This window comes from Colias eurytheme, chromosome 4, assembly GCF_061535395.1.
Source record: "Colias eurytheme isolate Ceu_HAF_F1 chromosome 4, ilColEury1 Martin Lab GWU primary, whole genome shotgun sequence".
Classification (NCBI taxonomy): Eukaryota; Metazoa; Arthropoda; class Insecta; order Lepidoptera; family Pieridae; genus Colias; species Colias eurytheme.
The window spans coordinates 541,658-602,605 of NC_142983.1; the positions used below are offsets into that span (position 1 = coordinate 541,658).

Genomic DNA, 60,948 nt, shown 5'->3' on the forward strand with positions numbered 1-60,948 from the left:
TAATTAACAAAATGTTTTAATATTATTTAACCCTATTCATTTATCTATTTTTATATCATACATCCCGTTAATGGATTATTCCATCATTGGTAACGCAAATACATTATATCAATATAATAATGTAACATGGAACACATCACGTACTATTAACCGCGGGTTGACCTATTTAAATAATTACATTTGACTCATTATACGCAGGTTTTTAACTACAACGTGAGACCTTGTAGAGGTATAAATTACTGTTGGTAATCAAATACTTAAACTCTACTAAATGTAACATAAATCAGGCATTAAATTATAATATCAATATAGTGTAAACTGTCTTTAAAAGACAATAAAATGCCGCGACCTTGTAATTTTATTTTCAACGCGCCTATAGAAAAATTTTAAACCATATATCATAAAGAAGAGTGCATACGTTTATTGCATTAATTAAAGGCCTAATACATAAATTCAATGTTAGTTGTTGATGTGATCCTGTCTGTCCCCTGCAGATTATACCAGGCACTGCCCTGCAACTTGTCGCCTATAAAACCTTCAACAAGGCTTAACTGCTTTCCTTTCAGAGTACGGTGCTGTTTAACAAATCCGACGGATCAATCGGGTTCGGTTTTTGCATCGTGATCCTAGTGTTATTGGGGTTTGGGATTGTATGTAAATAAACGTCAATTGTCTGCCCGTTTCTGGGAAGGGTAATGATTTTTTTAAAGGAAAATGTTTCTTCAGATCGCAGAAATTAGATATAACAACTCATAGATCTATGAGTTGTTATATCAATAACAAGTGGTATTATATTTGTATAGTCTAAAACTCTATGATGCTGTTTTTGAAAAAAACTTATGTGCTAGTGAAGTTTTGTTATACTTAGGATTCCTCCATTTGGGCTGAATCGTGTTTAAAAAATGACATAGGTATTAAAATATTCAACTGAGTTTGATCTTGAATTTCCCCGATCTAGTTCACCGTATAATAAAAATGAGATATCAACTCCTTTGAAGTTATAGCATTCCCGTGAAAAGTCAATACATCACTAAACTCTACGCTTATATCACTTAACTAAGCTCCAAGTTTCAGTGAATTACGGAACTTTCGAGATCACTTTAATAAAGTAGAAAATATGACGTCACCGATCTGACAGCGCTGCAATTCAGTATTCATTAGTTAGTAGAGATATAAAAATGGCTGGACCATCAATCATGAACTTTGATGAATGAGGGCAGCTCTCAAAGTTTCTTTCGATCCACGCTTAAGGGTACGGCGGACAGCGATCTTGAGTTTATTTTTTGAAATATATTTATAAAAAAAAACTGTTTTTAGCTTAATTATAAAAAATATTGTTTTGTTAGTGACGACCTAATTTAACTACTAGATTTATAGATCCGTTAGAGATCGTTATCTTTACCATATCGCTTAGCTGCATTTTCATCCTAGAAGGCTATATAATATGTATCATCACGCTAAGACCAACACGAGGAGCAATGCTGGTAAAACCGCGAGGCAAAGCTAGTAATTAATAAAGGTAATACAAATGACATACATGTACCTGTAGATAATAATGTGTAAAGTTACACAAATTATAATTAAATGAAAAGTAGCTGTATGCTTGCAATGTGTTTGCAGCTTGTAATAACAAAACCATACCAAGAAGCCATACCAATCGAAGTTTCAAAGTACTTGAAATTCACAGCGAAGGAATAATTAATACATATGTTATTGCTTGCTTAATAGCTAGGATATAGGTCACTAGCGTTGCCCCCGGCTTTGCATACATTGACTGAAGATGTGAATATGTTATTAGCTTACGAATTAAAATGGTCTTGTTTTTGGGTAGTGTGTTTAACGGTAAATCATTGTATAGATACAATTTATCATTGAACAACATATTTTGAAAAAAAAAAAAATCCCGACTGCCTATTTATATAGCCTATGAGATTATAACTAATTAACAAATTAATTAACTAACTAACACTATTCAGACGATTACAACGACATTAATCAAAATCCGTCCAGCGGTTTGAGCTGTATGGCGTGCTCGAAAAACATTACCCTACTTCTTTCTCAGTAGGTTAAAACCATGATGATATTTTGTTTGCTTTAGCACCTAATTGGTTACTGATATTATTCAGAACTTGTATTTCTTTTTAGGGACTTTTAATTTTTCTTGTGCGATAGTGTATTTTGAATATCTTTAAGTTTATTGTCTGTTTGCGGGAAAGGAGACCTCACAGTTTTTAAAAGATTTTCATAGTCTCTTACAAAGTAATATCTATTCATGAAATCCATGTTGTATAGTAATTATTATAATACAAAGAGGGATATATGTTATATACCACATTTTACATAATTTTACATTCAGCTTTGGCCATTCCTAAACAGAATTTAATTCAAACAGTTTACAAAACCGGACAGTAAAATACGGTTGTGTCGAAATGAGTCATTTACGTGGCTCCAGTAGTTGAATTAATGGCAAGGGATGACGTCACACTTGTTATGCCTCGTTAATTTGTGACAATTGAGTTTCAACTTATTGTTATTATCTTGAACATTGTTCGGTGTAATGGGCGCCCGTTGTGTGGACTGTTTACTGGTTAGAAATAGGATATGATATTCTATTTTATTATTACGCTAGAGGGTGTTTTCAGTGTTGGGAAAATATTGTATATTCATTGTTTTCTTAATGTATTTATGTATTGTGTACCTATGTGTTTTTTGCTTAGTTTACGACAGAATGATTATGCAATAAATTCCGACACACATTCAGTCTTTACGCAAATATTCACTTATAATACCACAAGAGCTTCAAATAGGTTCGTTGCAAACAAATGAAGGAGTCAACTTGACGACTTTATTTGTTTGCAGGGAACCTTGAGGGAAATGCCAGATAATTATGAAGCTCGTGTGGTATTCGGGGGATTATTTTTCCGTCCCAAATGTCGGCCAATAATTTCACAATTGAATTCAACCTGTCAGTTTGACGTGTCAGAAAATTTTCAAAAAATTATCAGTATAATACCACGTGACGTCGAATGGTGCAATTCTATTGGTCGATATTTGGGTCGGAAAAATAATCAAATACAATTATAAATATTCGTCAAGTTTCCAATTTTTTCGAATATATTTTTCCAGATACTAATATAAACGAAATAAACATTAGCTATTTCAATATAGTCATTCACACGTGACGCTACACCCAAGGGAAATACACAAAAACTCTATATTTAGACAACAATTCACAATGCAACCAAATGGATCCATCACTAAACACCACTTAAGGTGAAGTGATTGATTTTCAATACGTCTGTGGGTTCTCAAATTGATAATACAAAATGTAATACCATTACGCCAGGGGACTGATCCGGAGTTTCGAGATCATTCGTCTTGGCTAATTGTCTCCAACCCTATTCCCTTTCCGTTTCCTGCAAATTGTAAATAAAGAGGTGAAATACGAATTTATGAATTGGTTTAAAGTGTATAAAGATAAGTGTACAATTGATTAAGTTGATTCATTTATTCTAATTTATCTAAGGTACTCTTAATTGCCTTATTTATGTTAGGGTTGCGTGGTATAAATCGCTAGGTATAACGATTATAAATAAAGAATTTTCATTCAGTAATACTCTAAAAAGGGAAGGAAAATTGTTAATAAATAATATAATAATTTACTATCTATACTATGATATTATTAAGCGTTTGTTTGTTTGTTTGAACGCGCTAATCTCAAGAACGACCGGTCCGATTTGAAAAATTCTTCCGTTGTTGGATAGCCAATTTATTGAGTAAGGCTATCATCACGCTAAGACCAATAGAAGCGGAGCCACGCGGGTGAAACCGCGCGGAACAGCTAGTAAAGAATATAATGGAAGTACATTTATAAGTACTATGTTTACTTCTTTCGTTAGTCATGTACTTACTACAAAAATACAGCATTGTAACACTATACAATAGAGATCTTACTAATACTAAAAATAATGTTGAAGCAAACAAAAGGATTTAGAGATCGCTGTCCCTTACGAGTCTAGCCATACAGATAGTATAGTATAGTGAAAATTATTTAAGTTTATGTTAGTAAATAATGTGTATTTAATCGAAATAATAATTATAGGTAGGTAAGTCTAATCTGTAATTTGACAAAATTACTTCTTTGATTCTGTATCTATTTAAAAATTCAATTTCAGCAGCTTAGCAGTGAAAACACAGATTAACAAAAACACGGACCGATTTACTTTCATTAAGTACTTTAATACAAAATACGTTCACGGTATTACTATCTAAATATATAGAACTCAAAGGTGACTGACTGACTGACATAGTGATCTATGAACGTACAGCCCAATTCACTGGACGGATCGGGCTGAAATTTGGCATGCAGGTAGATTTTAGGACGTAGGCAACCGCTAAGAAAGGATTTTGATCAATTCTACCCCCAGGGATAAAATAGGGGATGAAAATTTGTACGATGAAGTATGAACATCTTTTCCACGCAGGCGAAGCTGCGGGCAACAGCTAGTACTTTAAAAACGTAACTTATATTAATAACCAAAACACATATAAGTTTCATTCACTAATATAGACAAAGCCACGGTCACTTGCCAGCTGTAAACAAAACATTTTATTCCAAGTGTCGATGAAACCTTATCGAAAGTTCTAGACGCTTCGAACAATGGATCGGGTTCGTTATTCTGTAACAAAGGCTTTATGTTATATTGAAGGGTACTTGGTCAGGATATCAAATGCATTGTAGTAACATTATCTCAATGGATATAATAATTATCTGAAATTGTGTAAGAATTAAAAGTTAGAATAGAAATCCATACTAATATTATAAATGCGAAAGTAACTCTGTCTGTCTGTCTGTTACTCAATCACGCCTTAACTACTGAACCAATTTGCATGAAATTTGATATAGAGATATTTTGATACCCGAGAAAGGACATAGGATAGGTTTTATCCCGGAAATCCTACGGGAACGGGTTTTTCTTTGAAAACGCGGGCGAAGCCGCGGGCGGAAAGCTAGTAGAATATAACTTAATTGTACAATGCACACAAAAACAATATTTACGTAAACGATATGTAACTTAAAATAAAGTACAATTTGGCGGCCTTATCGCTTAAAAGCGATTTCTTCCAGGCTACCTTGTCAAAGCTTTATACTTAGAGATGAATAGGAACTGAATATCTTCCAAATATTGATAATATACAAACAAAGTTTTACATTCACAATATTTAATTAGCGTTATATTATGTCAATTGTTTTGCAACACCATTTCTTAAGCGGAAATCGAACCCAGAACTCAATAAAATATAGAAGAACAGACCAAGACAGAACAGAAAGACAGACGAATAAACCAACAAATCATCAGGACATTTATGAACCCAATTACAAAACACTTGTAAATCAGTCATCGCGAACTAAACTCAGTTCTTCAAAACAAACAAATTGCTTAAAACTTTTAATATTCGTTATAAATTCAGAACTCGGTGCAGAGTTTTCAACATGGCATTGTTAGTACAATCAAATAATACATTCTAAATGTATAATTTTCGTAATTTCTGTCCTAGAGCTATTCTGGTACACACGAGCGTTTATCGACTTTTAGTTTGATGTAAAAACATCCTTATTTTATACATTTTATAATGTCAAAAAGTTAATTTGATTTTATATTGCTATACTACTATTATATTATGTAGGTAGTATACGTTTGTAATTTTAATCCACACATATCTCCAAATTTAAGCTTTTTGTACTACGAGTGATGCCGCGGTCTTAAACTATAGTCAATAACATCATAACATTTAAATTGTTACAAAAAATTCAAAACATAATAAACGTAATGTAACACGCTTTATTGTTGTAAAAATAAACACTAAACACATATTTTAAGTTAAATATAAGTTAGGTCTAGTATAGATTGCTGAGTTGACACTAAGTAACCCCACTAATGAGCTAGCACTCGCACTCAAGTAGGGGTGGGACGAAGTCGATAGAAAATACGATAAAACAATTTTAGTGCAATTTTATATTGTAAATAGAATTTATGTTTTATATTTTTACGATGCTTATGAACATATTTTTATTGTAGTTTTCGTCGGCTTTATTTTGTACATATAATTTTGTAGTCTTTATTGTGTTCTGTGCATATAAATAACCTAACTTACATCTTGAATTATTGTTGTACCTTGATAATATTTACAATTTATATATTAATTTAATTAATAGATTGCCGTAACGATTACTCATTATATTAACGTTTATTTTACTTATTATTGACGTCTAGTAAATCAATATATTATTCAATTTGTAAATACTCATTGGTTTCTAAATTTTACAGAAATAGCTGATAACTATTAAATAATTGACTATGTATTGTGCGTTTCATATTATAAACATATTCTATAATTTGTTATCGTATTTGCTTGGTAGGATTTTAAGACATGACGCCAAAGTGCATAATTAAGTAATTCCAGGTAGAAAAGTGTATAAATTGATATATTATATTGATATTAACTACCTACACATCACTAGTTTGTTTATCCAGTGAACGGGCGACGAAACAGTTTACGATAATTTAGCGAAAATGTCATTAGTACGTATTGCCATCTGGGGCTGCCACGTTGTAACGCATGAATAAATTAAATCACAAATCAAATTGCCCGATAAGCATGAATTAATAATGTTAACACGACGAGCGGATATTTTTGGATATTATTCTTCTACAAATATTGTTCTTAATGTTATAATTGTACTGTTTGCTGTGTTTAGCCATAAACTGCATAAGTCCTTATATTGTTTTTAAAGTAATATTTAACTCTTCTTATGTCTTATGTCTTCTTATTTCTTCTTAGGGCTGCATTTGTACAGTTTTTAGACAGAGCGCAACTGTAGTTTTCGACGTATGTAAACAGATGTATAACTTATAAGAATAATAAAAATCAAATAAAGGTTATTTACAATGTATTAGACTAGTGATCTCCATGCACAACATTTATTCTTTGGCTCAGTAATAATACCTAATTGAAAAATAGCTGTAACAATAATTTCTGTTCTCAATTCAGAATAATGATCCGACTGACGAGAGCTTAAACATTAAATTAATTATTGCGAATTTTCTGAGCTAAGAATAAACCATTATTAGTATTAAAGTATAGTACAGTATTAAAGGTAGTTGAGTTTCAAACAATTTATTAACGTAGTTGTAATTTTAATATTAATCTTCTTATATATAAAATTCTCGTGTCACAATGTTAGTCTGCATACTCCTCCGAAACGGGTGGACCGATTCTCATGAAATTTTCTGTGCATATCGGGTAAGTCTGAGAATCGGCCAACATCTATTTTTCATATGCACCACGGGCGAAGCCGGGGCGGGCCGCTAGTAGTTATCTAATAGTCAAATATTCGAAATTAAATTTCTGGATACGATATTCAGGTTAGAGATATATACTTTATTTAGATAACAATACATGATTCTAGTGACCTTTCCTTCATTATTATTATTACACTAGCTTTCCGCCCGCGGCTTCGCCCGCATTTTCAAAGATAAACCCGCGTGGTTCCCGTTCCCGTGGGATTTCCGGGATAAAACCTATCCTATGTGTTAATCCAAGTTACCCTCTATATGTGTGCTAAAATTCATTGTAATCGGTTCAGTAGTTTTTGCGTGAAAGAGTAACAAACATCCATACAAACTTTCACATTTATAATATTAATAGGATGTATTCTTCATTACATTATCAGTGACATAAAATCTAGCAAATAGTTTATCATTGAAGCAGCTAGAAATCAAACGGCAAAGTCAAAGCAAGGTTCTTAAAGTTAACCTTTAGGAATACTCATTCCTTTGGTTTTTTAACCCATTAAAAACATAATTTTCTTTACATTTAAGATTTGTCTCATATTTTAGGTGCACATTATTATCAAATACATCGTATAAGTGCTCTTAAAAGTAAGAAGAAACTACAAAATATGTAATTCTGGTCAGGCGAAGAGCGAAGGAACTTAATTATCAAACTTTTATAATTCAGAACTTGAAGCCGAGTTTTGGTAATAATGGAAAGTCTCTTTATGATAAATTTTGTACCTCAGCTCCATCTTGGACTTGAGAAATTGAACACTTTTTAACTCTTAAAGTACACAGAATTTAATGAGAACCTTTCCTTATAATGGAGTCAATATTATTACACGGCATCGGATTAAAATTAGCTGGTTTGGTGTAAAATTTTGAAATTATTCACAATAATGGAAAATAACATGTTTATTAATTTATAAACGATAGTAGAAGTCGTAAGCAGCATAGAAATAGTATATGCGTCATACTATTCCTATACTGCTTTTAATCCATTATTCCGCAACTAGACTAGAGTAGATAATTTTTGAAACAAAAAAAAATCGCAGTCGGATGAAACCCATTAGAAAAGGAGGGGAATATGATGAAAATTAAAGGAAAAATAAATTACGGTCAATCCGAGTTCGGGAAGAGGGAGGGGGGAGCTTTTAAGAGAAAAAAATGGTTTCTCTCGATTTCCGACAAAACTACAAGTCCTACGGAAAAAAGTTCAATGGCAAAGTTGTAGGTAATAAAAGGATCTACAACTTTTGTATTCACAATTTTTTCACATAACCTCAAAATTTAGGTGAAAAATTCAAGAAACCAAGTTTTTGGTTTTTTATTTTTATCTACTTCAAAATTTATTGTTTTTCTACGAAATTTGGTGAAAACTTACTTTATTATGTCCCAAATACACTGTAATTTATTTGATTGAAAATATTTACTTTTTCGCCTTATTTTGAATTAATACCAAAAAAACAACCTAATTTTCAATCGAAAAGTCACCCGTCAAAATATCAGCTTTTTTCAAAAACTTGGGGTGCCTTTTATTCATTGAAATCTCTACTTTCATATGGTGTAAAAAAATAAACACCACCATAGTAAATGTTCTCAGGAAATGCATACAAACAGTGTGAAAATTAGCTTTTACTAAATCAGGCACACTTCTCGAACTACCTGAAATGTTTATATCGACATCATTTTGCTTTTGAATATGCTGTAAAATATTAAACTTAGAACAGATAATTATTTTTCTTTTGAAATATTACCGAAAAGCCGATACAAGAGAAGATATAGAGTTCGAGAAGTGTGCCTGATTTAGTAAAAGCTAATTTTCACACTGTTTGTATGCATTTCCTGAGAACATTTACTATGGTGGTGTTTATTTTTTTTACACCATATGAAAGTAGAGATTTCAATGAATAAAAGGCACCCCAAGTTTTTGAAAAAAGCTGATATTTTGACGGGTGACTTTTCGATTGAAAATTAGGTTGTTTTTTTGGTATTAATTCAAAATAAGGCGAAAAAGTAAATATTTTCAATCAAATAAATTACAGTGTATTTGGGACATAATAAAGTAAGTTTTCACCAAATTTCGTAGAAAAACAATAAATTTTGAAGTAGATAAAAATAAAAAACCAAAAACTTGGTTTCTTGAATTTTTCACCTAAATTTTGAGGTTATGTGAAAAAATTGTGAATACAAAAGTTGTAGATCCTTTTATTACCTACAACTTTGCCATTGAACTTTTTTCCGTAGGACTTGTAGTTTTGTCGGAAATCGAGAGAAACCATTTTTTTCTCTTAAAAGCTCCCCCCTCCCTCTTCCCGAACTCGGATTGACCGTAATTTATTTTTCCTTTAATTTTCATCATATTCCCCTCCTTTTCTAATGGGTTTCATCCGACTGCGATTTTTTTTATCTTTTCATTATTTTTAAAGGCTTCTACCCCAGTCTAAACGCCGTAGAAAAATCATGGAGACAAGGGGAAAAAATCTCTACCTGTACTTTCGAATTCTCATCTGCACTCAGGTGTCCACCTGCTTACAAGTGACGGCATAGTGCTGAATCTTATTATTTTATGCTCTTATATCGTTCTAGATAGGTCACCTGGTGGTTCAAATGACCCATAAATTTATCAACATGGGCCTGTAGTCTATTTGTCTTCAATACATTATAGAAATAAACCAAATAGTCCCTTTACAATTCAGCGCCTTTTCCGCCAATTTACGCATTTACAGGAGACAGCACAATCGTAACAAGAAGTGAATATGTTCCAAACAATATAATAGACTACAAGCCCGCATAGGACAAAAATATGGGTCAAATGAACCACCAGGGGACATATCTAGAACGATAGCAGAGCAAAAAATAATAAGATTCATCACTATGCCGTCACTTGTAAGCTGTCCAACTGAGTGCAGATGAGAATTGAAAAGTACAGGTAGACTCGGTAAATTTTGGTCATATATTTTTGTACGGCATTCTTAACCATCGATAGATCCATTAAAAATAATAAGAAACCGCTCAGTGCCGTACAAAAATGGTGGTCCACCAAGTCGGAATTTTTATTTAATTTCCGAGAGTTACCGGGGGTAAATTTGGTCATTTGACCATGTACGGCATCTGTGTCATACTATTGCTATACTGCTTTTAATCCATTATTCCGCAACGCCGTACAAAAATCATGGGGACAAGGGGAAAAAATCGAGAGTTGTAATCCCCTCTCTTTCCCCACTCCAGGGGGTCATTTGACACAACACGAAATAAATTTATTTTTAAAGTATTTTATGCATAGATAATATTTTTTCATGTGCCGTACATTTTCGTTGGTTCAAAGGGGAAAAATCTGAAAAAGAAAAAAATCCATATAACGAAATGTTTGCTTTATATTTTTATAATAAAATATAAATATACATTAATATTAAGAAGCTCGAGGTGGTTAATTATCACCTTGGAAAGTCGGAGTCAGGTGGAATGGACTCCGTTAAATTGATGAACTAATAAAAAAGCTATGAACGAAAAGATGTGAATTATATGCAATCAGTCCATGAATACAGGTAAAGTCACAAGCAAATGCTAGTAATATATACATATTCAAAATGTACAAGTAAAGCGCTTTCAAATGATACCAAACACTGCGTATTTATCTTAACTTTATTTTTTTACTCTGTATGTTTTGCCCGCTACTGGCGCCACATTAGATTTTGTGAAACCCCATATAGCCTTTAGCTAGCTGGTCGCTGGTTATCCAGTGAACAATTCAGACGCTTCTAATGATATGTCATTTGTCGAATTCTGATAAGTAGTTTAGAAGTTACGAGGGAATAGATGAACATACATACATGACCTGTAAACAACCATAACCCTCCTTTTGCTTTGCCGTAGTTGGGTAAAAATATGTTAATGCCGTACTGTATCAAATGGCCATAAAGCACCCTTAAAATTGTAGCTTTCGTCGCTTTCATCAGCCTTAAAGATGTGGTCTGCACAAAAATGTACGGCATCGTTTTTTCCTAATTTATCTATGTTAATACTATTTAAAACAACGGATAAAGTGTAGAAAACTATTATATTTCATTTATCTACGATGTTTAAACTTTAACAAAATTTCTGGTTTTGCATTTCTCTATAACTTTTTTTAGAACGGTTTCTTTTGAACGGCAATACTATACAACAATTGAATTTTACAATATCATGTTAAAAAAAAAGTTCCCGTACAGGGTCAAATGACCTTACAGCTCTTTATATCAAGAATTCGATGAAATTAAGATGATTATTGGTATACATTTAAAAGAACAATTATTTTTTGACGGCATTGCTTTTAATAGTACTTTTGAGTGCTAGATAATGTTTTGGAACCGAAGCCGTACTTAGTCAAATGACCCCCTGGAGTGGGGAAAGAGAGGGGATTGCAACTCTCGATTTTTTCCCCTTGTCCCCATGATTTTTGTACGGCGTTGCGGAATAATGGATTAAAAGCAGTATAGCAATAGTATGACACAGATGCCGTACATGGTCAAATGACCAAATTTACCCCCGGTAACTCTCGGAAATTAAATAAAAATTCCGACTTGGTGGACCACCATTTTTGTACGGCACTGAGTGGTTTCTTATTATTTTTAATGGATCTATCGATGGTTAAGAATGCCGTACAAAAATATATGACCAAAATTTACCGAGTCTACCTGTACTTTTCAATTCTCATCTGCACTCAGTTGGACAGCTTACAAGTGACGGCATAGTGATGAATCTTATTATTTTTTGCTCTGCTATCGTTCTAGATATGTCCCCTGGTGGTTCATTTGACCCATATTTTTGTCCTATGCGGGCTTGTAGTCTATAAAGCATTTTCCAGCAATTTTGAAAATAAACAAAGTCATTAACCATCATGTTTATCTTCACAGAACAATCACAGCAGAAATTATTGTTGTCAATTTGTTCGCTTCAATGTTTTGAGTTCACTGAGAAATATTAACATTGCTCGAATGAATGATGACTGACTCGTTTCCGTTTAATTAAAAACAAGTCAAGGTTTTCTTTTGTTCATTAAGAGCACTTATTTGTTTTAAGTTCAATTCAATATTGAATCAACGGTCTTCTGGATCATGTATTTTTTTTTAAAGTAAAGATGGACAGTTGGATTTCGTGTAAGATTCTAAATAATAGGAGGAAATTATTTTTTATTGAATATTCAAGAGGTTTTTAAGGTGGCAATGATAGTGATTAGACATTTTATTATAGTCAATAATAATTATTTAGATTTGAAACAGTAATCCTAGGTAATAATGTTTTTTTTTTGTTTCTTGTAGGTACTAAGTAGGTTATTCATATTCGTCGTCATAAAGAATTTGCGTATAACACAAAAGTTAAAACCCGATAAAAATTAAACTTTTGTCAATATAGAGCTCTCTTTCTCTTCCTAACAAAATGATATCTTTCTTCTCTCTCTTGCGATACAATTTACTTTGACGTAATGTGTACTCTTCATCAATTTGTCAAACGCCAACGCTCCCTTAAAGAAAAGGGCCTAATCTGCATATTGTATATTTCCAGAAATAGAATATCTATTAAATACATTATTATCATAATATTCCATTGAAGTATAATTTCACAAGGAAATCACAGTATTATTTTAGATATGTACTCAAATAAATAAAACAATGGAGTCCTAGGAAAAGGAACATTTTATAGTAGTATCAATGATCGACTTTATTTAGGTCAGTACTTCTATATTCAGCCAGGTCGCCATTTTTATCACTTAGTATTCACCAAGAAATAATAATCTATCAGTGCAGCATGAATTTCCTATAAAAATAAATGAATATTAAATAATCAAGTACATCTATACCAATATTATAAAGCTGAAGCGTTTGTTTGTTTGAGCGCGCTAATCTCAGGAACTACTGGTCCGATTTGAAAAATTATTTTGGTGTTAGATAGCCCATGTATCATAGGCTATATATCATCACGCTAAGACCAACAGGAGTGGAGCAATGCGGGTGAAACGGCGGAGCACAGCTAGTTACATATAAAATCGCTTCCTAATATATAACGTACAATAAAATATATAAATTAAAAATTCTTTAATTAAGTATATTATAACAAAAAATCGCTTCCCAATATAGTACATAATATATTTAGATCATCAGCCCCTAAGCTACTCCCACATTGATTAATTATAGTCAATCTAAAGGAATCCGTATAAAATCTCGAATTGGGTTCCGTAGGGTTGCATGAGAGAAGTCATTACGGGCACCCGAAATTCCGCAAATACTTCTTATGGCGATAGATTAAATGCCTTTTTCGCTAACAACGTTATGTGATCTAAGTATTTTGTGCGAATAAATTATGTTATTTGTTACGTTAAAATACTTACTTGCAATTTCGTTGGAACTCCTAGTTTTATTTGTATGTATCGGTCAAGATTCGTAATTGTAATTGTTATTGTTCTTTCTCCTAATCAACAATGGTCCAGATGAATTAAACTATGTGAAAGTCCATACTAGATTATAATAGTTAACACTAGTATAATTTTACGGCGCTCATTTGGAGGAATAGCGGATGTGGTATAATTTCAGAAATTTGTCAATACCACTTCAGAGGATCGCTTTATTGTAAGTATGTAGTATTGTATGAAAATATACAGATTTGATAATAAAAACATTCATTTTTAATCAATCATTAGTTACCTGCTAATTTCTCCGTATATGATTTACAGTAATTACCCCGATGCACCTTGATTTTCATCTATTGTAGTCTCAAGCTCATCTCAAATGCTCATTTGTGCACTTTAAACAGGCTTTTTTAGTCGTCTGAATTTAAAGGCACAAGTTGTCGAGTCAGCGTGACGGGAGCGCGTCACTCGAACATGCCGCTAGGAACAAAGGCACTCGGGCTCAGGGCTGCTGCGGTAGGGCTGCCACAAAGGAGTTTGAAATATTTTAAATTTTATTTTTTGGAGCAGTTTTGTAGCATATTGGGTTGGATGGAACATGCCACTAGGAACCAAGGCACTCGGCCGCTGTAATAGGGCTACCACATCAGAGTTTTAATTATTTTAAAATTATTATTTTTTTTTAATTTTTTTTTGATATAAAATCTTTACCTACAAATAAATAGTACTTACCTAGTTATCATTTAATATCTACTCATAGGTATCCAAATAGCTAAGGAAATTGAAGGCGATTTAACGAAGAAATTAAACACAAGACAGACAGAAATATTATATAGTTCAAAATATAAAAGTAAAATTAATTATGAGTATACTTTCAAAGGTTAAGATTAGACAGAAATATAAAACTAGAAATGAATGCATCTAAATAACAAAAATAACAATTAATAATAGTAAATTTGTGTTTTTATTTATTGTATATCCACCCAAAATGTGTTTTCTATCTTTCTAGATCATATTTACTTGTATCCAAGTGTCTTTATTACATCTCAGATTTATGAGAGACTTAGTAATAGAGAACTTAATAAAAGTTTTAATGTCCCTCACAAGTAACATGCTGGGCGAAGTTTCTGAACTTATGAAGATCTCAGATCTCATGGACTATGTGTTTTAGAAATACGCTTTATTTTAATTTACGGCTGTAGAACTTTTTTTCTAGCCATATTTTTTTTAATTTAATGAAATTTTAAAAGACAAGTTGTCTATAATCTGTTGCAGCTATGGATGTTTCTTCATTATAATATCGTTGATTTGAATTCGAGTATTAGAAAATAATCTTTGATTTAAAAGTACCTAAGTACCTCACCAAACCACGAGCAAAAACTTTCATCTATTATTTCAACTATTTACTCGTTGATATTTTTAATAAAAGTTATATGCATATGTTTGTCCCTTAAACCTACAACTATTTTCGTTCAAATATTACATTCATAATAGTATTAGCATGTAGTGTAAAATTGTAACGTTTCGCATGCTAGTGCTTCCTAACATATTTGTAGAACCCATAACATTCATTTTTAGATTCATTTTTATATAAGACTAGCGGTCCGCCCCGGCTTCGCCCGTGGTACATCGTTACATTTTCTCTACATAAGAACCATCCTCGTACTTCAAGGAATGTAATAAAAAAAGAATTATCGAAATCGGTTCAGCCGTTCTCGAGTTATGCGCTTACAAACACATTTTGCGATTCATTTTTATATATAAGATTTAAGCTATTTCTCTGCAATTTCGCAACGATTCCGTTTCAGTAGATTTTACGCAAATCAAACGGTTGTTGTATATTCAGAACTTGGTCAGATTAGTGGAATATGTATCGTATGTAAATCTGATTTATGCAGTCGCTACTGACCCGTATATCAATCTTCGGACGATACTATTTACTATGAACAAACATGATTCACATTGATTTAATTTACTTGTGTATTTTCATTGTTAATAATGTTAAAAAATGCATCTGCTTCTATATAGGAATTTTGGATTACTTTTTTGGACTTAATTTTTATACTTTAAAAAAAATGTAGTCAGCTAGATTAAAGTAAACAAAAGACTTAACATGTCTATATAATTTGGTTTCATATATTTGATAGTTATATACCTAGTAACATTTTAGACACAGTTCGTAGAAATTTATAAATATTTATAAATTTCTACGAACTGTGTGAATTGAACCAAGCCGTAGCGAGAAATAAGTATATACTTATTTCTCGCTACGGCTTGGCCCACATAGTGAAAGAATATGAACGTTTCACCAAGGTAAAAAGTATCAATCTCTAGTCTCAATCTTCAAGCAAAAATCGTATCAGAGAATTGCTCTATTACAAAGTTAATAAAAGAGACATAGACAAACACTATCGCATTTAGCAAGAAAGAAAGAAAGAAAGAAAACATTTATTCCAACACACACAACACACATATAAAATAGCATTGTAAATTTTAAATAATATGTAATAGAAGACATAGATATATGTGTGGTTGCATGCGCTAAAAAAGGAAGCCACTCAGGATACCTGAGGCATAATACCTCAGCACTGATTTTCAGTGACCCCTTATGACATCCAGAATGTCAGCATTATATTAATCATCATTTATAATATAAGTAAGGATAAAACGTTACATTTAGCACTCCCCCTATCTATAAAAGATATCAAACATGACATTAACACTTCACCGTTTATTGTTGTTTAGAAAATAACACTATAAAATGACAAAGCTGCTTAGTATAATCTGTTGGCAGCCCTGGCCTTGTGCCCCGGGATTATCTACGTACGTTGTTCCCATTTCGTGTTGATGATCCGTGTAGTGCTTTGGTTTTTAGTTTAACCGATTAAAAAGACGTTTTATTTTGAGGAAATAGTTCTTAGAATAAATAAAAGTAAGTGTTCATTTTATGTATGGGTCCCAGACATAAAACAAAGCAACAAATACTTTTATGTTTGTAAGGGCTCATCTCTGAAACACATTGATTTTTTATAGCATATTTTCTAACCAAGTTACATAGGCTAGTTGCATCCTATCAACATATTTTATTTATCTATACTAATATTATAAAGATTATTTAACCCATTGAGCCCCGAACGGCCCGATTCGTCCACGACATAATAGATTTTCTATTGTGTCTGTGATTCCGGGGCCTGAGTTATTAATAATTTAATATATAAAAATTATTTCTTTCTTTCTGTCTTTCTAAAGCTGAAGAGTTTGTTTGTTTGAACGCGCTTATCTCAGGAACTACTGGTCCGATATGAAAAATTATTTCGGTGTTAGATAGCCCATTTATCGAGGCTATTATATTATATCATCACACTAAGACCAACAGGAGCGGATAACAGTGTAAAACCGTAGGGCATAGCTAGTTAATAAATAAAAGAACACATCTCAATTACGATAAATCGCTCAGTAAAAATAAATTACATTGTAATCAAGAGTCGGGCACTCCGCAATCCCTTGCTGTAAATGGTATGGACTATTAAGATTAGATCGAGCTTTAATACGCCCATTCACCCACCTACGGACATGAATCGTACGTAATTAAGAAGGGTTCCTTGGTCGTGAATGGTATTCATTTAATTTTCATACTCGTTTGAAACGAGAATGGATGTAATTGATATTTCTTTGTTTAAAAAGTGTGTTAAAATATGTTTGATAACCCTTTTATTTTAATTTGATAACAATATTGGTCAAATAGTACCTATAGACCTGTGATTGATTTTTTTTTATATGAAATCTGTACATATTGCAGTATTGAAAGGTAAAGCAAATAGTAGCAGTAGTAGAGTCTACAGTTTTTTATAAAATTAAATTGAATTGCCTGGCAATTAGTTTAATAAAATAAATGTAGATACTTTTGTGTACGTATAATAGTGTCTTACAACAAACCACTATTTGAAATCCGAAGCTAATCAAGAATATCTTCTTCTTATATATATAAAAATGAATCCCAAAATGTGTTGGTAAGCGCATAACTTGAGAACGGATGAACCGATTTCGTTAATTCTTTTTTTATTATATTCCTTGAAGTACGAGGATGGTTCTTATGTAGAGAAAACGTAAATATGTACCACGGGCGAAGCCGGGGCGGACTGCTAGTCTTATATATAAAAATGAATCGCAAAATGTGTTGGTAAGCGCATAACTCGAGAACGGCTGAACCGATTTCGATAATTCTTTTTTTATTATATTCCTTGAAGTACGAGGATGGTTTTTATATAGAGAAAACGTAAATATGTACCACGGGCGAAGCCGGGGCGGACCGCTAGTTACGTAATAAAATAATAAGATATTTATGAAGTAGTTTTTATTAGCTTTTGGTACGGCACATTTTTTATTTTCTACTTCATATAAATTAAATCGAGTTATACTGTTAAATATAACTTCGTCTCTAGGATAAAAGGTCAAAAACACGTTTCTTTCCTAAATTTATCTGTCAGTGAATAATATTAGTAAGTTATTACAAAACTTTAGGAAGAATAAATTTAGACCTTCATATATCTTTATTGGAAATATTACAACTAGGAGGATATAAGAAAGTTGTAATAGTTTAGGAGATAATTATTTTCAAATTACTTCGATATTAAATTTAATGTTACAAAAGTACTTACTTTATTATTGCTCTAGCTTATTGACAGACCTATAATGTGATTTAAATATTATTTATCAGCTACATCATTATGGCTTTAACACGAATTATTATTAAATATATAAGTATATTTTTTAGTTCAATAATATGACTTCAGATAAAATTTCCCTGTGACCTACTCAGATATTCTAAATGATTTATTAATTAATCGATATCCGTTTTCAATTCCAGTATCTAGTGTTAAAATCAAACGGTTTATTAGAGAACACAAATTTAAAATAGTTATTATTTTCAAAAACCTTGTCACAAATTCTCTCTGTAATATAAAAAGCACAGACTAATATTAATATACTACGTATACAATAAAAAGGCTACGTGTAAAACTGTAAAATGTAAAATTGCAATTTAAACTGCACGGTATGAGATACAATAATTATTATCATCATGGAGCTAAAATTTGCACTGAAAGTTAATCCTCAGATCCGCGTCAAATTTAACACGTTCGCGGACAGTACTGGTTTACAGGTTGCAGCTACTGAGACACTACTTTTTTTCATACATTGCCCAGGGGCGTAGTGTTACAACACATGGTTAAAAAACCATATGATATGACAGAACGGATATAGGCGTAAACGTCGTAAGTACTCAGCGTCAGATTCATAGTCACCATCATCAGCAAATGGGTATGGACTCTATTCAGGGGTAGACGCTGCATCAAACAGGTCTTGAAGACGTTTTTGTTCTTTTTCGAACTAGTCTCGAGACGCCATTTGCAAAAATATTCGTTACAAATTTAGTTCAACAAAATCGTGTTCATAACAAACAATAGCAACATAAATATGTTGTTTACATAAGCAACTAGACTTGAATTAGTACATCCAGTATGAGTAAAACAATTAAATTACGTTGGAAACAAAATACTCAATTTCTAAACAACAATTCACACGCGGCACGCGGGATCACCGCAGCGGCGCAGTACTCGACTAACCGTATGCAAACATGACGCCCACGGGCGTAGTGTGCGCGGGGAGAGGGGTAAAAAAATATGAATGTATGCGTGGAAGTACCTTCCTTTGACGAATTTTTGTAAATAATGCAGTGACAGTACAAAAGTCTTAATTATACCTGTGATGACAGTACAACATGCCGTTCTTTATGATAGTATGAAAAATCGCTCGTCGTTTGGCGTACTGATTTTATGCAAGTAAAAACTGATACGTCGACAGACATACTGTCGTATCACTTTTAGCTGTCTAGACGCCTGTGGTCGTTACTGTCCGCGAACGTGTTAATTAGTTGATTGTGTTTAAGCCGCTTTTATTTAATTAAGCCAATGTATGATTTTGACGTAATTCATACTGTTTTACATTTACGGGAAAAATTACATTAGTGGATATGAAGTTTTCACGTTTTAGGTGTGATAAGATATGTTTGAAATTAGCTGAAATTCCACGCTAGTTTCAGCTTTTCGTAGTTTTCTCGTCTATGGAAGTAGTGCTAATCTAGATTATTATCTGTTTGACAAATTTCATGCATATCTGATCAGCAGTTTTTGCGTTAGACTTAATTCATAGATCCGAACGTAACAAAGTTTTGCGATTATAGTCGTTACAGTCACGTTAATAAAATAAGTGATTTAATAAATTTATAATACCTACATATGCTAATTTCCTGTTATATCTCATATCGACTAATTTCCATGTAGCCAAGAGAGATATGCGACAAAGTACTATACTTAGTATTAGATAATATATTTTACAGTTTACACGTGTTAAAATCGTAATTATTGTTATAAATAGCTTTCGCCTGCGGCTTCGTCCGCGTTTTTACAGAAAAACCCGCATGTTTACCATTCCTGTGGGATTACCGGTATAAAACCTATCCTATGAGTTAACAGTTAATCCATATTACCTTCTTTGTGCGTGCTAAATTTCATTGTAATCGGTTATATAGCACCCTTAATGTAGCGTTAAAGAGAAATGTACATCCATACACTCACAAACTTTCGAATTTATAATATTAGTATGAAAATATCATTGGCCAGTTTCAAAGCTTCTTTAGCTAATCTATTAGTTAGAATTTTAACTAGTAGATAAATGAGATGGGGTATTATTAGTAAGTGGTGCAAACGGCCTTTAGGGTGCTTTTCCACCAATAATGTGTGAGGATGTGTAGCGAGGAGTGTATTTGTAAATAACCAATCATATCGCTTCATTTAATTTGAAGTTTGTAGTGATACTATTGGTTATTAACAAACACATTCCTCGCTACACATCCTCGCACATTATTAGTGTAAAAGCACCCTTAATGTAGCTGTATTATTTTACTGCATTATGGTAAGTAAAAATAAATAAAATGTATCCTTAATACCCAGTTATCTAAATGATTTCACTTAAATTCGCTCTCTGATCTCGTTAGCTAACTGTAGACACATTCTGCTGAGAAATGTAAGGATACACTTTGTATGCAAATTATTATTTGCTGTGAGACAAAAACTTGGTGGAATCTCGATGGGACTGAGTGCTTTGGTGGGGCGTGAGTTTTGGCGGGAAGTGATAAAGGTTTGGTTAAGTAACGGCGATTTAGAAAATGATATATATTTTAGTTGGTGGCTCAGTGGTGAGACCTCGGACTTCGAATCGATAAGTCCGGGCATCGAGACCGGGCGAGCTCGCAGGAAATAAATTGATTTTTCAATTTATCTGCGCATGTTGAAACATCACCACTGATCGAACGGTGAAGGAAAACATCGTGAGGAAACCGACATGTCGAAGAATCAAAAAGTTCGACGATATGTGTCATCCGCCAACCCGCACTTGGCCAGCGTGGTGGATTATGGCCTGTACCCCTCATAGGAGGCCCGTGTCCCAGCAGTGGGAACGTATATGGGCTGATGATGATGATATATTTTAGAAATCGTTGAAAATTAGAAATGTCGTTTAAAATTATCTATACTACTTATAATATAAAGCAGAAGTGTTGTTTGAACACGCTAATTTCAAGTACTTCTGAATTATTTCATCCTAAAATGAAGGTAAAATAAACATGCTCATTTTAATCAGTCACTTCAATAAGAACAATCACTATTTAATAGCCATCAATTGCACAATGATACAGAACATTACGCTTATAATTAAATCACATACATAATTACCAACGAACCACAAAGGATCCAGTTAAGTTATGCCATTATACCGCTCGTTACATGGAGAGACAATTAGTACAGCACACCAGTACAGTTGTGCAACTATTTGCAAGTGAGATTTTAAAATTAACCAAACCTTAGTGGTAAGTTGTTCCTAATGAGGTTATCGCTTCAATTGAAATTCCTTGCCTTTACAATCGCATTTATTTGCAGCTAAAACACAACTGTAAAGCGGGACTTTGTTTTATATTAAACCTTGTTTTATTTATATTCTATACTAATATTATAAAAAAAACTGCGTTAAAAACAACCGACTTCAAAAACGAAAAAGTACAAAGTAAAAAAGATTTGATATCATTAATTACTACATATTATTTAGATGTGCTGTGTGCACATTCCCTCTCCCTCTCCCTCTCCCTCTCCCTCTCCCTCTCCCTCTCCCTCTCCCTCTCCCTCTCCCTCTCCCTCTCCCTCTCCCTCTCCCTCTCCCTCTCCCTCTCCCTCTCCCTCTCCCTCTCCCTCTCCCTCTCCCTCTCCCTCTCCCTCTCCCTCTCCCTCTCCCTCTCCCTCTCCCTCTCCCTCTCCCTCTCCCTCTCCCTCTCCCTCTCCCTCTCCCTCTCCCTCTCCCTCTCCCTCTCCCTCTCCCTCTCCCTCTCCCTCTCCCTCTCCCTCTCCCTCTCCCTCTCCCTCTCCCTCTCCCTCTCCCTCTCCCTCTCCCTCTCCCTCTCCCTCTCCCTCTCCCTCTCCCTCTCCCTCTCCCTCTCCCTCTCCCTCTCCCTCTCCCTCTCCCTCTCCCTCTCCCTCTCCCTCTCCCTCTCCCTCTCCCTCTCCCTCTCCCTCTCCCTCTCCCTCCCTCTCCCTCTCCCTCTCCCTCATTTCCTTGGTTAAGAAACCTCGGAGTAATCGGTGTACATACATAAAAAAAAATATACCAGCCGAATTGATAACCTCCTCTTTTTTTTTGAAGTCGGTTAATAAAGCTGAAGAGTTTGTTTGTTTGTTTGAACGCGCTAATCTCAGGACCTACTGGACCGATTTGAAAAATTCTTTCGGTGTTAGATAGCCCATTTATCGAAGAAGGCTATATCATTACGCTTAGACCAACAGGAGCGGAGCAATGCGGGTGAAACCGCGGGGAATAGCTAGTAGTACGCGAAGCATGGTCAGATTGGACGTGGTGCCGGGCTGCTTCGTGCAGCCTAATTTTTTTTAAAGTTAGTACAATATATTTAGCGGGCCCGGCACAACTCTACATTTAGCTCCAAATTGATAAACTATATGATATTATCTAGATTTTTACGGGGCTGGAAATCAACCAAAATATAACAGAATGCAATAGCTTGTTAGGTGCTTATGGTAGCAACTTTTTCACGTCTATTTATTAAGCTGATAATCAAATTTCAACTGATTTGGTAGTTTAGTTTCGGATAAAATTGAGAATGGCAAACAGGTGGAAAATATGGAAGTGACTCTATAGCATTCTTATTTTTATTGACGTACGGAACCCTAACTTTAATTTGTAAATATATTCATAGAACAAACTGAAAACATTAACCATAAAATGATTGTGTGCAAGCGCTCGTAGTGTCACTTTGTCGCGCTTTTTAGTTTTTAATATTATCTTTTATTTCGCAATACGAACGGGACTAAAACGGTTTTATTTTTCGCAATATTTTTATTGTTTGAATTCTCGCGAATTCGCAGCGGATAGAAATCTATTTCACTTCTATTTATGCGCCGTGGGGACGAACAAAGGTTATTTGTGTGTGTTTGAACGAAATTGTGACTAAAATGCTGAATCGGTTTTGGTTAAATTATTTAGAAACATCAAGTACTATGTATGTTGCATTGACTGATTATCACGTTCAATTTCACAAACTAAGATATGTTTTCGCGTATAAAAAAGATATTAGAAGATGTTGTTTTGAGAATCGCCAAAAGAGAGCTTTCAGTCAATTCGTTTGTTAAGGTCCGAAGGTTCATCTCGCACAGAAACTTATGAGATATTTATAAATCTGTTATATTGTGAAGCACAATTATCAACCTGTAATAGTTGGAAGTTATCTACAATATTCTATCTATAAGAATAATAAAACAATTGCCGTTTGTATTATCATTACCGTAGCACTTGCAAACTCGTGATGTTTCAAGCAAAGACCACAAAAATGCATGAAATGAGGCATTTTAAATTACACTCATAAAGTCATAAACACTTCAAATACCACCTATTCTCAGCCTTACCAATACTCTAATTTTTTCACCAAGGCCGGTAAGGTGCGGCTAGCATCGTCGAGCGGCCGCTTCGGATTAAATCATATACTGAGTGGACCCGAGTTCGAGACTGGCAGGTCGAACGTGGCATTATTTAAGTTTTTTTCAAGATTGTAAAAACAGTTGGAGTTTTAAACATTTAATTAATGAAACCAGTGAAGTAAATTATTGTAATAAATACTTGATAATCATTTAAAACTACAACTTCGTCACGAGATGGCAAACAGTATAACTTGCAGCCGATGTAAAACATTGATAGATGGAAATAATAGTATAAAATGTGCAAAATGTGAATACATCTTTGATTTTGACTGTGCTGGTTTGTCACAGAAATTATATTTTTTAATGTCAGTCGAATCTAGATTGAAATGGACTTGCAAATCTTGCTTACCAACTGATATGTCAAACATAACAATGAGAAGAAAACAACCAACACACAGTCTGACTTATGATGAATCGGAGAATATCAATCAAGATTTATGCCAAATTACTGATTCTCATTTTCTAACCGATACATCGGATGATTCTTACTGTTCACCTTTAAAACTAGTACAGCCTGTATCGCAAAATAACGTTATGGATTTAAACAATAAAATAACCCAACTTCGACTTGAAATTCAATATATGAGGAAAATATCTGAAGAATCCAAAATGGAAAATATTGATTTACGTAAACAATTAAAAACGATGAGTACAGAATTAAATATATTAAAATGCTCTCAAAATTTGACTTCATTACAAAATGAAGCACCAAAACATACAAACAGGCGAAATTCATCTTGCCCAAATGTACTTCCTATATTGTCTAGTCAATCATTACAAAGTTCACCTGTGACTGAAAAACATGTCCATTTCAGTGATACAATTAAATTGGAATATCTGGAGCGAAAAATTATGCAACTACAATGCAATTTAGATATGGCATGTAAAGAAATACTGTCGATCACTGAACGTTTACAAAATTTCAAAGTGGATGTTCCACGGTTGCCGAAAAAATCAACGCTTGTCTGCAGTCCAGCACCGCGTGTATCTTGTAGAAAAATATTTATTTATGGAACTCAGCAGTGTTCAGGTTTAGCTACAGCATTAAATTCTTCTCGATACAACACTTCGTACAAAAAATATCAAGTGTACGGTGAAATAAAACCAAATGCTTGCAGCGAGGAGATTATTAAGAACTGTATTAACGTAAATTTGACGGCTCATGATAAAATAATATTGTGTATTGGTGAAAATGATCAAAACCCTAATATGGTACTTTCATGTTTGCAGAGTGTTTTACAAAAATTTGATAAAAATTCTATTATTGTATTGAATGTCAAAAATAATAATTACTTGAATCTGTATAAATTAAATGATAGCATTGAGAAAATGTGTAGGTGGTATAAAAATTGTATTTTTATGAATTGTAATTATAACTTTAAAGGTTTTAAATTTTTTAATGTTTGTAAATCCATTAATTTCTATATCGATTCAATTGATTATGATAACGAATATGTTAAGCCGTCTAATCTAAAGAAATTAGTTCAAGACACTAATAACGGTAAACAAAGTAAAATATATTGTGAGCCTAAGAAAGGTACGCTGCCCTACTATTGGTCTAGAAATCGTAATTGCACTCATACCAAAGACATAGTTTCTTATTCCAACAATATTATAGATAAAGAAATAACAAATGTTAGAAATAAGTTTTTTCGCGTATAAAGACACTCCTACAAATTTTAAAATTTTACATCAAAATATTGCTAGCATTTTATCAAAAAAGGAAATTTTAGAATTAACGATAAATGAATTAAAACTTGTTGATTGCTATCCAGATGTTATTTGCCTTACTGAGACATTTTTAAAAAAAGGGTGTGAATGTTTTTTCAAAATAAATAATTATATTATGGCAACATGCTTCTGCCGTGAAAAGAAGCGCGGTGGATCTTGTATCTTACTAAGAAATAACTTACATTTTAAAGATCTATCATTTCTTAATCAATATGCTTCACAGAATGTATTTGAAGTATGTGGGGTAGAGATTCCAAGCATAAAATTAATTATTATTTGTATATATCGAACACCTTTATCAGATCCGTATTCGTTTTTAAATAGACTTGACCGACTGTTACATGACTTAAATTTAAAATATAACTCAAAAACAAAATTTGTTCTTACAGGAGACTTAAATATTAACACCTTAAGGAAAGGGAAAGTTACTGATGACTTTAAGCATTTGATGCGAAACTTTAATTTAAACATCCATATTAATGTTCCAACTAGAAATACTGCCTGTATAGATCACATATTAAGCAATATACCTAATGCCTCTGCATCCGTTTTGCCTCTTTATTTGTCAGATCACGAGACAGCACAATTGATAAGTTTTCCAACAAACATCATAAAACATCTCCCTACACCTCATTACATTTTTAAAAGAGATTATAATCAAACTAATATAAAAAAATTTAGGGAATGTCTGAGTAATCTCTCCTGGGCAAATGTTTGTGAAGAGTTAGATTTTAACGCATCATTTAATTCATTTCACGAACACTTCTGCCTTTTTTATAACCTGTGCTTTCCATATACTAAAATTAAATTGAAAAGTAGCTGCACAATACCTAAAAATTGGATCAGTAAGGGTCTAAGAAAAAGTTGCAAAACAAAGCGTTTACTACGATGCAATTATTATAAAGTAAAAAATGCAGCAAATAAAATAAGATACCTGAAATACTCGAATGTATTGAAAAAATGTATTTATAAATCAAAAAAATTAGCTAATATAAAATTTATACATAACAGTTCTAATACTACTAAAGCAGTTTGGAAAGTAATAAAAAATGAAGTTGCGGATCAAAATAACATAGATTTCATAGATACAATTACATACAACAATACTACAATTACAGACCCTACACATATTGCTAATACATTTAATACACATTATATAGATTCAATTACGACCCTGACAAATCGCAATGTTATGGTACATGAAAGTAATATTAGTTTAAATACAAACACTATGTTTCTTAATCCCATGACGACTAATGAAGTAAAGATGATAGTAAACTCTTTGAAGACGACTAGCTCTGTAGGTTATGATGGATTGACTACTAAAGTGATAAAGTCATGTATCGATGAAATTCTAGATGTTCTTACCTATCTTATAAACGTCTCCTTTTCATTGGGGATTTTTCCAGAAGCGTTAAAGAAATCTATAGTAAAGCCGTTATTTAAAAAAGGCAACAAACATGACGTAAATAACTATCGACCTATTACTTTGGTACCCATTCTATCAAAAATCTTTGAAAAGTGTATGCATAAAAGACTAGTTAATTTTTGTGATAAATTTAATATTATTGCTAAAGATCAGTATGCGTTTCAGAAAAATAAATCAACCACATTGGCTATATATTCCCTGATGGATAAAGTTTTAGGCAGCATTAATCAAAATAAATTAACTACAGCTCTTTTCTTTGACCTTTCCAAAGCGTTCGACTTCGTGTCACACTATAAACTATTAAAAAAACTAGAATCGTACGGTATAAGAGGGCAAACGCTTCACTGGATAAGATCTTACCTTCAAAATAGGCAGCAGTGTGTAACAATTTCTGAAGTAAATAAAAACGATGAAATAACGCATTATTTTTCTGACTACGAAATAATAAAATATGGCGTACCGCAAGGCAGTGTACTTGGTCCAATTCTTTTTGTATTATATGTGAATGACATAGTTAATATAACAAATCACAAGTGCATCTTATTTGCTGACGACATTTCTTTAATTGTAACTTCTGACAAAAATAATATACATGACCACATAAATGACATTAATTATAGTATTGACAACATAATAAAATGGCTTGACATTAATGATTTGAAAATAAATTTGGACAAAACAAAATTTTTACAATTTAATAAATTTAACTTTGACATTCCTAAAATACAAGCAAAAAATGAAATAAAGTTTCTAGGTGTGACAATAGATACAAATATAGACTGGAAACTACATATAGAAAATGTGTGTATTAGATTAAATAAATTTGTTTATGCATTAAGGCAAGTAAGAAGGGTTACAAACTTAAAAACCGCACTTACTTCTTATTACGCTTACGTGGAATCTGTTTTGCGTTATGGCCTTGTTATCTGGGGCAATAGTACCGATATAACAAGAGCATTTCTGGCTCAAAAGAGATGTATACGGGCCTTATGTGGTATGAGATCGGATCAGTCCTGTAAGCCGATATTTAAAAAACTTTGTCTGCTGCCATTGCCATCTCTTTACATTTATGATATGTGCGTGTTTGTGACTAAGCATATGTATCTTTATAAAAAGGCAAGTGATTTAAATAGCCGTAGTCGCAGAGATCCAAGTAAACTAATTTTAAAAGATAATCCTAGATTAAAAAAATATAATAAAAACTGTCTTTGTATGAGTGTAAAAATATATAATAAAGTGCCAACTAAATTAAAAAACTTAGATACTAAATTATTTTTTAAAGAACTTCATAAATGGCTTCAACAGAAATGTTTTTATAGTGTTAAAGAATATCTAAACTCGTAATTAACATTGTCTACTTGCGTCTTAATATTGATTTGGTAATAATGTATGTAATTTTTGTAATGAATATGAATGAATTGTGAAATATTAATTATAATAATGTGAATGAATAACAAATGAATTGATTTTAATAAAATAAAATTAAGAGGACATAATATAAAATGTATATCTATAAATGTAAAATGTATTTGCATGCCGTTGAATAACGGCTAAACATGCTGAAATAATGTATCTTATTCTTGACACCTGTGTATACCATGTTTACTTGCAAATAAACGATTTATTTATTTATTTATTTATTTAAAGGTACGGCATAACTGCCTAGAATTGTAAGGGTAAGCGCACACTTGCTAGATGCATGAACTACGTACAAACTAATTGGTCAAACGTATCTACTAAACTAAAAACATTTTTTGCTATACATCTACGCCAAATAATTTGTTATCAAGAATATTTTTTTATATTGTTAGACCGCAAATTCTGCAGGTAAACAGAAGGCCGTGTAAGCTACTCAATTTTGATAAATCTCAATACAAACCGCTTAACAAATTAAATAAAAGAACGGAAAATATCATAGAAACGAAATATTGAAAGAAAATGGTCGAAAAGTACCGTTACAACAGCGCACACAATCCAACATAAAGACGTTTAAAATATAACTTCCAAATGAGCGATTGCCCTAATCCCGTCAGTCCTTTACGATGTGGGGAGGCATAAATTCAGCATTACTTCAAATGGGGTTAATATAAAGGCATTGTGCGAAATGACTGTGTTTAGACGGGCGGGACCGGCGTTAAGCTATGATAATTTTACGAGTTTTCCTCACTTTGACAGCGACATAGTTTAACTTTTTTGAGTGGTCTCCGTGCGGCTGTATTTTCAACTAGAAAACTCAGTTATTCATTAGAATATATTAATAAAAAAAATAAAAAATAAATAAGCAAATTCCCGAGTATTTACTGTACGGAGTGTATTTAAATCGACCGCCTCCTTGGTACAGTGGTTGACCCATGAGCGTAGAACCGAGGGGTCCTGGGTTCGATTCCCGGTGGAGACAAAGAAAAAAAAATGTCTCGGTCTGACTGGACACAGAAGGCTGATCACCTACTTGTCCCTAAAGAAAATCGATCAGTGAAACAGATGTATAATGCATCTGCCCCTTACCCCACTGGGGTACATAGGAATTCACTTCACTATAATCCTCGTTTTATATAAGTATCATCAACACGAAGATTTTTCTCAAAGGAAACTAAAAATCATGGCAAGAACTTTTTCCAAAGCAAACAAACAGTGAGCAAAAAGTTTGCTATAAAATATTTTAATTTTAAAAGACGCAGTTTTAATTTATTGTATTCTGTCAATCTTTATAGAAAACTAAAGGGAGCGTAATGACGTTGGTACAATCTTTTTTCAACATTGTAGTTTTTTATGGTGTTCACCATTCACCAATAACTGAAGAATAAATTATTCTTATATCTATCTTATAAGCTACATGATATTATCATGCTATAATGAATACAACGAGAGATCAATCATGACGTAATAGATTATAATCCAGCGATTAGGGGATGACTGGATAGATTCAACAAATTATACTTTAATGCTATGTACATACATATACATTCATATAGATTATATTATATAAATCTCGTGTCATAATGTTTGTCCTCAATGGACTCCTAAACCACTTAACCGATTATAATAAAATTCGCACACCATGTGCAGTTCGATCCAACTTGAGAGATAGGATAGTTTAAACATGTAGGTACCACGGGCGAAGCCGGGGCGGACCGCTAGTATAGATTATAATGTTTTTATGGCAGCTAACAGGTTAAAACGCGTTTTCGTTATATGACGAACGCACCGTGATTAACATAATATACTATATATTAAGATAAATATATTAAGATAAATTAGGTGTTAAGTACTGTGGAGTTGCAGATGAAGATGTAGAAACATACGGTTACGTTTGAATACTGCAATAACGACGAACTATAACTTTTAAAGTGAAACTTCTTCAGGCGCTTTGAGAGTAAAATTTCAAGGTCGGGTCATGGCAATACCGTCACGTCTTGGAGTAAGGCGACGATTTTGGTTTAGTATAAAAAAATTACAAGAGCAACTACGGAGTTTCTTACCGGATTTTCTTCATAGAAAGTGCTTTTCATATAATGGATTTGGTACCACTGATTTCATTGGTTCAAATCTTATACTAAGCATACTAAAAAACATTATGAGTAACGCATTACGTTAAATATATTTCTTACCCAATTTTTGTAGCAAACAAACTTGTCTGTGTTCTAACAACAGTTTAACCACAAAGACAAAGAGACCCCACTGTTAAATATTAACTTACATAATACACAATGTTGAAGTTCACGCGTTGATTAAGCCCGACATTGGCCGTAACTTAGGGTCACTTAAGAACTAAATCTTAATAAGTTAGGTCTAAGTATTTAGTAAGATATTTCGTCTAGTTTGTAAGTGAAAGTTTGAGTTCTCAGAATCTTTATTAAGTGAATATTGAATGATCGCAAATAGTTTATCAATTAATACAATCTTTAGTATATTATGATATCTATTTTGGGTTCACAAGAGGAATAATTTTGTCTTGAAAGCAGTATTTAATTTATTTCAAAAATAGCTATTTTTTATTGCAACGTTTTAGACTTAATTTTTATTAATTATGTCTCTGTTTATTCCAATTAAAATATTAATTAAACTTTATATTTCTTAAAACTTTTTCATTACTTTGTTGTATTCCAAGAAAATAAATCACTATTAGCTATTTCTATTTCACTGGGCCGATTTTTCAATGCTTGGATAAAACTTATCCGTCCAATAAAGTATTACACAATAAAATTAAAATGTCACGTAAACTGTCAAATACGGGCAATTAGAAAACGTTTTTAAAATGGTAGTTTTATACATGACGAAAAAGTTTTAACCAAGGATTGAAAAATTACCCCTAAATATACCTATTTGTTTCTAGAACCATTTGGTACCTAATTTAAAATGTGTTGCTTAAGGCAAATTTGTAATAGTTTCTATAAGAAGTTTCTAGATGAGTACCTAGTTACTTACAATTAATACGTAATCCTATTATAATATTATAAATGTGAAAGTTTGTATGGATGTATGGATGTATGGATGTATGGATGTATGGATGTTTGTTACTCTTTCACGTAAAAACTACTGAACCGATTACAATGAAATTTAGCACACATATAGAGGGTAACTTGGATTAACACATAGGATAGGTTTTATCCCGGAAATCCCACGGGAACGGGAACTATGCGGGTTTTCCTTTGAAAACGCGGGCGAGGCCGCGGGCGGAAATCTAGTATTAAATAGCTGTTAATGTATACAAGAATGAATATTCTTCACAGGTTCATATTTTCATATTTTTCAGAAGTTAATAGAACATTAGGTTGTTCCGTACGTTGTCTCTACGGAGGAATTCTTTTACGTGAATTCATTAATATTTGATAGCACTTAAGAAATAATTTTATTCTCTTTACATTTCTCTATATAATGTAATACATTGATGGAAGTTGAAACGAGAAGAGAAATACAGAGATATTATTCTGTAACAAAATTCACCTGTCTTTGTGAAAATCCAAAAAATAAATTACTCTAATAAAAATAATGTTATTTGTTCGGTTGTAATTACAGGCGTTGAAAGAAAACCAGCATTAAAGTAAGGAAGAACATGCAGACATTTTTTTATATCAACTAAAATTGTAAAGGTCACAATATAACTAACGGATCTGTAGTTAGTTTAGTGTAAAAAAAAATATATTTAGGCATTTTTTTCACACACTATAATTAATATTTAATATTTCAGGACAGGACAATTTTCACACACGGCACGATCTGATCCCATACTAAGCTTTCGCTTGTGTTATGGAAACCATCATCACTACATAGTATAAAACAAAGTCACTTTCTCTGTCCCTATGTCCCTATGTATGCTTAAATCTTTAAAACTACGCAACGGATTTTGATGTGGTTTTTTTAATAGATATAGTATATAATTTATTATGTTTTAGACAAAGCGGGCGAAGCCGCGGGCGGAAAGCTTGTAGTTATATAATTTTAAATAAATAATTAAATATGAAACAGGAAAATGTGATTGTGAACATTCAATAAAGCCATACCAAAAGATAGTAGCCATACCAAAATATATAGGTAGTAATCGTGTTTATGTTTTTTTATTATCTCCTCGTTCCTTGAAAATAACATATACATATTATAGCAGTACAATAATATTTCTTATATAAATGTACAATATCAAACATAAGTCGATATCCTTGTAACATATAGCTTGTTAGAAATTTAATATCGGCCAGTATTCGGTTAGAACCAACAATGGCTGGCAGACAATCGCCTATTCGTCACAAAGAATCTTCTCACAAAAGACAGAACTTAGTCGTGGATAATGAAAACTTCGCAAAATTACAAACGCTCCATTAGGTTTCTTTCCAAATTGATAACTGGACTTGGGTTTTAATCTCAGTTTGCTTAAAGCTTTTGTGATAAGGATAGCTTTTGAATATTAAGGCTCGATAACAGTCACATTGAGAATGATGGTAGTATTTAGTTTTAATATGTTCGCATTCTTGAGGAAGCCTCCTTGACTTTCTAAATGGTCATCTAGTAATGAAACACGCCATTAAAACAATGCAGCAATAATGGAAAAAACCGTAACATGTCAAGAGTTAAAACATGGTTAAAACATAATAAACACAACTAATGCTTCTGGCATATAAACAAAAATTATAATTTGTTTTAAATGTAGATTCACAGATTCTATTTACTATCTGTAAATGATTTATTTTATTTTCAGCTACAGGAAAATATTAAAAAAAAGAAAACAACTTACAACGTTACAAGATTGTATACTTAGTTTTACTTATGTATTAAATTTTACCTTATAAGTATAATATAATTTTAAAACAAAATCAATCATCATTCATCACAAAAAAATATATAAAACAAAAAGAATTAGGCTCATTAAAATACACGGTACATTACCATAAATCAATCATTACATAGAATGCAATCGAATAGTCGTCATTAATCTGATAGATTTACACAATTAGCATTGCAATTAGGCGATAATAACAGGGATGAAGCTGCGTCTTGCATGCAAATGAATGCTCAATTCTACACAATATTAGTAAAGATAAAACAGTGATCACGAAACTTGGAACATTGGGCATAAAACATGGAAAATGGAACAAGAAATGCGGAACATTAAAAACGGAAAACATTCACCATCTTATTCTTACCTTGAACAACGCAAAAGACCAAAAGAAGCAGCAGTAAAATTGAATAGATTAATAAAAAAGTAAACTTATCCAATACATTTATGAGATGCAATAGATGCCGTTAATGTGCCAATGAATAAGACGAATGGTCTAATTGTTTTGCATCCTACAATGATATTTCAAAAGGAGTATTAAAATGATTTATTTTAATACTCTTAAATAATGTATTTACTTGACATTTCGCGTTTCAAATATATCAATAACTTAGTTATCAGGCATAATCTTCCATAAAAAGACTCCCTCTCTCTTATTCAAAAATAAATATTTCAGGACAGGACAATTTTCACACACATTCAAATTTTAGCATGTTATTGAACTAACAGACCTGTCTGAATCACGATCAACTACATACAATGCGATCTAGAATTTTCCACTAGGACTGGCCAAACAGAAAAATGTTTATTTAGCAAATCCTGAATAAAATCTAAGAGCTGCGAGAGCAAACTTTATAAACGTGCCGAAGTTAGTCGTAACAACTAACGTATACTTAATACTGTTGTAAAATAACAAAATGCACTCAGAAAATAAGTTTTACTGATGTGGTAATGATGGAATTATGTAGTATTAGCTGTTGCCGCGCGGTTTTGCCCACATTGCTCTGCTCCTGTTGGTTTTTAGCGTGATGATATAGCCTATAGCCTTCCTCGATAAATGGGCTATCTAGTAACGAAATAATTTTTCAAATCGGGCCAGTAGTTCCTGAGATTAGAGCGTTCTAACAAACAAACAAACTCTTACTATAGATATATTTTGTAAATATATGTGATACTCGTGGCTCTATAAATTTTCAGTAGAATAATTATATTTTGCCACCAGATAACCGATTAACTCACTGGTCTGATAAAAGTAATCGTGATCTCGGAGTATCTCATCTGCTACTTCCTAGAAACTCGAACGCGGTTCCATAATAATTTGCCTTAAAGGCAAAAGATCAGACTACCATAACCTACCAATAAAAACATTTTTCATTGATATAGACTAGTATTTTCTTGTGTTTGAATTTACTCGAGTATTATATTTACAAATTAAAGATACGTGCGAGTTCATGGGGAGTGACTACGTTCGCTGTAAACTGTGAAAACGTCGGGTTAATAATATAACTCTAAATGATTTAGACTAGGTTTTATTCCTAACTCTCTCACTAAATTATATATAAAATCCCACATTATTATCTTTTAGGTATGATGTTGACCCGTTGGAATTAATATGCTGATCCTTATTCTTTTGTTGGGCAAAATGTTCTTTCTTCTTTTTCAGAATGATACATTTTTATTATTCTTTATCACCGATCGATAAACAGAGGATAATTCTAAATAATCAATTAAATGTCGCCTCGAGTCATTCATCGCAAGCTCAACTGCTAAGCTGGCAAAGTTTTAAAAGCAGGCCTCAGTCATTGAAACAATGAGCTCGATTTATATCTCAATCCGGTTAACCGATATCCGAAGGTCCATTAAAACTGTAATTAGAAGTCATTGAACTTCATCGGCTGTAACGTTTCGGGGGTATACTTGATTGGCTTATATATTATTATTATATTTGATTTTGGAATAAATGAATGGTGGTAATAAAAGCAACTAATCAATTCTTTATGTTCAATTTCTCACCCTTTTTTATGGATATTGTTTCTATAAAAAAAAATCTGCCACATCGCGATTTTTGTAGAACATAATATTTAAACACGTTTGGACGACGAATGCTCATGTTTATACTGCTTTTTTATAAATATGTATGACCTTACTTACTATTATACTACTAAAAATATATTTTCCAACAATTATGTACCTTCTATGAACCCTACCACAACATTGTCACTCAAATCTAAATCACAACAATTGTAAAACGACAATTCTAAACGCACTTCACAATAACAGGCTTATGTGAACTTCAAACTATTTAATTATGGAATAGCAAGTACAGATCTACGCTGGTTTTAATCTCAGTTGTTCAAACCCACATGGAGACGTGGTTTTGGATAATTATGTTTTGTTGATTGTAATTAAAGTGGCGCAGAAGTTTTGGCAAGTTGTATTAGATAACAAACGGGGACACGTGATGTCTGCTCTGTATTTGTCATGTATTGTTTATATGATACCTTGATGTCTAGAGCAGTATTGTTTCCAGTATGGGAAAGTGATGGTACTAGACGATCTATATAGCGCTGTCATGTTTGGAACTGGAATAAATACTGCTTTAAGACGTTATGGTGGTCATTTCAATATCATAATATGATTGAACTTATATTTTGAATATTCGTTACAATAAATCACACAAAGCTCTAGGCATCGCACTGCCATCAATAATAGCCCTTAATGCATCTCTTAAAAGAATTTTATCCTTGTTATTTCCACTATAAAATAAAAATAACACCAATAATATCACCAGCAAAAACAGGCGGCTCAAACTAAACAATTTGTGAAAGACTCAAAAAGAAACTTACAAAATAAGCTTCTGAGAAATTACCAGTAAGGAGCAGTAAAAAACTATGAATGGTCTTTCAGTATTTATTTTCATCGTGGCGTGTTTCACAACTACTAAGACTCTTTTAAGCCTGGAATTACACCTTTTGTGCCGTTAAAACATGTTCACATGAAAGGACGCTGTTCCTTCAGCCTAAGCAGTGAGTTTTAAATATTTAACACGTCCTTTTCTTTGGGATTTCTGAAGGTGCGTACAGTTCGTTGGAAGGTTCTGGAAAATGGCGTTAGTTCTATGTAGGTGGGGTTGCGTTTGGTAATAAGCTTCTTTTATGAGCTGGTGCGCAAAAGTAGAAGTTAAATGTATTGAAGATGTTTTATGCATTGGTTAGCATTCATGGCCTTTGATTTCTTATAGTATATTCATTCGTGGTGTGTATCCTTCCGTTATAGCACAGTATATCTTCTCTTATATATAAAAATGAATCGCAAAATGTGTTGGTAAGCGCATAACTCGAGAACGGCTGAACCGATTTCGATAATTCTTTTTTTATTATATTCCTTGAAGTACGAGGATGGTTCTTATGTAGAGAAAACGTAAACATGTACCACGGGCGAAGCCGGGGCGGACCGCTAGTAGAAAATAATAATATGGTTATTAGAGTGTAGTTATAGTATGTGTTTTTGTTTTTGTTTCCAAGACGTAGTGCATTAAGTGGGCTCGATTAGTGCAAGCATTTTAGAAGACATTTGTGATTATTCCAAATTTCAATAAGAATATCTTTATGTTCAGGATTTTCAGTACTATAATCTATACATATAATAAATCTGTAGAAGGGTCAATTCTGTACATTGAAAATATTGAAAAAATAAATAGCAGGGGGTGTTACTGGATCGATACCAAACCCAAATATGTGATTAAAATAATTTTTGTCTGTCTGTCTGTGTGTGAAGGCATCACGTGAAAACTAACGGTTCGATTTCGATGAAACTTGGTATAATTATACTTTATTATCCTGGGCATAAAATAGGATACTTTTTATCCCGGAAAAATACGTAGAAAAAAAATAAATCTTAATTTTACCGCGCGGACGGAGTCGCGGGCGGAAGCTAGTATAAGATAAAACCCGTGAATGTGTCTCAAAAATCATCTCATTTCCACACAGCTAATTAATTGCCTCACTCCATCCATTCTTCAGCCAAGATCCTAGAAACAAAAACAACATTATGTTTTTGTACTCACAACATTTTCAATTCGCATCTCAACTTGATTCCCAATACAAGAACAAACGCTATTGTTAGGTTTCAAAGAATTTTCACACTTCGACGACAAAGATAGAATGCTATAATGTGTATTACAAATTGCCACTACAATAGACTATCGCATTGAAAATTGAACTATTACCAGTGAAATACGTTCCTGTTCAATTGGGTGACCATTTATTGAGGGTATTTTTCAAAAGAGATTCTTTATCTCTGTATTAAAGCAGCTATTTCAATGACACAGTTCTGCTGTGTTCGAATTTTGGTGATAATGAAATATAGTTTCATTTTAATTTGTATCTTTTGTTTAGTAGGACTGTTCACTTATTTTTTTTTATTGCTGTTTTTCATTGTGCTAGAAGTAGATGGGTTTTCGAGTGTATGTATGTCTTTGGCATGTGCCTTGTATGGCTTAAGAAACTTTACTTACAGGATTTTTTTTAAAAACGGTCTTCAGTTTTATGTTGCTAATAAAAAGAGATGTTATTCTATGTAATAAAATAAATCAGAAAAAGTCATATAGTTGAGTAGTAAATATGTTGCATTTTAAATCCGTAAAAACTTGGAAATTCCTTCATTCAATATTTCTTAATATATTTCTTCACGATCCAAATTTTATTATCATTACAGTTTGTTTTAGTAAAATATGTTTGAATAAATAAAACCGACATGTTTTACAAGACTATCATAATATGAAGTTTGTCGCCGAGCGAGCGCAAATAACAAATCAAAGGACTAACTAAACCCGAGTATTATTTGTGTTTATTTTACACTAAATGAGGAGTTTTGTGGGAAACATTAATGAATTTTACAAGCTGTATGTTCTATTATTATCACTATTTACACTGTAAATTGTGAAATAACCAAAAATCTTAACTTAATTTGTTTAGTTATCCAAATTTCGTTGTAGAGCCCGACTTTTCACATTTTACAGATGAGATTTATATATTCCTGAATACTCAATTGTATAATATTTTATAGAACGGATAAGTTTTAACCAAGGTTTGAAAAATCTCTATCTATATATATAAAACTCAAAGGTGACTGATATATTGATCTATCAAGGCACAGCCCAAACCACTGGATGTATCGGGCTAAAATTTGGCATGCAGGTAGATGTTAGGACGTAGGCATCCGCAGAAAGGATTTCCCGAAATTCTTGCGGGAACGGGGAAAAACGGGGATGCACGTACAAAGTCGTGGGCGGAATCTAGTATGATATAAAAATGAATCCTTACATCACGCGTGAACGGGTGGACCGATTTCGATAATTCTTTTTTTATAATAGTATACCTTGAAGTACGAGGATGGTTGTTATGGACGTAGACATGTACCACGGGCGAAGCCTGGGCGGACCGCTAGTTAACAATAAAAACAAGCCCTTCTGATTAATATCTAAAGTATAAATTGTCTGTTCGCCTAAAATAGCACTTGCGATTGCACTGTTAAGTGCTTACGCATTAGATTCAATAGGTAAGTACATGCTTTAACCGTTGTAAATTTTTAATTTCCTCCTAAATACTGTATTTACAATAGACGAAGGTTATACAGTGCTCTCAACATTAATCACACATTCCCATTAACTTGCAATTTGGCAATTGACTTAGAAGCTGATCGTTTGGCATCGCACCAAGCGAAACTATGGATTCCTTTTGCTACTTAATTGGAGGCTTTTTGTAGAAAATATACGGGTAATTGTTAATACGAGTATTATGCTGAAAGCTTGGATTTTTGGGAATTTAGTTGGTAACTGATTGGCTATCAAAGTCAAGGCTCTAGTATGGAAACAGGATTAATGAAAAATATATTTCAATTTTTATTTTTCGGATAAACAACATTTTTCAGTTATGCGGAAAAAATCCACGTCAATATGACGAAACATTCTTAGCTATAATATAATAATTGTACAAGTCTTGTCTATTGCCCATAAAAATGTTGTCTATATCTATGACATACCATCCATTCAAATTGAAGAATACTAAGAATGCTACCTTACATACTTACTACGTATGTGTGTATCTAAAAAAACTAAAAAGCAATAAGTATCTAAACTTCAATAATTATACGCAACCTAATATACTCAATACTCATAGTCAAAAATAACCTGAGTCTTCTTTCAAAGATAACCCGCCCTATAACAAAGTACATAATCAGTTCACAAAACAAGGCAGCCAAGGCCTTCATAATTTTGCCGGTTTATTCGACCAAAGAGTAACATCTCACGTCCGGCCGCTTTATATTTCATAAACTCACGTAGTACGGTAATGGGGTATTGGTAAGTCGGCGAAATTCATATAATATTCATTAGCTGACCAGTCTCCAGAGAAATACAGGTCTCAGTTTTCATGTTTATTCAATACTTTTAATGGTAACATTGAAATATTATTATTAGTAACTAGCTACGCTCCGCGGTTTCACCCGCGTGGCTCCGCTCCTATTGTTCTTAGCGTGATGATAAATATATAGCCTTCCTCGATGAACGGGCTATCTAACACCGAAATAATTTTTCAAATCAAACCAGTAGATCCTAAGATTAGCGCGTTCAAACAAACAAACTCTTCAGCTTTAGGTATATTAGTATAGATTGGCAGTTTATCGTTTTGCAAATGGTGGAAAGAAATTATAAAACTAAAATAGGGATTTTTACATTTATATACCTAACTGTTTTCCAGCGAATGTTATTTCAAAAACCAATACAATCAATTTCAAACTATCTCTTAAAGCTAATCTAATAAAATGTAGTTAGTCTAAACTCGTAAAGTATAGGTACAATCACCAAAAAGTCACTCCATTAATAACTTTCTACATGAATCTCTATGAAGAGATCGAAACTTCAAACATGAATAGAAAACTGCATAATAACGCGAAAAGAACGTTCAAAATTATTATGAATACCATACTCATGAAAACAGAAATGTAACACCAATTCAATGTATAATTTAAACAATATCTCAGTTTTCCCTAGTGTCGAAGCTTGCCAATATCATTAGAGATTTTAATGGACTTGCTTTATCTCAACTTTAATTATTCATGCACTCAATTGAATATTTATCATTTGGACTCATATTTAATATAACTGAGGGGAGTGGAAATTTATTAGGATTGCATTCATTTGAATGTAGATGGAAATTTTTAGGTTGACATTGATGAATAAGTGCACCGTTTATAAGGTGCTTTCGTTTGTGTGGGAGGTTATGTTTTAATAGACAAATATTGTCAGAATGAGGGTTATTTACGGAATTTTGTATATAATAAGAATACAAATAGCATTTTTATTTAATTAGAATATAGTAATTTAAAATATATGCTCATAGGAAGCCCGTGTTCTAGCAGTGGGAACGTATATGGGCTGATGATGATGATGAACTATAACCTCAGTATACCTTAACCGTTTTGAAATCACAAACAAAAAAAAATTAAATTGTTTATTTTCTTTTCTATTGTGTTATAGTTTCGTTCCACGTCATTAGTTCCTTTACCAGCCGCGTCTCATAAAAGAGTAATGTAATATGACGTGATTAGACATTCAAAATGTTTGCCAAGAGCAATAATAAAGAAAACATAATAATAAGCAAATAGGAAGAGATACTGAAAATTTATCATAATCTGGGGGCACGGTAGTGCCCCCGCCAAGACGAGCCAAGCGAAACGCACGGGCACTACCTACCTTTTCTCGAAGCGCTTCGACGTTTTTTTGAACCCTCATAACTTGGGTTTGGATTATGCTAGATCAACAAAATTTTCGGGATATATTGTCAATAGCGGACTTATTGAACATATTAAGTTTTAATTACATTAGATTTTATACTTCAGATTTTATTTATATCTAAAAAACGCTAATTTCGTCACTGACTCACTGATGATCATCAAAATTCTTAAGGTATTTCCTAATGTCCTAGAAAGCTGAAATTTTGTATGTAAGCTAGTATTAGCACACAAACAACAAAAAAATTATAAAACTTGTAACTTTCATCCCCCAACCCCTTAAACTAGGGGATGGGAGTTTGTATGAGACCTGTAATTTTAAATTAAATTTTGATGACGCTAGAGGTCTAATCTAATAATCTAAAACTTGGTTCCCCTAGATATATATATGTATAGGTACTCCTTGTTAAAAAAAAATTAAAAATTAAATCGACATATATTGAGACATATACTTCAGATCAGATCATATAAATATGAATGAATAGAAGTGTTGCGAACGTCTCCTGCCTCTTACGTCCACACAGTAGCTAAAAATAAAAAAAAATTTTGTTACAAACAACTTACAAAAAGAAATGAAATCCCACCAAAAACTTTTTCATGTAAAATGTTGCCAAGACGAGCCCATATGACTCGCACTGTCAAAAAGTTATCAGATCTCATGTAGAGCCAAGCTTCTAACACTACACGCCCTAACTCTACAAGGCCTAACTTTACAAACTCTACACCTTAGTCAAAGTATGTGGCTTGGCCGTTCGTTACTACAAGAACTATTGTATAACACAAAAGTAATGAACAGTGAATTAATTTTTCACCTTACGCCGATGTGAATGTAGCGAAATGGCCAAGCCACATATTTTTACTAAGGTGTAGAGTTTGTGAAGTTAGGCCTTGTAGAGTTAGGGCGTGTAGTGTTAGAAGCTTGGCTCTACATGAGATCTGATAACTTTTTGACAGTGCGAGTCATATGGGCTCGTCTTGGCAACATTTTACATGAAAATGTTTTTGGTGGGATGTATTTGTCCCAAAAAGTTATGATTAAAGGTTTGATAATTATTTATTAGCGTGGTGTAAATAATAAGTACCTAGTAATTTCATATACTTAATAGGAAAAAATCGATAGCTGACTAAAGAAGTGGTCTAGGTCTAATAAAAACAGGAAGTTTTTAACATACCTATTACATGAATTTTTCAAATATACTAGAGAGGATGTAACGTTAGATCTTAAAGATAATATAAAGCCAGGATTTACAAGCAATCACAATATAATTTTTTGCTGCACTTTATGTTTGCTCGCCCATAAAACGGCTAAGTATATGTAAGTGCCGCCATAAAATTATCAAATCACATTTAGGCTTTATCGTAACAGCATAATAGAACAGCGTTAGGAATACATTTTTCATTTCATAAAATGGCTGACGTTTTACATTCTGCTATTGAATGCTCTCTTTTGAAAATATAAAATACTTTGTATAATTAATTTACTTGACATGTAATTGTTGAGATCTATAACAAGTCTTAGAAGTAGGTTGTACGGATAACGGCTATGTGACAAATTTTTTTATTTTGTTGAAGTGAAACTTCTTTATCGGGGGTGGACAAAAATTTTGTGAGACATTTTTTGCGTTACGCCGCGCGCGTTACATTTTTTGCGTTACGCCGCGCGCGTTACATTTTTGCGTTACGCCGTACTCGTGACATTTTTTTTCTTATCCCTACCACGCGTGATTCGACGTATACTTTCTCCAGCGGAGTAGGGATATCGTATCGTTTTAACGTACGTCCTACCACTTTACTTGACCGTTTTTCTATTGCACTCGTATTTATTTCCAACGCTCTATGGTGACGTGATAATATTATATTAAAGTGATCAGCACAATCAAAGTGTTTATTTTAATTATTCTAATTCCAGTGAATTTAAAAAAAAAGTAAGTAATTACATATCTTTTTCTAATACTTAGGTGTAATTATGGTATTTATTTTTCTAAGTTATTTAAAATTAACCTCACTTTTTGATTGTATTTTTCAATTTTTTCAATTTTATTATAATATGTATAGATAATATGTATAGATACACTAGCACGTGGGTGGAATTATGTATAAATTTTTTCTAATACTTGAATGTTATTGTGGTACATATTTATTTTTCTAATTCTAAAATATTTACAGTTATTCTCAGTTTATGATTGAATTTTTTAAAACACCAACACGTGGGCGTGATCATGTTATTTATTTTTCAAGTTATTTAAGCTTAACCTCTGTCTTAATATGTATATATTATGTACTATGTGCGTCATTAATTTCTGACTGTTTCGAGATTTGATGCAAAATAAAACAGTGTGTAAATAAAATTAAACAATTGAGTAAAAGTATAATTTCATAGATAACACGTTGAGAAGTTCCCTGTATAAATATATATACATATCTTGTATAAATACATACATAATATGCCTATAGATCTTTACTCAATTGTTTTATTTTATTGATTTTTTACAAATTTTATTTACACACTATTTTATTTTGCACCAAATTTCGAAACAGTCAGAAATTAATGACGCACATATTATATATATACGTTTTAATATAGAATATTTTTTATTTTACAACCTTTACAACTTGATCATTAGGAATTTATTACCTCTATTGTTCGATCAAAAATAAGTTACCGACTTTAAGAAAGTGCCGACAATGTAAGTACACTATTGTTTCTTATAAAATATTTTAGGAGTATACGATAATAAATCTATGACTCACGTAAACACGTGTTTGCTTGATTGGTGTCAGGTGTTCAATTATAATTTTATGAATTCAAAATTTATAAGAATAAACCTCAAACTCTCTGTCCAATCAAAATCCGCCTAAGTCGAAATCCTTTATAAGCTGAAAACGGCAGTGGCCGGCGTAAATATTCAAATAGGTAGCGAGGAGCGAAGCGACGAGCATCTTAGGTTAACTTTTGAACTACCGCACGAGCCAAGCGAGCGAAGCGAGCGAGTCGCGGCAGTGGCCGGCGTAAATATTCAAATAGATAGCGAGGAGCGAAGCGACGAGCATCTTAGGTTAACTTTTGAACTACCGCACGAGCCGAGCGAGCGAAGCGAGCGAGTTGCAGCAGCAGCCGGTGTAAATATGTAAATAGGTAGCGAGGAGCGAAGCGACGAGCATCTTAGGTTAACTTTTGAACTACCGCACGAGCCGAGCGAGCGAAGCGAGCGAGTTGCAGCAGCAGCCGGTGTAAATATGTAAATAGGTAGCGAGGAGCGAAGCGACGAGCATCTTAGGTTAACTTTTGAACTACCGCACGAGCCGAGCGAGCGAAGCGAGCGAGTTGCAGCAGCGGCCGGTGTAAATATTTAAGTAGGTAGCGACGAGCGTGTGACTAACGTATTTCTTTAATATTGTATATAGTAAATTATTTTTTGAAAAATAAGGACATAAAGAAGTTTCACTTCTTACGTGTGTACTCTAGTACACGCACACATTTTTTTTTTTGTGTAGAGCCGTTTCATAGCTTGGGGCTCTGTAATGTCTTAAGTGAACAATAGTGTTAGAAAATTAAATTAGAATACTCTTCTAATTCTAAATATACAACTATTTGAGAAGAAGCTGCACTTGCACTGCAAAACTAAAGTCCAAAGTCCAAAATGTTATCAATTTGACCGGCAAATCATAACATATCTATTATTGAAATAATGTTATTGCCTAGCATCACAGACTACTAAACTACTACGTAGTACCAATAGGGTATTCTCAGTACGTAGGTACATACTACCTAATAAAATTTACAGTATTTTAGATGGATGTGCTATTACAAGCTCTGCAGCTTGTTTTCTTGTGCTATTCCTTCCGGGAATCCGTTCCATATCCGACGTATAAGATCTGAATTCTGAAGGTCTTTGGGGTTTCAGTGTTTTGATAAACTTTAGATATTTAGTTAAGGAACTAGAATTTGTCAAAACTGATTTTGCTAATAAATCAATGCTATGTATGAATGATATTTTATATATTATCAAGAATAATATAATTAAATAAAAAATAATGTCTAAATTCGACACTATTTGCAATTATACATAAGATCTTATTACCCTGAAAATATTTTCATTACATCAATCAATTTAATCATCTATTACCTTATTTCTTACTTTTGCGTATATTATGGTTCGAATGTAATTTTGTAAATATGCCTATTAAATAATATCATAATAATATAAGCTACTATCTAGATACCACACAAGCACAATTATTTTTAACCAAGTGTAAAATAAGCATATACTCAGACACTCATACTTACTGAGAGTCTCTTATTTACTATCAAGTGAATATAAACAAAAAAAAAAACTAACTACAAAGAAAATCGACGTCCAGACGCGAACGTAAAACCGCGCCAAGCAATTTTAAACAGCAACAATATTTTTATTATACCATTCCAGACGTCAAAGCTTAAATTTACATAAAAGAAATAACAATTTATTAAAGGTAACAACGCAGAAAGGCGATAAAGGTTCTGAATATTTGTTGCTATTGGACCAAATGAAGTGTTTATAACTAATTTACGAACTACACAGCATACTAATGTATTGTGAAAACAATTTCAGTCTCTCTATCTGAATAATATTGTTTTAGTTTTATATCTATAGCGCTCGCACATATATCTAATACTAGTGGTCCGCCCCGGCTTCGCCCGTGGTAGGTACATATTTCGCCATAAAAGGTAGCCTATGTCCTTTCTCGGGTATCAAAATATCTCCATACCAAATTTCATGCAAATTGGTTCAGTAGTTTAGGCGTGATTGAGTAACAGACAGACAGACAGAGTTACTTTCGCATTTATAATATTAGTATGGATTATTTTTTACGTGAATCATTTGTAACAGACATGAAAAATTTAGATAAATAATGTTATTTAATTATATCTTTTACTATTCCAAACATAATTCCAAACATAATTCCAAACATAAGCAGCTCACAGTACTTACTCTATTAGATTTCAGCAACGCTTTTACAACTGTAGACTTTGACGTACTGCTGGGTCTGCTGCGTGTACTTAACATTTCCCCTTCGGTAATTGACTGGTTCCATTCCTACCTGCACGGCCGGAGGCAGCGTGTCTTGGTGGATACTAAGTACTCATCTTGGTGTGCGGTCTCTGCCGGTGTTCCTCAGGGCGGCGTTCTGTCTCCTCTCCTCTTCTCCATCTTCATTAACTCCTTATGTTCCCGGCTGACGTCTCTGTACCATATGTATGCTGACGACTTACAGATATATACTCAGTCCACCCTTGCTGACCTACCTAAGGCAATACATTCTTCTAATTTCGAACTATCTAATATAACTAACTGGTGTAGCGAATTTGGTCTGAAAATCAACCCAGCTAAAAGCAATGTTATCATAGTTGGTAGTCCTTACCTAATTTCGGAAATTGACTGGGGTATTTTGCCAAACATTAAAATTGGTGACGTTGCTTTGCCTTACAAAACGGTAGTCAGAAATTTAGGTGTGTTGCTTGACCAAACTTTATCTTGGTCTTTCCATATCCAGGAACTAAGCCGTAGGATATATGCTGCTTCTGCTACGCTCCGGCGGCTTCGTAACTTCTTGCCTATTCCTACTAAAATTACGCTAGCGCAATCCCTTCTCCTTCCCATACTTGATTACGCTGATGCATGTTTTCCTGATTTAACAGCCGAGCATCTTGATAAACTTGAGCGTCTTCAAAATTTCTGTATTAGATTTATTTTCGGCCTTCGAAAATATGACCATGTTTCTTCTTTCAGGAAAAAGCTCAAGTGGCTCCCTATCCGACTTCGCCGGGATCTACACTATTTGCAACTACTGTTCCGTATCCTTTTTAATCCCTTTGCTCCTTCCTACCTCAAGTCCAATTTTTCCTTCTTGCACAATGAAAGCTATTCACTTCGCTCTGAGGACAGACTTATCTTGCGTGTTCCATGCCGACGCACAAATTTCTATGGCAAGTCATTCGCAGCAATTTCCGTGAAGTTATGGAATTCTCTGCCGTTAAACATTCGACAAGCCAGGACCGCTTCGGAGTTTAAAAATCTTGTGAGACAACACTTTCTCTCCGCTGTTGATCCGGATCAGTAACATTCTTTTATTATTTTACATGTATGTAGTAGTTTATGTGGTATTTATGTATAGATATGCATGGCATTTATATATATAGGTATTTTATTTAATATCGGTGTGTTTCCTTCAGAATATGATATATAATATTTATGTATATATATAATTTGTATGTATACCTATTTATTTTATTTATGTATGCGTCTATGTAGATTTATATTTATTATCTTTGTACATGTATGTAAGTATATGATATTATATATATTTAGATATGTATTAATTTATGTAGACACATGTTTGTATGATAAAAAACTCTTCTTTTTCTTGGTTTTTCTTGCTATTATTATTATTTTTTTTTTTTTTCCTGTTCTCGTCCCGCGTACCTTTTTGCTCGTTACCTTTTACCGTGGTTGCCTGGAAGAGATCACTACGTAGTGATAAGGCCGCCAAGTTAGTTGTACTCTGTTTTTTAGCTGTAAGTAATTTTAAGGTTTAGAAAGAATTGGAAGCGGCTCAGCGGGGAACTGCAGCATGTCAAGCGAGTACTACGTAGCAACAAGCTGCCGGCGCCTCCACAGCATCACAGGAGTCGAACGAAGCCACACACAGTTGAAAGACAACCGGCCTACCTACCATATGTGAAGGGAGTTACTGACAGAATTGGAAGAATCCTAAGACGAGCTTCAATTAAAACTATATATAAGCCGCACAAGAAGATAAACCAATTCTTGAGACCAATTAAAAGTAATATTCCTCTACAAGAAGCAGGCGTGTACAAGTTAGACTGTGACTGTGGACTCTCATACATCGGCCAAACAAAAAGAAGCATTGCCAACCGACTGAAGGAGCACATTGCGGATATCAAGCATCGGCGTCACAAGAAGTCTGCGGTATGTGAACACACACTGGACAACAACCACTTCATAAGATTCGACCAACCACAAATCCTTGCCAGAGAAAATAAATTTTTTCCAAGACTGGTGCGCGAGGCTATTGAAATTAAAAAACACCCAAATTTCAATAGAGAAGATGGTTTGAAACTTTCTAACACCTGGGATCCTGTTATTAAGAATTTAAAACCCCATGTCAAACATACCAAAAGACTAGAAGACACGATCAGCCAATACTGCCAACATCCGGAAAAATACTCCACATACCAACTACGGAGGAATAGGTGGAGGTAGTTTACAAACAGCAATTTTTGAATGACCGTCAAGACGTATAACATCTCAGTCTCCCCGTGACCACGCTCGCTGTAAAGTGTTCGAAACGTCGGGAAAATAATAGAATGAATAAATCGCGTTTAAAATCCGTTAAAAAGTTTTTTAATTTCTAAATGTATAATACTCGCGTAAAATCAAACATCAGAAAATACTATGTAGACCAGTACGGACTGGAAAATGCTAACAAAATTCGCCGTTTAGAAGAACTGAAGACAAAGCGCTCGAGGTTTTTGACATCCCTGAATTTCATGAAGCAATGTCGAGAACATAATATCATCCCAGTTTGTTGTCGAATAGCACCAAAAAAGGACATAGCTGGAAGCGCAAGTATTCTAAACAAGGCAAGTCAAAAATTGTTATCTAAAGTAATTGCTGGACACCGATCGGATATTGAAAGGCTCAACATTGAAATCCAAAATGTAGCAAGTAACTTAAAGAATTTTATGTTAGAAACAGATTGGCAACTGTGCTTGAACATCTTAGATAATCGTGCACATAGTAAATTCAAATACTGCACGGATAAACAAAAGCAAAAATTTGAAAGATTACTGGCCAAGAAGAATAACTCAATGTCATCTGAGTATCCAAACGTCACTGAATGTCAACCTCAAGTGACAGCAGTTGTCAATCTGTCAAAACAAATTCTTGATAACAAAACTATTGAGGTACTGAATAGAGGTTTAAACTTTGCTCCTGCGCCGCAAAAAATACCTTGCGAAGAAATAATAAGTCATGTGGAGGATACTTTATTCAAAAACAACATTCTTAAAGAAGACGCAGAGGCGATTCGGCAAGACATATCTTGTGTACTACGCACTTGCAAACCGCCGAAACCTAACATCTCTCGCTCTGAGTCTATCGCTTTAAAACACCTGCGAAAGAATGAAGATATAATAGTACTCCGAGCTGACAAAGGAAACGCAACGGTTATAATGGATACGTCAGATTACAACAACAAAATGTCGGAAATACTGTCGGACGAAAACACCTACAAAAAAGTCGACAAGGACCCAACAAACAAGGTAATGAAACAAACAACTGACCTTATAAACAAACACAAAACGACATTAAATCTTGACACTAAGTATCTTATTCCATCTTGCGTGAAACCTCCCAAGATGTATGGCTTACCTAAAATACACAAAACTAATACTCCATTAAGACCTATTGTGAGTCAAATTGATACACCCACTCAAAAACTATCACAACACATGTCTAGGGTGCTCGCTCCCCTTAGAGGTAACACCAGTGCTTATGTTAAGGACTCATACCATTTTGTTGAGATATTAAAAGATCTAAATATCGCAAACAATGAGACTATGGTTAGCTTTGATGTGCAGTCTCTTTTTACTAATCTCCCGGTGACTGATTGCATCAATATTGTTAAGAAAAGGTTAGGGGAACACAATATGCCATTAGAATATGCAGAGATCTTAGAACATTGCCTTACATCTGGCTATTTATTGTGGAATGGTGAATTTTACATGCAGGTTGATGGGGTGGCCATGGGCTCTCCAGTATCACCCGTTGTCGCTGATATTTTTATGGAAGACTTCGAGGAGAGAGCCTTGGCCACAGCACCAGTCAAACCGAGACTTTACAAACGCTATGTAGATGACACCTTCACAATACTCCCTACTGAACATATACCTGCATTTTTAGATCATCTTAACTCCATACACAAAAACATCCAATTTACTATGGAGTTAGAAACTAACAACCGTCTAGCCTTTCTTGACATTTTAATTATGAGGGGACGGGATGGCATGCTCAGCCATACAGTGTATAGGAAAGCCACTCATACTGATAGGTACCTCAATGGTGAATCTCACCACCACCCTTGCCAACTAGCTTCTGTCGGTAAATCTTTGTTTCAGAGAGCCCGCCACCTCTGTGATGCTGCCCACCTCAGCGGGGAACTGCAGCATGTCAAGCGAGTACTACGTAGCAACAAGCTGCCGGCGCCTCCACAGCATCACAGGAGTCGAACGAAGCCACACACAGTTGAAAGACAACCGGCCTACCTACCATATGTGAAGGGAGTTACTGACAGAATTGGAAGAATCCTAAGACGAGCTTCAATTAAAACTATATATAAGCCGCACAAGAAGATAAACCAATTCTTGAGACCAATTAAAAGTAATATTCCTCTACAAGAAGCAGGCGTGTACAAGTTAGACTGTGACTGTGGACTCTCATACATCGGCCAAACAAAAAGAAGCATTGCCAACCGACTGAAGGAGCACATTGCGGATATCAAGCATCGGCGTCACAAGAAGTCTGCGGTATGTGAACACACACTGGACAACAACCACTTCATAAGATTCGACCAACCACAAATCCTTGCCAGAGAAAATAAATTTTTTCCAAGACTGGTGCGCGAGGCTATTGAAATTAAAAAACACCCAAATTTCAATAGAGAAGATGGTTTGAAACTTTCTAACACCTGGGATCCTGTTATTAAGAATTTAAAACCCCATGTCAAACATACCAAAAGACTAGAAGACACGATCAGCCAATACTGCCAACATCCGGAAAAATACTCCACATACCAACTACGGAGGAATAGGTGGAGGTAGTTTACAAACAGCAATTTTTGAATGACCGTCAAGACGTATAACATCTCAGTCTCCCCGTGACCACGCTCGCTGTAAAGTGTTCGAAACGTCGGGAAAATAATAGAATGAATAAATCGCGTTTAAAATCCGTTAAAAAGTCTTTAATTTCTAAATGTATAATACTCGCGTAAAATCAAACATCAGAAAATACTATGTAGACCAGTACGGACTGGAAAATGCTAACAAAATTCGCCGTTTAGAAGAACTGAAGACAAAGCGCTCGAGGTTTTTGACATCCCTGAATTTCATGAAGCAATGTCGAGAACATAATATCATCCCAGTTTGTTGTCGAATAGCACCAAAAAAGGACATAGCTGGAAGCGCAAGTATTCTAAACAAGGCAAGTCAAAAATTGTTATCTAAAGTAATTGCTGGACACCGATCGGATATTGAAAGGCTCAACATTGAAATCCAAAATGTAGCAAGTAACTTAAAGAATTTTATGTTAGAAACAGATTGGCAACTGTGCTTGAACATCTTAGATAATCGTGCACATAGTAAATTCAAATACTGCACGGATAAACAAAAGCAAAAATTTGAAAGATTACTGGCCAAGAAGAATAACTCAATGTCATCTGAGTATCCAAACGTCACTGAATGTCAACCTCAAGTGACAGCAGTTGTCAATCTGTCAAAACAAATTCTTGATAACAAAACTATTGAGGTACTGAATAGAGGTTTAAACTTTGCTCCTGCGCCGCAAAAAATACCTTGCGAAGAAATAATAAGTCATGTGGAGGATACTTTATTCAAAAACAACATTCTTAAAGAAGACGCAGAGGCGATTCGGCAAGACATATCTTGTGTACTACGCACTTGCAAACCGCCGAAACCTAACATCTCTCGCTCTGAGTCTATCGCTTTAAAACACCTGCGAAAGAATGAAGATATAATAGTACTCCGAGCTGACAAAGGAAACGCAACGGTTATAATGGATACGTCAGATTACAACAACAAAATGTCGGAAATACTGTCGGACGAAAACACCTACAAAAAAGTCGACAAGGACCCAACAAACAAGGTAATGAAACAAACAACTGACCTTATAAACAAACACAAAACGACATTAAATCTTGACACTAAGTATCTTATTCCATCTTGCGTGAAACCTCCCAAGATGTATGGCTTACCTAAAATACACAAAACTAATACTCCATTAAGACCTATTGTGAGTCAAATTGATACACCCACTCAAAAACTATCACAACACATGTCTAGGGTGCTCGCTCCCCTTAGAGGTAACACCAGTGCTTATGTTAAGGACTCATACCATTTTGTTGAGATATTAAAAGATCTAAATATCGCAAACAATGAGACTATGGTTAGCTTTGATGTGCAGTCTCTTTTTACTAATCTCCCGGTGACTGATTGCATCAATATTGTTAAGAAAAGGTTAGGGGAACACAATATGCCATTAGAATATGCAGAGATCTTAGAACATTGCCTTACATCTGGCTATTTATTGTGGAATGGTGAATTTTACATGCAGGTTGATGGGGTGGCCATGGGCTCTCCAGTATCACCCGTTGTCGCTGATATTTTTATGGAAGACTTCGAGGAGAGAGCCTTGGCCACAGCACCAGTCAAACCGAGACTTTACAAACGCTATGTAGATGACACCTTCACAATACTCCCTACTGAACATATACCTGCATTTTTAGATCATCTTAACTCCATACACAAAAACATCCAATTTACTATGGAGTTAGAAACTAACAACCGTCTAGCCTTTCTTGACATTTTAATTATGAGGGGACGGGATGGCATGCTCAGCCATACAGTGTATAGGAAAGCCACTCATACTGATAGGTACCTCAATGGTGAATCTCACCACCACCCTTGCCAACTAGCTTCTGTCGGTAAATCTTTGTTTCAGAGAGCCCGCCACCTCTGTGATGCTGCCCACCTCAGCGGGGAACTGCAGCATGTCAAGCGAGTACTACGTAGCAACAAGCTGCCGGCGCCTCCACAGCATCACAGGAGTCGAACGAAGCCACACACAGTTGAAAGACAACCGGCCTACCTACCATATGTGAAGGGAGTTACTGACAGAATTGGAAGAATCCTAAGACGAGCTTCAATTAAAACTATATATAAGCCGCACAAGAAGATAAACCAATTCTTGAGACCAATTAAAAGTAATATTCCTCTACAAGAAGCAGGCGTGTACAAGTTAGACTGTGACTGTGGACTCTCATACATCGGCCAAACAAAAAGAAGCATTGCCAACCGACTGAAGGAGCACATTGCGGATATCAAGCATCGGCGTCACAAGAAGTCTGCGGTATGTGAACACACACTGGACAACAACCACTTCATAAGATTCGACCAACCACAAATCCTTGCCAGAGAAAATAAATTTTTTCCAAGACTGGTGCGCGAGGCTATTGAAATTAAAAAACACCCAAATTTCAATAGAGAAGATGGTTTGAAACTTTCTAACACCTGGGATCCTGTTATTAAGAATTTAAAACCCCATGTCAAACATACCAAAAGACTAGAAGACACGATCAGCCAATACTGCCAACATCCGGAAAAATACTCCACATACCAACTACGGAGGAATAGGTGGAGGTAGTTTACAAACAGCAATTTTTGAATGACCGTCAAGACGTATAACATCTCAGTCTCCCCGTGACCACGCTCGCTGTAAAGTGTTCGAAACGTCGGGAAAATAATAGAATGAATAAATCGCGTTTAAAATCCGTTAAAAAGTCTTTAATTTCTAAATGTATAATACTCGCGTAAAATCAAACATCAGAAAATACTAATTTTAAGGTTTTCCTGATTGTACAACTAATAAAGTGTTAAATAAATAAATAAATAAATAAATAATTTACCATTCTTCTCTATAAATAACAATAAAAGTATTATATCAAGAGAAACATAACTTATTCCAGACCTACTTTAACAACCATTCGTGAATAGGATGCCTTATCACTATGGAAATGAATTTTGAATAGTCTCTTTCATAAAGAATTGAATCGTGATTACGCAATTCGCACCGGAGTTATTCTCACGAAGAATACTTTGGCAATATGCTACTTTATAGGAAGCGTGATGAGTTTGACAGATAATAAATTTTTAACGAGAGATTCCATTCAGATAAGGGAAATTCATTTTTATAAATGCCACATTGCGCAGACAATTTCGACTGGCCATTAAAAAAAGAAGAATTCGAAAAGACATTCCAAATTCGAAAACGAACTAAAACAATTATACCTGGCTGTATACACATAAGTCCTTTGTCTCACCAGAAAAAAAAGTTAAAAGCGCGGGAAAAACAAATGTTTTCACAAATTAAATTAGTAATGTGATTTCACTGGAACGTTTGTTAGGTAAGTTCATAACTAAAGCATGCAACTGTAATGGAAGCGGGTACCGCTATTATTATTCATACATAATACGAACTAATAATGCAGTGGTGCTTAGCTTTGTAAGGGTTACGTTATTTTTACAGTAATTAAAATGTAACATTCACTTGAAACGGCGAAATATAAAGGAGAAATTTTAAACATTCCTGCTATGTAGAAATTACATAAAAAATGTGGCTTACACCGGCATATATTTTCAAATGTTTAATTTTTGTTAATGTTATTTTGTACTAGCTTAAACTCGTAATCGCCCACGACTTGTTTTGACAGCATAAATTAACGAACAGCCAAAACTTAGGTATTCCTAATAGGCATATTTATAATTTAACATGACAAACATGAAAATATACTTAATACTTATATATTACTTTAAGAGTCTGTGTTATAAGGTAATATTCTTTTGTTATTAAGGAAATATAAATTCGATATTAATTAAATATCTAACACAAGAAGAAGCATTATAAAGAGAGTATAGACAGTTGAGGTTATTTAAAAACCGTCATAAATAGATTTCAATCAAGAACTTATACGAAGGAAACCGCAAAGCGTCATTTATTTAAACACTAGACTGTGAGAATTGAAATGAAAACTCCATCTATTGTAGGATTAATAATAATTAATCTCAGAATGGATCCCAAGAGTTCCTGGAAAGAGGTCTCGTTGGAAAAATTAACTCTATCGTGAACATTGATGTAGTGTTGACTGGATATGACCATTGTGTTAATATGAATCAACATATTACGTGCTATATTATTTTTTTTTTCCAAATAATGTTATAAATAAGTTAGTGTGGATGGGTGTATGTATGTTTATAACTGTTTCAAGAATGTAACTACTCGGCGGAATTGACAGTAAGTAAGGTTATTTATCAGAATAACACATGAGTTATGGAAATATTTTGCTTGCGGGTCCTTCCACCGGTGAAACCGCGCGATCCAGCAAGTAACATTATAATAATATGTAGGACCGGAACTTTTTTTTTTTGAGTAATAAACTTTGCGTTAATGAAGTAGAACTCAAGGAAAAATGTTCAAAAACCCCGATTACAACGCAAACAACATAATTCGTTAGCAATACATATTAAAAGAGATACCATTACAATGGGATTTGGGGTCTAAATGGAAAAAAAGGTAAGGGTCACTTAATTGAGACTGTCAGCAACCCCTCTGTCAATTTCTATGTGAAAGACACATAAAAAAGTTTTTGTACCCTCAAGCCATGCTCAAAAATTAGAATCAGTCGTACCGGAAAATTAATAAAAAAATACATATTGAACTTTCCAAAACACACAAGATGTGAAATTTGGAATAATTCTTGTAAAAGTTTGTAAAAACCATAAAGTTTGTTTCAATTTTAATATGTACATACAATTTACGTAATATGAAAATCTGTATTGTCCCGAAATTAAATACAGTGAAATAATTGATTTATATCATCTAATCACTATCACTACATAGTATAAAACAAAGTCGCTTTCCCTGTCCCTATGTCCCTATGTCCCTTTGTACGCTTAAATCTTTGAAACTACGCAACGGATTTTGATGCGGTTTTTTTTAATAGATAGAGTTTTTCAAGAGGAAGGTTTATATGTATAATAACATCCATTAAATAGTGGAGAAGTACTGTTATTTTTGAGGTTTCTAATGTGATGTCGTAAAAAATTATATTTTTTCCGCTTACATTGCAAACGCAGGCTGAACCCTACGAGTTTTATCAAAATAATGTACCAAGTATTATACACATTGAAAAGGTCTACAGAAAAGTCCGCGATGGTATATGTCTATCTCTTATGGATAACCCACAATAACTTTTTTTTGTCATTTACTTTTTACGACAAATAATGGCTAATTTTCGATGCGATTTTAACCAATACAGCATTAATCCTTAACCAATTATGTAAATACCTTTAATACATTGTTCATTTAATATAGATCTATATGGCCCTTTACACAGTATGATTTAAGTGAATATTTTCGAAGATATTACAGATTTAAAAATTGCGGGGCGCAGCGTTTGCGGCGGTACCGGCCGGCCGCCCGTCTATCTATTTTATACCCGTGCGAAGCCGGAGCGGGTCGCTAGTATTACTATAAGATTTGATACTGATGACAAATATGATACAGTAATTAAAACAGGAGTAGGTTTTACCCAGTTTACCAAGATATAGAATTCTAAACAGACAACCATCGGAAAAGTAATGAATGATATTATACTTCAAAGTAATGAAAGAATAAATTATATAGGTCAAATAGCCCTTGTATATATAATAAAAAATGTGTGCGTGTACTAGTGTACACACGTAAGAAGTGAAACTTCTTTATGACCTTATTTTTCAAAAAATAATTTACTATATGCAACTTTACAGAAATACGTCGAATCAAAGATGGCGCGTAACGGAAAAATGTCACGCGTAACGAAAAAATGTTACACTAAATTTTTTTCTAACCCCGATAAAGAAGTTTCACTTCAACAATGTAAAATTATTATTATCTAAATACGTAGGTAGGTACACAATAGTGTCATACTCTATCAAGTAATTAAATAGTTATTCCCAAGGATCAACACATTCATGCGAATAGTGAGGCAATTAGTGATAACGAATCCATACTAATATTATAAATGCGAAAGTAACTCTGTCTGTCTGTCTGTTACTCAATCACGCCTTAACTACTGAACCAATTTGCATGAAATTTGGTATAGAGACATTTTGATACCCGAGAAAGGACATAGGCTACTTTTTACCCCGGGACATAGGATAGGTTTTATCCCGGAAATCCCACGGGAACGGGAACTATGCGGTTTTTTCTTTACTGCGCGGGCGAAGCCGCGGGCGGAAAGCTAGTAACGAATAAATGTATAAACAGTGCACTCTCTCCTTGAGATTCGCGTATTCATATTAAGACGAACACGAATCTGTGAATGCATTATATTATTATTACAAAATTTACAGGCCATGTCCAGTCCACTATATCCATGCTCGTGACAGTTGGCAGCGCAAGCGGAAGCAAGCCATTATTTTATTTTCCTATTAACTTGAACAATCGATTATACGCTGTTAAAGGACATGATTTAAAACCCTGCGGCATAGTTTTACTCCTCATAGTTGTGTAATAAACATTGGTAATAATTAAGACATGTGGTTGTATAATGGACTCTGTTTATGCTGTTTAAATTTATGCACAAGACATTGATTTGCAATTTTTCAGGAACCATTTTTTTAAAGTCTTATCACAGAATAATAATAATATAACGTCTATATTGAATGGTGTTGGGCGGAATTATCTAAAAAAGAGCGTGTGTAAGCAAACGTGTCAGAAGTGAAACTTCATTGTGCAAGATTCAAAGATACTTAAATAGTCGCCTTACTCCGTGACGTAACGGTATTGCCATGACGCGACCGTCAAAATTTACTTTGAAAGCGCCTAAAGATTTATCTTTCACCTGCATTTCAGAATAAAGCTTACTTACTATTTTTTGAAAGCAATAAATAATATCAACTTAACATTGTATTATAATAACATAACTTTTTATTACGAACGTTATTTCGTATTTGATTCTTTTTGATGACAGCAACACTGAACAATTCAATTAACTTTAATTTATCGATAACGACCTTTTTAAACCCAACATTCGAGTTCAAACGGAATTCCACGTAAATAAAAGCCATTTTCAATTTCAATGTCTAAATAATCGTTTTTGTATGAGGCTTGAAGTTTTTGTCGTATCTATTCTAATGTTATAAAACTGGAGAGTTTGTTAGTTTGTTTGAATGCTAATTTTAGGAAATATGAGGCCGATTTGAAAAATTATTTCAGTGTTGGATACCTCATTTATTGAAGTAGACTAAATATAAAAAAATAGGCTATATATTATCATCATTTTATGACCAATAAAAGCGAAGCAATGCGGGTAAAACCGCGGGGCACAGCTAATGCTGAATTAATTATGATATGAGTACGTTGGAAGTTACGTATTTAATGTCATTTGCAAAGGGCATTTGAATCCAGTTGGAAGACTATTAACCGTTAAATTGTGTCTTATAAAATGCTGAACAAATTTTGTTAAACAGACATAGTATGCAGACTATCTGCAGATAAACATAACCAATCATAGACAAAGAAAATCAAAACAATTTACGCAGTAATTTACTTTAAAATTTACCTTTTATACTGTGTTTATAATTAAATAAGCCACGTTAGAGCAATTTGAAATAAATTGCAGTTCAGAAGACGTAAAATTTATAATTTTACAATTCTAAAAATTTCTAGCTATATTTTTAAAATGCCATTTTAAAAACTATTATCATTTCATTATTTCAAATGAAAATATCAAAAACCCTATATTTTTACTGAAAGGGCAATAGTTACACAAATAGGAGCCCCACTTCGTGGAGCTCCTATAATTTCTGTGTAATTTTAAAAACACGAACCTAACCTAACCCACCCCCTTATCCAAACGAAAAATTTCTGATTACGAATTCTCGACATAATATTACAAAATGCCGAGCTTTTGTAAACGGCTAATTAATAATATCTACAATTTGCCTGCGACATATGCATTTCATCTGTTAAATTCAAATAATTGTTACAATAGAATTATTAACTGCTTATTGTATGAAATAAACAAAACATTGCTTTGTTGTCATGATTCGTAGTTTAATACATACAATCATAATTAATTAGGCCAATTCTATTGCAGTTTAGGCAATACATATTTAGGAATTTACGAATTAGGTACTACAACTTGCGTTTACTATGTATATGTAAATCTGTTAAAATTTTCTTTGGTATAACTAGTTTTAGCTCGCGGCTTCATTTGCGTGAAATTTCGATAAAAATTATGTTTATATATTGCTATCAAAATTTAAGCTATTTCTCCTTGAGTGAAAGTTTAACAAACATACACAATGATTAGAAATTAAAGACTTTTTTTTAAAGGCTTTTTAATGGATTTTAAACGCGAATTATTCATTATATTATTCATCAGTCTCCCCGTGACCACGCTCGCTGTAAAGTGTTCGAAACGTCGGGAAAATAATATAATGAATAAATCGCATTTAAAATCCGTTAAAAAGTCTTTAATTTCTAAATTTATAATACTCGCGTAAAATCAAACACTAGAAAATACACAATGTTTTTCATGTTTATTGTTAATTAATGTATTAATTTTATTGGGAAACTTTTTAACGCCCAGATAATACCACAGGTTATTACGTAGGATTCAAAGACTGCATGTAGGAGTCGATAGGAATCTAGATAATAATAATAATTTTAGTTCTTATTTTTTATATGACATGGTAAATATGGTGTAAAAATAAACGAATTCATATATTATATATAATACTTTTACTGGAATTTGGCTTAAATAAATACGTATAAATAATATTTAAAAATGGAGAGATATAAAAAATTCAAATCGAAGGTAAACAAAGAAAAACGGTTTTCATTCGTTTTGAAGGAAAACCAGTTCCACTTTTATTGCTAATACTGAGAATTGAACCCGAGGCGTTAAACAAAAATAAAACTTTTATATTAAACTTAACTAGTGCACTTGAAAGTTTATTGTTTTTGGTCAATCACTTCTCTCTGCCGTGCGCGGTAAGGAGAGGATGCCTTAGGGTGCGTATCCACGAAAAACGAGGATGTGTAGCACTGTGTAGCGAGTAATTTGTTCGTAAGAACCAATCATATCGCTTCATTTATTATGAAGTTTGAAACGTTTAGTGTGTGAAGCGATATGATTGGTTATTTACATTCCTCGCTAACATCCTCGCACATTATTAGTAGAGAAGCACCCTTATTTCTCACTATTTTTCTTGCGGTGTAAAAGAGATTGGTTTAGCGATGCGTATTGTACTCTTTTGTCGTGTATACTTAAATATTTTAAGTTTTGGTGCACAATAAAATACTTAATTTAATTTGATTATTATTTAAAATATTTGATATATTTTTATAACTCAATCAAGTCATTTCTGAATTGATCTGGATATAATTGATAACAGAAATTGGTTTAAATTACGACAAATCCTTCATAATTATTATATTTCCTCTGTGCATAAATTATACAATTTTACTTATATCATATATCAAAGTCAATGGTGTTTGTAAATGTAACATAAAAATAAACAGTGCGGAAGTGCAGAGATACAATAGAAAATAATAATATAGGACGTATTCACAAAAAGTTTTCAAATCTCAAAATGGCCGCTCAAATTTGACATCTAGAGCACGCACCAATATAACCTTTCATGTCGGGAATATTTGGAAAACGCACAATATTCCTGGCCGAAACTATTGAATGGGAGATTTCAAACGCCATGCGGTTTCATGCACATTTTAATAACATTTTATCTCGTTTACAATTTTATTAGACACACATGAAATTAGAACTGGGAAAGAAACACACCTAACGTAGGTGCGTTCTTGCTAATCGGTAAGGATGAAACTTTATTTATTTGAATTAAAAAAAAAATTGGTACAGTTGGCCAAGTCGTAGGTACCAACCAAACAAAAAAAAATCCTCTTTAAATTGATATCTTTTTGACACTGTTTAACGGGTCTCAGCAAATATTCAAAATATTTTTTATATGTTTTAATAATGATACATACCATTTTGTA

The 60,948-nt window shown here is 33.4% G+C and overlaps 3 protein-coding genes across 3 annotated transcripts; all 3 read left to right on the top strand.

The window, feature by feature from the left end:
• Positions 1-39,594: 39,594 nt before the first annotated feature.
• LOC149908722 (uncharacterized) lies at positions 39,595-48,436 on the top strand. Its single transcript, XM_090101497.1, has 2 exons — positions 39,595-39,605; positions 47,607-48,436. Exons 1-2 carry the CDS (start codon positions 39,595-39,597, stop codon positions 48,298-48,300), a joined length of 705 nt encoding a protein of 234 aa, XP_089957623.1. The 3' UTR covers positions 48,301-48,436.
• Positions 48,437-48,459: 23 nt separating this feature from the next.
• On the top strand, positions 48,460-51,054 carry LOC149908723 (uncharacterized). Its single transcript, XM_090120312.1, has one exon. It carries the CDS (start codon positions 48,588-48,590, stop codon positions 50,916-50,918), a length of 2,331 nt encoding a protein of 776 aa, XP_089976438.1. The 5' UTR covers positions 48,460-48,587; the 3' UTR covers positions 50,919-51,054.
• A 13-nt stretch (positions 51,055-51,067) lies between these two features.
• LOC149908724 (uncharacterized) lies at positions 51,068-53,671 on the top strand. Its single transcript, XM_090120311.1, has one exon. The coding sequence runs from the start codon at positions 51,070-51,072 to the stop codon at positions 53,533-53,535; it is 2,466 nt and encodes an 821-aa protein (XP_089976437.1). The 5' UTR covers positions 51,068-51,069; the 3' UTR covers positions 53,536-53,671.
• Positions 53,672-60,948: the final 7,277 nt, after the last annotated feature.

Excerpts from the sequence above, each read along its gene's own strand:
- LOC149908723 (XM_090120312.1), top strand. The coding sequence starts at position 48,588 with ATGAAGCAATGTCGAGAACATAATATCATCCCAGTTTGTTGTCGAATA.
- LOC149908724 (XM_090120311.1), top strand. The coding sequence starts at position 51,070 with ATGTATAATACTCGCGTAAAATCAAACATCAGAAAATACTATGTAGAC.